Source organism: Leptopilina heterotoma, unplaced genomic scaffold, assembly GCF_015476425.1.
Source record: "Leptopilina heterotoma isolate Lh14 unplaced genomic scaffold, ASM1547642v1 Lhet_74, whole genome shotgun sequence".
In the NCBI taxonomy this organism is placed as follows: domain Eukaryota; kingdom Metazoa; phylum Arthropoda; class Insecta; order Hymenoptera; family Figitidae; genus Leptopilina; species Leptopilina heterotoma.
Window position 1 is genome coordinate 629,533 of NW_025111173.1, and position 72,089 is coordinate 701,621.

The window sequence follows — 72,089 nt, forward strand, 5'->3', positions numbered from 1 at the left end:
GGCTATTTCCCGGTTATTGTAGACATTCTTTGAAATGTATTAGCAGAAACTAAAACCCGTCGAAGATGGGTCCGACAGCTAGTGATACAATAAGTTGTTAAAGTAATGAGGTACCCATTTCTAGAAGAAGAAATATGATCCTATATAATAATATTTTTTGTGTTTTTATTTAAATAAAGACTATAATTAGAACTAGATAACAATAAGTAGAAGAGTAACTTAGAAATATATAACAATTGGAGTATTTAAGTGTAATTACATTAGTATGTGATATGGCATTTTGGTAATTGTATTGAATGGTACGTTGTAAAAATTTGTCACAACATTTTTTTTACGTTCAGGTTTTAAAAAGTAGGTTAAATTCAAGTTAAAAGTATTATCAAAGTTACCTAAAAGTGTCCAGTCAAAAAAATAAAAATGGTAAATTTTACATCTTAAGCACATGTGTATTCTGTCAGAAAGTGCCAGGAAACTGAGAATTTGGTCATTTTTCGTCCAAAAAATTGAAAAACAAGGCTTAATAACAAAATTCAGAATACTGGTCAACAGGGAATAAGGTTCTACGACACCTAGAACAACAAAAGTATAAAAACATAAAATATTTTTTTTTTAAATGCGTGCCAGGAAACTGAGAATTTGTCTGACCAAATGCCCATTTCGGTCACAAAGTACAAAATTTTAGTTAATTGAACTGCAAGTTAAGTAAAATGCAAGTGATATCATATTTAGTTAACCTTTACTAAGCACTGTGAAAAATGTTGAATTAATCGGAATAAAAATTCTTAATAATTTTAACGTTTTTTATGATGCCAGGAAACTGAGAATAAATTCGAGGGACAAAATTCAAGATAATATTTTTTAAATAAAATATAAAGTAATGTAACAATTATTTATTTCTTGTAAAGTACAACTCTACTGAAAATCCCTGTATAAGATCTTGCACAAGAAAATGCACACGTTCAGCAGCTGAACTTGTACAAGAAAATGTACCATTTCTTGTATACGGATTTGAAACAAGTTCTTGTATTGGAACTTGTACAAGAAAATGTACAAGAAAATGTACAGACTTGTACAAGAAAAGAAACTAGTACAAGAAAATGTACAAGAAAATGTACAGACTTGTACAAGAAAAGAAACTAGTACAAGAAAATGTATATGATCTTGTACGGGTTCATGTACAAGTACTTGTACATATGAACACGTTCATGTTCTTGTACAATAGGGTGGCCGTTAAAAACGACATTTTGGAATTTGTCCATTTCTGGGTCTCATTTTGTCACAAATTGAAAAAAATTAGATACGTATTTTTTTATTTTTTTTTAAATTGATATTTAGTGGTGCCTGTAGGCTATTGAAATTTTGCATGTATTTTGCATGGAAAAAAAACTTTTGTTCGTTGATTTCCTGTAAAATCGTTCAAAATTAATATTTATTGGCCGGACTGCTCTGTTTCTCTTCATAAATGTTCAAAGAATAATATACAATTTTTAACATACGAAATTTGTTAAATTAACTATTTTTTACAGGACCCAAAAGTTGACAAAAAAAAGCCAAAATAAGTTATTATTGACAAAAAATATTAATTCTAAAAAAATGAGAAATTTAAACTGCTAATCATGGTTTCTATTGTTTTTGAGGTCGCTGATTACAAAACTGAAGTCATATTTCAAAAATTCAAAATGTCGGATCCAATATGGCGGCCATGAAAATTTTAAAATTAATCAATTTCTATGAAACTTGGTATCAAGAGGTTTTGAGGGTCTCTGATTACAAATCTAAAGTCAGATTTCAAGATTAACTTAAATTTAATTTTTACTATGTAGAAAGTGTAACAAAGGAGAATGGAGTCAAAATACATATAAAATCGTATCATCTAATTGGTGAATGAACCTTATATAGCTAATAAATACTAACCTTCTAATTTCTGATTAGCAGCGAGGTCCTGTTTAAATTTTTAACTTCAAATATGTAACTAAGGACCCCAGAAACACCTTGATACGAAGTTTCATAAAAATTAATTAATTTTAAAATTTGCATGGCCGCCATATTGGATCCGCCATTATGAATTTTTTAAATCTGACTTCAAATTTGTAATCAGGGACCCCCCAAAACCCCCTGATACGAAGTTTCCTAGAAATTGATTAATTTTAAAATTTTCATGGCCGCTATATTGGATCCGCCATTTTGAATTTTTGAAATATGACTTAAGATTTGTAATCAGAATTAATATTTTTGACAATAATAACCTATTTTGGTTTTTTTTGTCAACTTTTGGGTCCAGTAAAAAATAGTTAACTTAACAAATTTCATATGTTAAAAATTTTATATTATTCTTTGAACATTTATGAAGAGAAACAGAGTAGTCTAGTCAAAAAATATTAATTTTCAACAATTTTACAGGAAATCTACGAAAAAAAGTTTTTTTTCCATGCAAAATACATGCAAAATTTCAATAGCCTACAGGCACCACTAAATATTAATTTAAAAAAAAATAAAAAAATACGTATCTAATTTTTTTCAATTTGTGACAAAATGAGACTCGGAATTGGAAAAAATTCCAAAATGTCATTTTTAACGGCCACCCCATTGTACAAGTAAATTTATAAATAAATTTTTTTTAGAAAATTGGAATAAGTAAATTTATAAATAATTTTTTTTTTAAATTGGCATTTTAATAACTTATAATCGTTAAGACTCTTCACTTTAGGCAAGCTTAAAACTATTGCGCAGCTCTAAAGGCTTATAAAAACTACTGCGCAGCCTTTAATGTTTATAATTTTTACAACTTAAAAATAATGTGTAAAGAAAATGTACAAGAACATGAACGTGTTCATATGTACAAGTACTTGTACATGAACCCGTACAAGATCATATACATTTTCTTGTACTAGTTTCTTTTCTTGTACAAGTCTGTACATTTTCTTGTACATTTTCTTGTACAAGTTCCAAAACAAGAACTTGTTTCAAATCCGTATACAAGAAATTGTACATTTTCTTGTACAAGTTCAGCTGCTGAACGTGTGGATTTTCTTGTACAAGATCTTATACAGAGATTTTCAGTAGTTAACTATTTGAAATTATTATTCAAGTGTAAATTTGTATTTAATCGCTTAAAAATAATATTTATAAAGTTTATTAACTTTCATTTTCACATTGGAACATGCCAGGAAACTGAGAATTTAGCACTTGAATGTTTATTTTGTGCAAAAAATATTTTTTGAAACCGGGTAACGTTTTGTGGCATAATAGAAATCATTAAGCACTACAGTTCCCATTAAAAATAATTTTTTTTTTCAAAATTAATGTAAAAAACAACCTTGGACATCATAAATTCCCTCTTTTGTAGAACTACCCATATAATAACTTCATCAAGTTCAGAAAGAAAAAATATTTGTTTTTTAAAGAAATTTTATTTTAAATTTCTTATATGTTTCCTGTCTTTAGGCTTAGCATTAACTATCATTCGAAGACATTTGTTTTGAACAGTTTCAAGACTTTCTAAATTAGTATCACATGCGTGTTGCTCCATATAGCTACCGCATATAACATGACTGGTATAACAATGCTTTTATAAAGTATTAATTTATTTTTTATGCTCAATGAGCTTTTTCTACCAATAAGACTATGTAAAGCCCCTATAGCTTTAAAAGCTTTATCCTTGGCTTTCTTAATGTGTGGAGTAAAAGTCAGATGCTTATCAAGAATTCCTCCGTGTTACGTGACTTTAGTTTGCTTATTAATAATGGTATTGTTGATAACCAAATTTGGTAGATCATTTTCATCGCGTTTTCGTGTGAAAATTATGTAATCAGTTTTTTCAACATTTACTTTTAATTTTCATTTATGAAAGAATTTTAGGAGGACTTCCAAATAAGCATTTAACTTTTTAATAGCAAGTTTTTGACTTAGCGGCGCAGCAATCGTCTCACGTCGCGGAAAGTTTAAGTGTTTGACTATATCTACCGCAAGGAGGAAAGGGAAAAATGTCCTCTTCCACATGTTGAACGTCTAATAGGTGACTGGGTCAAAAATGCTATTTTAGTCGTCATATTAATTTGTTATTTTATTAATCGCTTTTAAATGCTCATAGCCAAAAATGATTTCACTGTAAACTTTAACATTCTAATTTACCATTTTCGTAAAGAAAGTGTGAAAATGTTAATTTTTATGGGAAAAAAGGCTGTTACGAATTTGCGATTTTAGTGTTCAGTTTGTTTACATTTTTGTTTGTTTACATTTCACAACTTGGACATACCTTTAAGTTGAAATTAGTAACGTAGTTTACGAATTGTCCCTAAGAAGCAGCTAGCAATCTTTTTACAATCAAAGAACTTATGATCTGCTTTACCGCACTTAAAGCACGCAGACGATCTATGCTCCTTCTGGTAATTCGTTCCAATATATCCATATCCCAGGCATCGATAACACCGGACTCTGGTAGGGCAGAATATTATGAATACTCATGCTATAGATTCAATAGAATATTATTTTATTTTAACAATTAGTGTTTGACGATTAAAAGAAGAAAATGATGTCATTTCAGAGTTACAGTTCTTGTAGGTGATTCTCTTGTAGTAAATCACTTAGATTGGTGATATCCCTTAAAAATTGCCAAGTAGACGTGTAGATATGCCAATTCTAGCCATTGATTCTTATTTAGATTGGTTATTAACCCAAAATGCACAATATCTTATTGCATACCAGTGATGCAATTAGTTTATATATACAAATATTTAAACTTATTTTCAAATTCTCATATTATATGTCCTTGGATGCTTGATTTTTTAAATGTTCTATATTTTCCACTTAAGTTTTCTTCCGCTGAAGAACGTCAAATCTCACAGATATTTGTAAATGACATTCCTCAGCAAAATAAATTAAAATTAAACCTGGCATGTCTACCTTCCCTCAGAATTAAAAAAGAATTTTTCATTTTCTGAATTCAAAATAGTAATATAATGATTATACTGGCAACCACCCGTCGCGCATCAGTGTTAATAGAACATAGTTATAAGCCGACAGCGCAGAACGAACGCGCAGCAATTAGCGAAGCTACTGTGAGTAGTCCCGGGATTTATCAGAAAATCTCAAACCGCAGAATTACCCGAGCCAAATGCAGAACCGAGCTAATTCGCCATTCAGGGCGTCTCGCGATAATTAATCTCTATAGATTAACCCAATTAAGCATAAGGATGGCCCGTTTATTACGATCCACTTGCAACTCGAGGCTGTCTAATAATAAATTCCAACAGGAGAATATCATCGATTTAACTTTAAAAAGATTTCTGGCATACATTTACACAATGTAATAAATCCAATTAATTAACGACTTTTGCTTGAAGGTGCATATATATATTCTATGAAAAGTCGCGCGCGGGGTTACTCTTTTAAAATATAGTTACACACACAAAGATCCTGAGTAAGTTTCTCTCGATTTGTAGATATCAGAAATGGTTTAAAAGAAAAAAAGTTTTTTTTTGTCTTTTTTCTTCTCCAATTAAAATTCAACGCTTGCGGACGTCCCCGTGTAATTGGCTGAGATCTCTTTAAGCGAGAAAATTACCCTAGAAAAAGGGGTTCTCGTTGGAGGGACATAACCAAAGGTTTAACGGTGGTTTTCCGCCAAGGAGAATGGGGCGTATCGAGAACAAAAATCCTACCAATAAATAAATTTAAATACATGAATATATCTAAACCCTATCGTGAAGCTCAAGATTGCAAAATTTCTTCCCTCTTTACCTTTTTTTCACGATAATGAAACATGTCAATTATCGTCTCTTTCTCTAATGGAAATGAAAAGATTCTTCATTATATACAAAAATGTGACGCGAGGGGAAAGAGGGGGTTAAAAAAGAGAGTTAGTCCAAAAAAGCGTGATGTAGTTTGTAAACGACCCCCAAATTATTTTTTTGCTAATTATATTGAATCAATTACAAAATAAAATAGAACATGTCAGTGGGAAGAATTAATTAGCAAATTAATATTAACTAGCGACATATCCTGACTCGCTAACGCTCGCTCGGTTGTATTTATAATTATTTGTTTTTATTTATTTGAGATAAATAAATGTTTACTGAACATAAACATTTTATTTTATAGCATCAAATAAATAGTTATTTGTACCAAATATGAATTACTTAAGTAAAAATATGCAATAATTAAATATAATATTACTTATTATTAAATATAATAATCAATAATTCATTCATTCTGTTTGTCCACATCTGAAGTTTGACTTTTGCGTATGGTTTTGTTTTTTTTTCTTTAGAAAATATTGTTTGACAAATAGAAAATATGCAGGTATTTTTCATGATTTATAATAAAATAATATTTGAAATTGGAAAATTAAAAAATTTTTTAAAAGTTATGATTAACAAATAAATTTTGTTTTTTATACGCTTTTTATAAGAAACTTCGTTTGACTGATCTAAATTATACAAATTTGTTTGCTTTTTATTTATAAAAATTGGACAAGTGCGAGTTGTACTCGCACTGCAATGGCGGGTTCCGTACACAAATATGAAAACAATTGCAACATTTATCGGTAATTGATAAAATTAAAATAAACAATTAAAAAAATATATTAAAATCATTTGATAAAAAAAATAACTAAAAAAATTAAAGTATTGTATATATCTAATATTGTAAACAATAATAAGCAGAGGAACAAAATTTTCAAAATTATAGTTCCTCTGCTTATTATTGTTTACAATATTAGATATACAATACTTTAATTTTTTTTAGTTATTTCTTCTTATCAAATGATTTTAATATATTTTTTTAATTGTTTATTTTAATTCTATCAATTACCGATAAATGTTGCAAGTATTGTTTTAATATTTGTGTACGGAACTCGCCATTGCAGTGCGAGTACAACTCGCACTTGTCCAATTTTTTTTTTTTTTAGTTAGGAAATTAAAGTCAGAAAACAATCTCTCATTTATTCTCTTAAAATTTCACTCTCTTCCTTAAAATATTTAATGCCTCGTGTTTAAACTAAAAAAAATTAAAAAAAATTTTTTTTTTTGAAAAAAAAATTAAAAAAAAATTTTTTGTGATTTTTTTTTCAAAAAGTTTCTTAAATAAATTTTTTGTCGTCAGACTGTAATAATACACTAGGATACCAATTTTCAGCTCATTAGGTCAAATAATGTAAAAGTTAGAGAAAAAAAATTTTTTTTAAAAATTTTTTTAGTTTTTCCTTGACAACGCTATTGCCATCATTACATATCAAGTTCTCTATATTTTTCCTGTAATATTCGAGTAAAAATACACCAGCATGCAAAATTTCAGCTCTCCATGTCGAATAGTTTAGAAGTTAAGGGGGGGGGAATGGTCACTTTTTATGCATTTTTGTCCAAAAATCTTGTTATTTCCTTGACAACGCTATGACCATCACGTCCAATCACATTCGCTATATTTTTCCTGTAATCTACGAGTAAAAATACATATCTGGACCAAATTTGAGCTCTTTAGGTCAAATAGTTTAGCCGCTAGGGGGGGGGGGACACGATTTGGCTACGGACAACAGAGTCTCACCAATAGGGTTCCGCCGTTACACCGTAGGTGTACGGAACCCTAAAAAATATTAGAAAATTGTTAATTGTTAAAAATTATGATTAAGAAATAGGAAACTGTATATCTATTTTATGCATAATTTTAATTTCTCATTGGGTCAGAATTTCTGAAACGGATCACCTAAAACTAAAAAATTTTTTTTTGAACCAAAATAGTTTTTTTTGTCTCTTAATATCATTAAGAAGAATCCCTGAAAATATTAAGGCAAAAAATATTTTTTTGTAAAAGTTATTAACAATTGAAATTTTTAGTACTGCTTAATTAACAAATTTTTTTCTCGAGTTCCAGTTGACGGATCTTAAAATTAAAATTAAAATATATTAATTATATTTATTATAATTATTTATAATTTATTCTTTTTTATTTTATTTCTTATTTTTTCTTTTTTGCTCATTACGTTTTGTTGTCATTGCTTCGTTTTTTATTTTTTAATTTAAGCAATATTCCAGTACTTTTGTACGAAAGGTTATTTACCCGTATACACATCAAAAAAATAAATAAATAAAAATATGAGTTTTCTTCGTCTTGGATTATACTATTTGAATATATTTTTAAATTTTTTTATTTTATATAATTTGTTTATAAAATGTTAATAAACAAATATGTTCTTCACGTCCTAACAAAAAAATTAAAATTTTATTCTATTCCTTAAATGTCTCCGAGTGTAAAACCGTTTTGAAAAAAATAAGCCTCAATTAGAAAAAAAGTTATTAATTAAAAACTGCAGCTTTGTAGAGCTTTATATGATATTGTTAAACTCGCCTCGCGCACATTGGCATTTTTTACAATTTACTGTTTAAAATTGTCTGGAACCTACAAATTTTTTCGGATTTTCATGGGTTTGGTCTTAAATTGAAGGCAATAAAATTTCTAAGGGATTCCTCTAAACCAATTTTTGAATTTTAAATTGTTTATATTTTTTTTGTTATTTAAAGTTAATAATTTACAATATTTTAAGAAAAAATCATGTTGATTTTTTATTTTTCCATTGCAGGTGATTGGAATCAATTTAAATTAGTCCAGCATGACCACCAGACAAATAATAATGTATAATACAATTTATTTAAATTGTTGTAAACAATGTTAATTAGCAAATAGAAATTTTTTTTATAAAAAAATTTTTTTTTTCACACAAATTTATGTTTATTTAAGTAATATATGTCGATTTTGGTAAAAATTATTTTAAATTTAACAATTACCATTGTTATTAACAATTACATTAACATTAATCTAGTTATCAATAATCAAGTAGAGCTTTACATGACTTTAAACTCGTTAACATACGAAAAATAATTTTTCTTTTTGCCGAAATAAGCCATTTATTTGTTTAAAAAGTAAATAATTTGTTTATAACAAATCTAATTGTTTGTGCTAATAAATTTTTAAAGTTTTTAAAAGAATGTACATATTATATAAACATTTTATGTTTAAAAAATGCATAAAATGTTTACAAATGTCAAAGAAACTTGATGATTGTTCATGTAATTGTTAATAACAATGGTAATTGTTAAATTCAAAATAATTTTTACCAAAATCGACATATATTAAAATAAAAGGTCATTTATCTAAAACTTTTACACCCGTACGCGGAGTACCTCAAGGCTCGTCCTTTGGCTCACCACTTTTCACGATATATGTTAATGATATTGTTCAGGGAATTAACTCTAAGGTTTTAATATTTGCGGACAATGTAAAAATTTTCCGGGAAGTAAACTGCGTTACTGAGTGTGATAATTTACAGTCTGACCTCAATACTTTTTCGAAGTGGTGTGTTTCCAACAAACTTAATATCAATTTGAATAAATGTCATGTCGTATCGTTTACTAGATCTGAATCCCCAATTCAATTTAATTACACCTTAGACAATGTCATATTAGATAGAGTTTACTCAACTTGCGACCTAGGTGTTATTTTTGATTCTCGCTTATCGTTTAAAGAACACTACACGAAAATGATCGCAAGCGCTTCTATAGCATTGGGTTTTTTATTTCGTTCTACGAAAGACTTTTGTAATAAAAACACCTTAGTTATGTTATTCAATGCTAATGTACGAAGCAAAGTTGAATATGCGAACATTATTTGGAATCCGTATTTTAATTATCAATCAGACAACATTGACTATATACAGAAACGTTTTTTAAAATATTTATCATATAAGGCAGATGGTGTTTATCCGCAACAAGGTTCTGATTATTTACAATTATGTTAACGATTCAATGTGATGACTTTAGCTGAAAGGCGAATTTATAATGTACAAGAGTACATTATAAATTCCTTTATTTTTTTCCTTTTTTTTTTTCCTTTTTATAATTCCTTTTTAAAATTATTAACCCATTAACGCCCACCAGGACGCAAAATGCACCATGATTTCACGACTCTTATTTTGTATGAAATAATTAGTTAAAAATTTCAGGAAATACCATTTCCGACGCAAAATTTATCGCTCTTTCGGAATATGAAGCTAAAATTTGTCTATAATTATCTTAAAAAAATTTATAACAATTTTATTGCAAAAAAACACACTTATTTACGAAAAAAAAATTTTTCAATTATTATTTTGACATGGAAAATTAAAGAATATAGTCTCCAAAGCACAAAATATCGCGTCCTCGGACTCTCAGCTATTAAAATCTATAATTACTTTTTTTTGAATTCAAGATGGCGGATATGAAAATGTCCATTTTTCAAAAATGCAAAAGGCCGAAAAAAAATTTCGGGTAATGTTTTTCAAGAGTTATTAGATTTGCTTGAAAATGGTTACTCGGGGGTTTTTGGGGTCGCTAATAACGAATCTGATGTTACTTTTTTAAAATTCAAAATGGCGGATCCAATATAGCGGACATATTTTTTAAAAAGTGATTGGATTTGCTTGAAAATAGTTACTCGGAGATTTTTGGGGTCGCTGATTACGAATCAGATGTCACTTCTTTAAAATTCAAAATGGCGGATCCAATATGGCGGTAATTTTTTTAAAAAGTGATTGGATTTGATTTAAATTGACCATTTGGAGTTTTTTGGGGATGCTGATTACGAATCTGATGTCACTTCTTTAAAATTCAAAATGGCGGATCCAATATGGCTAACAATTTTTTTAAAAGTAATTGTATTTGCTTGAAAATGGTCATTCGGGGGTTTTTGAGGATGCTGATTACGAATCTAACATCAGAGCAATATTATGTTTATCCTCCACGTCCGTTAACCGTCAAAAAAATTTTATTGACTTTGCCCAGCTCTTACCACAAGGAGGTCGACATGCAAAAAAGCCACTTTCATATATTTTATTTAAAAAAAATTTTTGTTTAAAATTTTTTTTTTTTTTGCCCTGAAAAAGATTGCCACTATCATGCAAAGTGCAGCAAAAGGACACAAAAATGTCATAATTATATAAGTGTCATAATTATCGTTGATTCAGATTTAGAGAACAGAATAAAAATTTTATATTATTTATTTAAAAAAATATTAAAATATCCAAAAAAATGTTTAAATAAAAAAAAACAAAAAATTTTTTTTAAATAAAATAAAAAAGTAGCTTTTTTGCACGTCGACCTTCTTGTAGTAAGAGCTGGGCAACGTCAATAAAATTTTGTTGACGGCTAACGGACGTGGAGGATAAACATAATATTGTTCTGAAGTCAGAATCGTAATTAGCATCCTCAGAAACCGCCGAATGACCATTTTGAAGCAAATACAATTACTTTTTAAAAAATTGTTCGACATATTGGATCCACCATATTGAATTTTAAAGAATTGACATCAGATTCGTAATCAGCGACCCCAAAAACCCCCGAGTAACTATTTTCAAGCAAGTCCAATCACTTTTTAAAAAATATGTCCGCCATATTGGATTTGCCATTTTGAATTTAAAAAAAGTAACATCAGATTCGTAATCAGCGACCCCAAAAACCCCGAGTAACTATTTGCAAGCAAATCCAATCACTTTTTAAAAAATATGTCAGCCATATTGGATTTGCCATTTTGAATTTTAAAAAAGAGATATCAGATTCGTAATCAGCGACCCCAAAAATCTCCGAGTAACTATTTTCAAGCAAATCCAGTCACTTTTTAAAAAATATGTCCGCCATATAGGATCCGCCATTTTGAATTTTAAAAAAGTAACATCAGATTCGTAATTAGTGACCCCAAAAGCCCCGAGTAACTATTTGCAAGCAAATCTAATCACTTTTTAAAAAATATGTCAGCCATATTGGATTTGCCATTTTGAATTTTAAAAAAGAGATATCAGATTCGTAATCGGCGACCCCAAAAATCTCGGAGTAACTATTTTCAAGCAAATCCAGTCACTTTTTAAAAAATATGTCCGCCATATTGGATGCGCCATTTTGAATTTTAAAAAAGTAACATCAGATTCGTAATCAGCGACCCCAAAAACCTTCGAGTAACAATTTTCAAGCAAATCTAATAACTTTTGAAAAACATTACCCGAAATTTTTTTTCGGCCTTTTGCATTTTGGAAAAATGGCCATTTTCGTATCCACCATCTTGAATTAAAAAAAAAATGTAATTATAGATTTTTATAGCTGAGAGTCCGAGGACGTAATATTTTGTGCTTTAGAGACCATATTCTTTAGTTTTCCATGTCAAAATAATAATTGAAAAATTTTTTTGTCGTAAAAAAGTGTGTTTTTTTGCAATAAAATTGTTATAAATTTTTTTGAGATTATTCTAAACAAATTTTATCAGTCGACGGCCGCAAGCAGTCGTCTCTTTCGCTATTATGCTATTTCTCAATTCAGTTCTCTGCCTGATTTTTAGTTAATTACAAATTTTCTTTGTATATTTGATTTACAATAACCATTTCTACATTTACTTCGCTACTTAATTTTAATTAATTATAATTCTTATTCATTCTTGATTGATTGAAAATTAAATAAAAATAATTTAAATTTTAGTAGTTTGAATAATGGGCCGTCCATAGATTACGTAACGTTAATTTTGACCCCCCCCCCCTCCCCCATGTAACATACTGTTGCACACATTAGCGACATTTTTTTGCTTATTGTAACAAATAGCTTGACCCTTCTTCCTCCAACAAGCGTTACGTAATATATAGAAGACCACTAACTTGAACATTTAATTTCTTTAATTTTAAATATGTATTTGATGATAAATTATAATTTTTATTCTTTGTTACTATTTTCAATTACATAAAGTTTTCCTTCTATATTTATTTTTCCTAATTATTTTTTTAATAAATATAAATTATTAAATATATACCATTTTTCTGGTTTTAATTATCTGAGGCTGAATTAGAATTTATATCCATTGTTATTGTTATTAATAATATTAAGAAACGTTTTTTGTTTATTTAATTTTCTTAAAATTAGTTTTTTTTAAATTCATTTTTTTCACTTATTATACTTCTTATTTAACTTTTTACTTAAAAAAAAGAAAGAGACAGTTTAAATTTGTAAGTTAGCGCCAAATAATTGTCCAACTGCAGTGTTCCATCTACAACATGACTTTTTTCTTGCTAGCATGCCTTTCTCATATTTATGTTCAATGCTTCTCAATTCTAGTGTCATCGATTGTTTCGATATTAGATACTCTTCATGACTTCATGCTTTTTTTAGTTGGATTGGTGCTAGTGGGTTTTTGAGGTCTCTGATTTCGAATTTAATATTATTTTAAAAAAAAATGCCGGATCCAATATGACGGAATTTTTTTTTTAAATTTATTCAATTTGTTTGAAATTGGTTACTTGGGGGTTTCTAGGGTGGCTGATTACGAATCTGACATCAGTATGATAATTTTTTGTAAAATCAAATTTAGTTAAATATCCTTACATTCGCTGGTAAATTTAATTTTTATAGTTTAACAGTCAACGGCCCAGTGAGAAATTGCCAATAGACTTTAATCGGTCCAATATCGGTCCAATATTGGTTGCCGTGCTGGGCGCCGATTGACTCCCAATATTGGACCAATATGGGCTGATGCTTGGGATGTAACGGGTTCGCCGAGCATCGGTTGTTAATATTGGTCCAATATTGGCCGAATATTGGCAACCAAGAGAAAAAATTTTTTTAAATAAATTTTTTTAATTAAATAATAATAATAAAAAATTAATGTTTATAATTTTTGTTTAATATATTTATTTGTTTAATTATTTATTTTTAATAATTCATGTAAATGATAAATAGTTTATTATTTATAAATTATAATTATTTAAAAATGCAGCAGCTATTAGGAAATAGCATTCTGCAAAAAAATTCTATCATTAAAAAAGCAATGATAGGCGAGAGATATCTGCGTCATTAAATAGATTCGCAGATGATAGGCAAGAGATATCCGCGTCATTAAACAGATTCGCAGATATACTCTGGTCTCGCGACGAATCTCTCGATACTTATATACACTGGAGTCGCCGTGTCAGTTGCGAGAACGGTTACAGCGTCCCTCTTTCGGCAGAGATAAGAATTGTCACGTAAACTGCAAAATCGCTTTACCGACGGCCTTATTATACCCGCAGTTTACGTGACAATTCTTATCTCTGCCGAAAGAGGGACGCTGTAACCGTTCTCGCAACTGACACGGCGACTCCAGTGTATATAAGTATCGAGAGATTCGTCGCGAGACCAGAGTATATCTGCGAATCTGTTTAATGACGCGGATATCTCTCGCCTATCATTGATTTTTCAATGATAGAATTTTTTTGCAGAATGCTATTCCCTAATACCTGCTGCATTTTAAAATAATTATAATTTATAAATAATAAATTATTTACCATTTACATGAATTATTAAAAATAAATAATTAAACAAATAAATATATTAAACAAAAATTATAAACATTAATTTTTTATTATTATTATTTAATTAAAAAAATTTATTTAAAAAATTTTTTTTCTCTTGGTTGCCAATATTCGGCCAATATTGGACCAATATTAACAACCGATGCTTGGCGAACCTGTTACATCCCAAGCATCAGCCTATATTGGTCCAATATTGGGAGCCTTTATTGGACCGATGATTGGTCTCTTGGCTCCCAATATTGGACCGATATTGGACCGGTAAGAAATTTCTCACTGGGGGGTTAATAAAGAAAGTGCTTCTGTTGACAAATGTTTGCTCTTCCTTTTCGCGTTGACATATTGATGACAGCAGAAATGACGGGATCGGACTTTCCGAACTTTTCACTTTTAGGAAATTTTCTTCGTTTTTTGTAATTCGTGTTTGTTCACATTCAAGTGTGTGTGTCTATCTTATCTTGGCAGGTCTTGGCGACTAATACACAGGTTTACAAATTAAAAACTTTTTTTTGCCAATCGAACAAAACAATTTTTTTTCGAATAGTAGGTGTTTTTTGAGTAAGAAAATCATAGTTTTAATTTTTTTCCCTCGTGCAGTTTTTCTGTAGCTTCAAATTTTGCATTTTCGAGGTGCGACGCCACTTAAACTTACCTGTAGGAAAATTAGCTTGTCAAAATATAATAAATGAGGTATCATTGGAATGTTTATTAAATTACCTTACGATCCATAGGTCACAGAATAAAATTCAACAAAAATTGAGAGAGTCACAGTCGATTAAAGATGAAATTTCATGACAATTTTGATGATTTTTAGACATTTGAGTAACTTCTACTATTTTTTTCTACATCAAACAGGAAAGAATGTTTAGGTTTTAATTTTTTTATTGATGGACTATATCATTACACAAATTTTGAGCCCTTGTGGACCTCGATTGGATTAAAAATGACAATTCTACACTAAATTTAGTGAACGAAACTACATTCTTCATTTTTAGTATCCCTTAAACATTTGCAGCAAAAATTGAAGTAATAAAATTTAGTTAAGCTCTAAAGTTACTAAAATCACTAATAAAAAATTTCTGAAATCGTAGATTTCGAAACCAATGTTAGTTTTCTAAATTTCAAAATGGCGGATCCAATATGGCGGACAAGTTTTTAACCCTTTAACGTCCAAATTTTTTTTTCCATTCAAAATTCATGACACTTGGTACCTAGGGGTTTTCGGGATCCCTGATTACGAATCTGATGTCAGATTTCAAAAATTCAAAATGGCGGATCCAATATGGCTGACCGGAATTTTAAAATTTGGTGAATTTTTATGAAACTTGGTATCTAGGAGTTTTCGGGGTCGCTGATTACGAATTTTAAGTCAGATTTTAAAAATTCAAAATGGCGGATCCAATATGGCAGACCGAAAATTTAAAATTCGATGGATTTTCATGGAACTTGGTATCTAGGGGTTTTCGGGTTCGCTGATTACGAATTTTAAGTCAGATTTTAAAAATTTAAAATGGCGGATCTAATATGGCGGACCTAAAATTTAAAATTCGTTGGATTTTTGTGAAACTTGGTATGTAGGGGTTTTTGTGGTAGCTGATTATAAATCCAATGTAGCTTGAAACTAGTGGCTTACTAAGTCCACGTCGTTAGTTCTGGGTCACGCAAAGTGTAAGTTGGTTTCGTATTTAAAAATTATTAAAGACCTAATACAGTTTCTAAAATTTATCTATTATCTTTAAATGCGACATTTTGAATATTGAAAATATGACATCTAATTCGTAATCAGTGACATCGAAAACCCCTAGATTCAAAGCTCCATATAAATTCATGAATTTAAAATTCTCGGTCCGCCATATTGGATTTGCCGTTTTTAATTTTCAAAATCCTACATCAGATTCGTAATCAGCGACCTCGAAAACCCCTAGATACCAAGTTCCATGAAAATCCATCTAATTTTAAATTTTCGTCCGCCGTATTGGATCCGCCATTTTGAATTTTAAAAATCTGACATTAGATTCATAATCAGCGACCTCGAAAACCTCTACATACTAAGTTTCATAAAAATCCATCAAATTTTAAATTTTTCTATCCGCCATATTGGATTTACCATTTTAAAATTTCAAAATCCGACATTAGATTCGCAATCAGCGACTTCGAAAACGCCTAGATACCAAGTTCCATGAAAATTCATCGAATTGTAAATTTTCGTCCGCCATATTAGATCCGCCATTTTTAATTTCAAAATCTGACATCAGATTCGTAATCAGCGACCTCAAAAACCCCTAAATACCAAGTTCCATGAAAATCCATCAAATTTTATATTTTTGTCCGCCATATTGGATCCGCCATTTTGAATTTTTTAAATTTGACATCAGATTCGTAATCAGGGACCTCGAAAACCCCTACATACCAAGTTTCATGAAAATCTATCAAATTTTAAATTTTTCGGTACGCCATATTGGATCCGCCATTTTGAATTTTCAAAATCTGACATCAGATTCGTAATCAGCGACCCCGAAAACCCCTAGATATCATTTTGTAATTAAATGTATTAACCCTATTTGAAGATAGGTTTTTTTATTCTTTATGGTACAGCATATGTACCGCTGGACGTTAAAGGGTTAAAAATCGATTAAATTCGTCTTTCATTCGTTACTCGGGTGTTTTCGGGGTCGCTGATTACGAATCTGATGTCGGATTTCGAAAATTGAAAAGGATGGATTCATAATGGTGAACGAGTTTTTTAAAATCCATCGAATTCGCACCTATTGGATCCGCCATTTTGAATTTTTAAAAAGTAACATCAGATTCGTAATCAGCGACCCCGAAAACCCCCGAGTAACGAATTTAAGACGAATTTAATCAATTTTTAAAAACTTGTCCGCCATATTGGATCCGCCATTTTGAAATTTAGAAAACTAACATTGGATTCGAAATCTACGATTTCAGAAATCCTTTATTAGTGATTTTAGTCACTTTAGAGCTTAACTAAATTTTATTACTTCAATTTTTGCTGCAAATGTTTAAGGGATACTAAAAATGAAGAATGTAGTTTCGTTCACTAAATTTAGTGTAGAATTGTCATTTTTAATCCAATCGAGGTCCACAAGGGCTCAAAATTTGTGTAATGATATAGTCTATCAATAAAAAAATTAAAACCTAAACATTCTTTCCTGTTTGATGTAGAAAAAAATAGTAGAAGTTACTCAAATGTCTAAAAATCATCAAAATTGTCATGAAATTTCATCTTTAATCGACTGTAACTCTCTCAATTTTTGTTGAATTTTATTCTGTGACCTATGGATCGAAAGGTAATTTAATAACCTTTCCAATGATACCTCATTTATTATATTTTGACAAGCTAATTTTCCTACAGGTAAGTTTAAGTGGCGTCGCACCTCGAAAATGCAAAATTTGAAGCTACAGAAAAACTGCACGAGGGAAAAAAATTAAAACTATGATTTTCTTACTCAAAAAACACCTACTATTCGAAAAAAAATTGTTTTGTTTGATTGACAATTTCACTGTAAACCAGTGTATATTCACACACATTTTAAATGAGCGTATAACGAACATTTTTGTATATCAGACTTGTCAATACTCCGCAAAACTTTAAACTTATAAATCTTTATTGAAAAACTTTGCGTATCTCAATTGATTATTTTATGTAATTTTGATGTTTCCAATTGTCTGAAACTTTTTATCATTAATTATAAACAAATACTTCTCTAAAAATACTTCCTTTTTAAGATGAATTCATTTTAGGGTTTTAAAATTAGTCAATCGGACATTTGAATACTGTGCACTAACAAAGAAAACTCCTTTTTTCGCAAAACGTGCAATTATCGTGCGCGATCTAAATGAACGAATCAGAAAGGCATTATGACTATAAAAAGGAAACTCTTACCCTTCTAATGACTTTAAACAACTCTAGAGGTACTACTACAACTATTTTAACAATAAAAATTATGAAATTAAATTTTGAATTTTGGCCAACTTTTTAGATTTCTGGACCACTGTGCGCGGGTATCCTTATGTACAGAAATAAATAAATATTACTTAAATAAACATAAATTTGTAAAAAAAAAAATTTTATAAAAAAAGTTTCTATTTGTTAATTAGTCTGAATTGGCATCTTTCTGCACCCAACCGACGATATATTGATAAAATTAACTAATTTCAAGAAGAATTTGAATAGCACCATACTGCACAAGTCGCGTTATACGTTACCGTAGTCGTGCATTGCTGCTGCAACTAGGCCCATTTTTTACAAAAACTTCAATATCTCCGGACCCAGTTGAGTTTCCATCAATTTTTTTTTATGAAATTAAAGGTGAATTCATAAGGAATCTAAATATCCACTCTATTATATTAAGTTAGAGAACGACCGACCGACTCACACCTCTTTCTATTCTGTCTAACTACACAGGCCCACAAAAAAAAGTGTCGTGCGCGGCAGACCAGACTAGTCATTTCCTATGTATTTTGACGCGCTGAACACGAATCCGAAGTCTGTTTTGCTCCATCACGTCAGGATTTTTTTCTAACTTTAAAAAATCTGTCGGATTTTGAGAGGTAGGCTATTTTTTCTTAAATTAATGGATTTACTTCAAACTTGGTAACTAGGGGTTTTTTGGGTCGCTGATGACAAATTTGAAGTTAGATTTTCAAAATTCAAAATGGCGGCTCCAATATGGCGGACGAATTTTTTAAAAGTTAATGGATTTACTTCAAACTTGGTAACTAGGGGTTTTTTGGGTCGCTGATGACAAATTTGAAGTTAGATTTTCAAAATTCAAAATGGCGGATCCAATATGGCGGACGAATTTTTTAAAAGTTAATGGATTTACTTCAAACTTAGTAACTAGGGGTTTTTTGGGTCGCTGATTACGAATCTGAAGTTAGATTTTCAAAACTCGAAATGGAAATTCTTATATACATAAGTAAGGTATTCACGTCCTTTTATGGTAGCGCACTCTTTTGTCCTCAAAGGATCTGTGTAATGGTTTTCGTTTCAAATTGGTGCCTCCAGGTACAATATCCCTTTTCAGCATCCAACAGTAGTCGGACATCATATTTACATCCCATCTTCCTTGATAACGACGCTCAAATTTTTTAAGATCTTGATGGAATCGTTCTCCTTGTTCTTCACTGTAATCTCCCAAATTTTCAGGGAATCGATTCCGATGCGAGTCTAAGTAATGCATCTTTATGCTCATTAAGCATCCTAACTTACCAAAATTTTTAATCATATCACTAACTATTTGCTCTCAATTTTCACTCTTGTGATTACCCAGAAAATTTTCGACAACTGCTTTGAAACTAAGCCCTGCGGCTTTCTCCTTTTTATTCATCTTGGTGATAAATTGCTCATCTTTTAACAATTTGCGAATTTGTGGTCCGTCAAAAACCCCTTCTTTTAGTTTCGCATCAGATTTTTCTGGAAACTTTTGTTCCAGGTATTTAAAACAGTTTCCTTCTTTATCTAAGGCTTTGACAAATTGCTTCATTCCTCCTAGTTTCGTGTGTAAGGATGGAATTATTACCTTTGAAGGGTCGATTAGGGGATTTTCTATTATATTTTTTGAACCTGGTTCGAAAGAATTTCTTTTTGGCCATTGTTTTTTAATGTAGTGATTTGCTCGATCTCTACTGTCCCACAAACACAGGAAACATGGTGTTTTTTTAAAACCTGATTGTTGTCCAAGTAGTATGCTTAAAATCTTAAAATCTCCACAAATTTGCCACTTGTGTTCTCGGTATCTAATTTTATCCAAAACTAGTTTCATATATTCATAGTTTTCTTTCATTTCCGTTGAATGTGCTATTGGAATTGGAGCATAAATATTAGTATTATGTAGTAGTACTACTTTTAAACTTCTTTTCGAAGAGTCAATAAATAGTCTCCAATTTTCATCTTTGTATATATTTGTTTTTAATTTATTTATGAGTCCGACAACATCTGAACAATATACCAACGACGGATTTTCATCTTTTGTAAAATATTGTCGGAATTCTTTTTCTCTGTCTCGATAAAAGCTAGCTGTTGTGCCTTTTGATAACAAGTTTTTCTTCTTCAACACTGATGCTAGGTGTTCTGCACAATCCTTCGGCAATTTTAAATCTCTAATGAGATTGCTAAGTTCTTCTTGGTTAAACGTTTGTCGAATCTTTATCTCCTGTTCATCATACGGAAGGTAATAGTCGTCCTCATCATCGGTTCTCATGTCTTTATTTTCAAAATCTAGAACATCTTCAGTTGAACTGTCAATTTTCAAGGTTTTGGGAGAAGAAGGTGGATTGCATGAAATTTCTGGTTTTTTTACAGTGGGGACATTAGCATAAAATATGTTCTTTTTATTTTTGTTATTATATCCTTGCACATTCGTGTTGCAAAAATAACAATCTTTTTGATTTAATGGTTTTTCCCACAAAGTTGGCTTTATAAACTTTAGTTTATCCTCTTTTTTATGATTCCAACGAGTTAACATTGTGTAACAGGAACTGCAAATTTTGTGTGGAACAAAATTTTTATCCTGATTGGTTATCTCAAGATCAAAATAATCTTTGTAGATCTGTTTGATATTTTCATTTATTGATTTACGATTTTTGGGGACATCGAATTGTCCACATATGTAACAAAATGCATCTGCATTGCTGTCGCATAAGTGTTCCGACGTTGTTACTGCAAAATTAAGTTTTGAAGCCTTTGGAGTTTTATTATTGTTTTGATTTTGAGAAGCCATGATTTATGTGAAAACCTGCACGTTAGGGATCCTGGCCCGATCGCAGGTGAGTCCGCCGTCCTAGGGGTGATAACCCTCATACCTCCCCAGGCCTAAGTATGAGAGCTTTCCGACTTTGACGAGGACAAAGTCAACTCGTCGTCGGACACACTACGGCATCATCCTCACACCCTAACGTCCCCCTGCAGGGCAGCGCGCCTACGCTGGCTTCGTTACTTCGATAAACAGGAAGCGAATCATTCTACACATCCCCTTTCGGGGCAGTTGTCATCGCCTACTACATTTATCGAAGCAGCAGGATTAGTATTGTGCTGAAACACAATAAAAGTGCAAAGTGTACAAGGTAAACAATGTGTTTTTAAGGAATAAGATAGTGAAGGATAGAGGATATTAAAGTTTCTTTCTATCTCGTTGCTTAAAAATTTATTATTTAACTTTTACATCTTATTGTTACATTATTACCTCAATAAAAAAAGTTTTGTGCATTTGCCGAATTGATCTCTATGATGCAATGAGACCCAACTGTCAGTTCTTGAGAGAAGTTCATTACAAAACAAAAAATTACAGTTTCCGCTACACAACACTCTACCAAAAAATCTTTCGGAGCAGACACACGGAAAAAATTTCTGTGCACTGTTTATCTCTATATGTGCACCAATGGTCCTTAATCATATACGGCCCTTTTTAGAGACAGAAAACGCACTTCCATCGGACAACCTCTGCATCAACTGCACTGGAAGTGAGACAAGCGGTGCACGGACATTTTTTCCGTGCAGGGGGTTCAAAATGTGAAAGTCTGACTATAGATTCGTAATCAGTGACCCAAAAAACCCCTAGATACCAACTTCGAAGTAAATCCATCAATAGTTAAAAAATTCGTCCCCCATATTGGAGCTAACATTTTAAATTTTGAAAATCTAACTTCAAATTCGTAATCAGCGACCCAAAAAACCCCTAGATACCAAGTTTGAAGCAAATCTATCAATTTTCAAAAAATTCGTCCGCCATATTGGATCCGCCATTTTGAATTTTGAAAATCTAACTTCAAATTTGTCATCAGCGACCCAAAAAACCCCTAGTTACCAAGTTTGAAGTAAATCCATTAACTTTTAAAAAATTCGTCCGCCATATTGGAGCCGCCATTTTGAATTTTGAAAATCTAACTTAAAATTTGTCATCAGCGACCCAAAAAACCCCTAGTTACCAAGTTTAAAGTAAATCCATTAATTTAAGAAAAAATAGCCTACCTCTCAAAATCCGACAGATTTTTTGAGGTTAGAAAAAAATCCTGACGTGATGGAGCAAAACGGACTTCGGATTCGTCTTCAGCGCGTCAAAATACATAGGAAATGACTAGTCTGGTCTGCCGCGCACGACACTTTTTTTTTGTGGGGCTGTGCTATCTTTGAAAATACTTCACTCACACATGTCCAAAAAACACATACCCATGAATGTTATACATACACACAAAACACATACATGTCTTGTCACGCATGCGCAGTAGTATTCCATGAATGTCACGCATGAAAAGTAGTATTCTATCAGTGTCACGCATGCGCAGTAGTGTTCTATGAATATCAGGCATGCGTAGTAGTATTCCATGAATGTCACGCATGCGCAGTAGTGTTCTATCAATGTTACGCATGCACAGTAGTGTTCTATCAATGTTTCGCATGCGCAGTAGTGTTCTATCAATGTCACGCATGCGCAGTAATGTTCTATGAATATCAGGCATGCGCAGTAGTGTTCTATTAATGTTACGCATGCACAGTAGTGTTCTATCAATGTTTCGCATGCGCAGTAGTGTTCTATCAATGTCACGCATGCGCAGTAATGTTCTATGAATATCAGGCATGCGCAGTAGTGTTCTATCAATGTCAGGAATGCGCAGTAGTGTTCTATGAATATCAGGCATGCGCAGTAGTGTTCTATGAATATCAAGCATGCGCGCAAAACACCTACACATATATACTCACACATATATACTATTCACATGTACATGTATACTCACACATGTACATAAATTACATACACATGTACACTGACTCATATGCAGATATAAACTCCTACATATACACAAATCACATATATAGATTTAATAAACGATTGATAATATAAATTGTTGAATTTTTAAGGTTCGTTGATGCACGTAGTGTCTGTTGAAATTTTTTTAAATATACGTAAACACCTCACTCGCTAATGCTGCGCTGTCTGTGTTGTAAGGGAACTTATTTATTTACTTGTGTATTTACTTATTTATTTGTTTGACAGAAATCAACAATAATTTTTTAAATAGATAATCAGTGAAACAAGTTGTTCATTTTATGACCATTAAGCTTCCTCAATATATAAAAATTGCGGTTTTGCAAACTTTTGAAAAATTATGTACAAAAGGGTTCGTCCAGAAGATTGGTTAAAAATAAAATTATATAAATCATTTATAAGTTGTTGTATAAATATTTGGTGAAATTTACACTTTCATTTGCCAATTGCTTCTATTTTATGATAGAATAATCATTTCAAAATATTAATATTAATATTAAATTAATTATGAAAAAAATACCAAATTTGAATTTTTTGTGAAAAAGAAAAATATTTATTAATTTTATAAATTTTGATAAAATATATACTTTGTATACATCAATCGATTCGTTTTCTTGCCAGGAATGTAATTTTGAGAATAATTAATAAAAATATTAACAATTAAAAAAATTATTTCAGAAAATACAAAAAAAAAAATTTTCTGAATTTTAAAAAAATTGTATAAAAAAAAATTTTGTACATATTTTTGAAAATCCTTGTGTCAGATTTCAGGTATTAATGACTGCAATAAACCTGCAAAATTTCAGGACAATCCATCAAAATTTGTCTGAGATAATTTGTACACAATTTTTGTGACATACACACACACACATACACACATACACACACACATACACACATACATACACACACACATACATCTGGACATTTGCTCATAATTGAATATACATATGTTCTAGATGAAAATGAGTCCATATAACCTTGTTTTGAAAAATTGAAAATCGTCACCAATGCAAAGCTTCCTCATGAGGAAGCAAAATGACTTATATTTCTGTAAGTGTAATTTTCAACTGACTTTTAGTAAAATTACTTGTTTGACAGAAATTTACAATAATAAATAAATCACAATAAAATAACAATCAGTGAAGAATGACTGATATTTTAGTACTTTTCAACTGATTTTCAGTAAAATTCTACTGATTATAAATCCAAAGTCACTTTTTAAAAATACAAAATGGCGAATCCAGGATAGCGGACGAAATGAAAGATTTAGTAAGAGAATACGTAAAAATAACATTTCGTATAATGTACAATGATAATTTTTTAAAATGTCACTTTATAATTTTTGTCTTATTACACACTGATTTTAAATAAAATAATTTATATTTTTATAAATATTAATAATTTTTTACATTTTCCAACCACTATAAGGTTTTAATTTTGTAAATGTTCAAACTCTAGTTTAGAAAGAAAAATTTTTATTATTATACAACTATATTGTCTAGACTTGCAAAAACCCAAAGTCTAGACAAATTTGTCGTAACAATATTGTTACAATATATATTGTAACAATGTTGGTGACGGTGACGTGCGTAAGAATAGTGTAGTAAAAATTTTAAAAAAACATTTCTCAAAAAAATTAATAAAACAGCATTTTCATATAGTTTACGAGATAAAAATTCCTGAAAAAAAAGTGTTGAAATTATTTGATTGAAGAGCGTTCACAAATGATGTCACGCAATTTTTCGGGATTTTATACCCCCCCTCCCCCCTGTCAAACAAATTTCATGCAATTTCACATGTAAAAATACATTTTGTCACGTTTAGTAAAGACCCTCCACCCTCCCCTCAAAGAACGTGACATCATTTATGAACGCTCCCTTGCAACTATCTTGCAAAATATTAAAAAATTTGTAAAACTTTCTGGCACACTTATTTAGGACCCTAAACACTATCAAATTACAAAGTACCCAAGTATCACGGAATATAACCTTAAATTGAAGGGAATATTGCCTTTCATATTCGGAATATTCCAGTGAAATGTTCCAGAGATCCTAAAGTAATATTAAAATGTCCGCTGGACAGGAATATTCCAAGATAACATTTAGGAAATGTTCCACGGTTATATCGAAGTAATATTTCAGGATGATGTTGAAGGAATGTTCCACCGTAATATTAATGGAATATTCCAGGGTGATGTTAAGGGAATGTTCCCAGATAATATTAAATATGTTGAAAATACCAGTGAAAATCGTTTTTACTACACTGAGAAAAAAAATTATTTGATTCAAACAAATTTTGTTTAAATCAAACTTAAAATATCTTTGCTATACAGTCAAACATATTTAAGTTTAATTTAAACATATTTTCTGGTTCAGCTTAAGAGATTATATATTGAAATCAAACATAAATTGTCATTGATTTTAAATTATCTGTAGTCAACTTTTAAGTTTGATTCAAACATAAAATTTTTAAACATAATTTTTATTTAAATCGTAACAAAAAATATGTTTGAATTAAATATAATTATTAAAACAAATAATACTTTTGAATCAATGCAGTAGATATTTTCTGTATATTGAGATTAAACTTACAAACTAATTTCAATTAAACAAAATCGTCTAACATTATTTTTGTGTTTCATTTAAGTATAATGTTTTCTCAGTGTAAAGAAAGAAGATAAAGAGAAAAAAGACAAATTTTTTCAAAGTATGAAATTTTGGAATATTTCCAGGGAATATTCTGGGAATATTCCTTTAATATTCATTCAACATTACCTTGGAATATTCCATTAATATTACGGTGGAACATTGCCTTAACATCATCCTGGAATATTACTTCGAAATTACCGTGAAACATTCCCTCAATGTTATTTTTGGAATATTTCTGTGGGGCGGACATTTTAATATTACTTTAAGATCTTTAGAATATTCCGAATATGAAATGTAATATTCCCTTCATTTTAAGGTTATATTCCGTGCTGCTTGGGTATAAGCAAAACCAAAATTTCGTCGGTTCATAGAGCTATGGAACGCCCCATATAGCATTTTAAGATGATTCACATTTTGGACAAGTTAAAACCTACGATATTAGCTGGTTTTAATAAAAAATTTAGGGGGGAATGGGTCAAAAGTACTAAAAGATGGGCAAATATTATTTTTGAAATATCTTTTTTATTTTTTGTGTAGTGGAGCGTGGGGTAATGGGAGCTTTTAAATTTCACGTACTTAAAAGCCTTAAAATTCGCTGCAATGTCTAGAAAATCTTCTACAACCTTTGTTTATATCATTCCAAAACAAACGATTACATTTTTGACAAATTTTTAGTAAAGACAAGGGAAAATGTGTTTTTTGAGTTTTCGTTGTAAAATGCAAAATATTTCTAAACATCACCATAAGTAGTTAAAATCGTATTATTTAGTTCTGTTTTTTCATTATATTATAGGTGAATATGTGTAAATATGTATATTTGTATAAAAATCGAGATAATAATAAAATTTGTTTATATTTTTATTTTTTTATTCAAATTTTGGCCTGTAAGAATTCTGTGGGGTAATGGGAGAATTCTGCCGTGTTTTGGAAAAACACAGTAACTGCAAAAAAATCGAAAAATGAGTTTTTTATATCGTTGGAGTCGTAGAAAAAAGATACACCTGTTCATGCAAAGCATTTTTTAAAATTATTCACTTAATTAATAATAATTTTTTGATAATTATGCTATTTTAACAGTAACTGCAAAAATTGGCAAGTCATAATTCGAGAAATTGGGTTAACTGTCAGATACCTGGTGCCATATTTGGGCATTGTGACGTATTTTGAGGGTCATGATTTCAAACACCAAGTAACTGCACAATTATTTATGTGATAAGTTTATTTACAACTATTAATTGATAATTTCTAATTATTAATTGAATTTATTTTAATTGATTTTACTTTTATTAGTTTAAAATTATTAAAAATAATGAAAATAATTTACATTAAAAAAATTTCCTAGTAGATTTGACTACTTTTTAACTACTCTGCTTCCCACATAGCACAGTTTTCTCTGGAAAGTTTCCAGGAAATTTCCCACGTTAAGTTCGGAAATTTGACGTGTTAAGTTCCTGGAAACTTCCAGGAAACTTGATATGTCTCAAGATTTAAAGTTTCCACTGTTAACTTCCAGGAAATTATCAATGGAATTTTCCTGGAAAAAGGACTGGAAATTTCCTGAAAAATTTAACCCATTAACGCCCACCAGGACGCAAAATGTACCATGATTTCACGACTCTTATTTTGTATGAAATAATTAGTTAAAAATTTTAGAAAATACCATTTCCGACGTAAAATTTATCGCTCTTTCTGAATAAGAAACTAAAATTTGTTTATAATTATCTCAAAAAAATTTATAACAATTTTATTGCAAAAAAACACACTTTTTTATGAAAAAAAAATTTTTCAAATTTTATTTTGACATGGAAAACTTAAGAATATGGTCTCCAAAGCACAAAATATCGCGTCCTCGAACTCTCAGCTATAAACATCCATAATTACTTTTTATTAAATTCAAGATGGCAGATATGAAAATGGCCATTTTTCCAAAATGCAAAAGGCCGAAAAAAATTTTCGGGTAATGTTTTTCAAAAGTTAATAGATTTGATTGAAAATGGTTACTCGGGGGTTTTTGGGGTCGCTGATTACGAATCTGATATCACTTTTTCAACATTCAAAATGGCGGATCCAATATGGCGGACAATTTTTTAAAAAGTAATTGTATTTGCTTGAAAATGGTCATTCCGGGGTTTTTGAGAATGCTGATTACGAATTTAACATCAGAACAATATTAGGTTTATCGTTGCTCTTACCACAAGGAGGTTGACGTGCAAAAAAGCCACTTTTTTTAATTCTATTTAAAATTTTTTTTTTATTTTGCCTCAAAAAATATAGCCACTATTGTGCAAAGTGCAACAAAAGGACACAAAAATTGTGCATTCAATGTGGCATATTATATATGCGTCACTTGTTTTCAATCAAACCACGTGTTGTGTTAGTATCTTTTTACCATTGTATAAAAAACTGTCATAATTATATAAGTGTCATAATTTTCGTTGATTCAGATTTAGAAAGCAGAATTAAAATTTTATATTATTTATTTTAAAAAATATTAAAATATACAAAAAAAAATTTTTAAATAAAAGAAACAAACAAAACTTTAAAAATAAAATAAAAAAAATTGGACAAGTGCGAGTTGTACTCGCACTGCAATGGCGGGTTCCGCACACAAATATTAAAACAATACTTGTAACATTGATCGGTAATTGGTAGAATTAAAATAAACAATTATAAAAATATATTAAAATCATTTGATAAAAAAAAATAACTAAAAAAAGTTAAAGTATTGTATATCTAATATTGTAAACAAGAATAAGCAGAGGAACTATAATAAATTTTAAAAATTTTGTTCCTCTGCTTATTATTGTTTACAATATTAGATATATACAATACTTTAATTTTTTTTAGTTATTTTTTTTTTATGAAATGATTTTAATATATTTTTATAATTGTTTATTTTAATTCTACCAATTACCGATCAATGTTACAAGTATTGTTTTAATATTTGTGTGCGGAACCCGCCATTGCAGTGCGAGTACAACTCGCACTTGTCCAATTTTTTTTTATTTTTAGTTAAGAAATTAAAGTCAGAAAACAACCTCTCATTTATTATCTTAAAATTTCACTCTCTTCCTTAAAATATTCAATGCCACGTGTTTAAACTAAAAAAAATTAAAAAAATTTTTTTTTTTTGAAAAAAAAAATTAAAAAAAATTTTTTTTTGATTTTTTTTCAAAAAGTTTCTTAAATAAATTTTTTGTCGTCAGACTGTAATAATACACTAGGATACCAATTTTTAGCTCATTAGGTCAAATAATGTAAAAGTTAGGGAAAAAAAATTTTTTTTTAAAATTTTTTAGTTTTTCCTTGACAACGCTATGGCCATCATTACATATCAAGTTCTCTATATTTTTCCTGTAATATTCGAGTAAAAATACACCAGCATGCAAAATTTCAGCTCTCCATGTCGAATAGTTTAGAAGTTAAGGGGGGGGAATGGTTACTTTTTATGCATTTTTGGCCAAAAATCTTGTTATTTCCTTGACAACGCTATGCCCATCATCTCCAAACACATTCGCTATATTTTTCCTGTAATCTACGTGTGAAAATACATATCTGTACCAAATTTGAGCTCTTTAGGTCAAATAGTTTAGCCGCTAGGGGGGGGGGACACGATTTGGCTACGGACAACAAAGTCTCACCAATAGGGTTCCGCCGATACACCGTAGGTGTACGGAACCCTAAAAAGTAGCTTTTTTGCACGTCGACCTCCTTGTCGTAAGAGCTGGGCAACGTCATTAAAATTTTGTTGACGGCTTACGGACGTGGAGGATAAACATAATATTGTTCTGAAGTCAGATTCGTAAATAATATCCTCAAAAACCGCCGAATCACCATTTTAAAGAAAATGCAATTACTTTTTAAAAAATTGTCAGCCATATTGGATCCACCATTTTTAGTTTTGAAGAAGTGACATCAGATTCCCCAAAAACCCTCGAGTAACTATTTTCAAGCAAATCTAATCACTTTTTAAAAAATTGTCCGCCATATTGGATCCGCTATTTTGAATTTTAAAGAAGTGACAACAGATTCGTAATCAGCATCCCCAAAAACCCCCGAATAGATTATTTAAAGCCAATCCAAACAGTTTTTAAAAAAATTAACAGCATATTGGATCCGCCATTTTGAATTTTGAAAAAGCAACATCAGATTCGTAATCAGCGACCCCAAAAACCCCCGAGTAACTATTTTAAAGCAAATCCAATCACTTTTTAAAAAATATGTCTGCCATATTGGATCCGCCATTTTGAATTTTGAAAAAGTGATAACAGATTCGTAATCAGCAACCTCACAAACTTCCGAGTAACCATTTTCAAGCAAATTTAATCACTTTTTAAAAAATTGTCCGCCATATTGTATCCGCCATTTTGAATTTTTAAAAAGTGATATCAGATTTGTAATCAGCGTTCCCAAAAACCCCCGAGTAACTATTTTCAAGCAAATCCAATCACTTTTTAAAAAATATGCCCGCCATATTGGATCCGCAATTTAAAATTTAAAAAAAATAACATCAGATTCGTAATCAGCGACCCCAAAAACTCAAAGTAACCATTTTCAATCAAATCTAATAACTTTTGAAAAACATTACCCGAAAATTTTTTTCAGCCTTTTGCATTTTGGAAAAATGGCCATTTTCATATCCGCCATCTTGAATTTAATAAAAAGTAATTATGGATTTTTATAGCTGAGAGTTCGAGGACGCGATATTTTGTGCTTTGGAGACCATATTCTTAAGTTTTCCATGTCAAAATAATAATTGAAAATTTTTTTTTTTCATAAAAAAGTGTTTTTTTGTAATAAAATTGTTATAAATTTTTTTGAGATAATTATAAACAAATTTTAGCTTCATATTCAGAAAGAGCGATAAATTTTACGTCGGAAATGGTATTTCCTGAAATTTTTAACTAATTATTTCATACAAAATAAGAGTCGTGAAATCATGGTACATTTTGCGTCCTGGTGGGCGTTAATGGGTTAAGGAAGTTTTTTTGGAAGTTTCTCTAAAATTATTTCTGTTAATTTCACAATTGTTCAGTAAATGTTTTTAGAAAATAGAAACTAAAATAGAAACGAAAGTTTCTTGTATAATTTATTCGTTAATTTTACATTAATTATCATTTAAAATAATAATAAATATTTAATACTTATACAAAATGGGGTTTTTTCATAAAAATAAAATTAAAAAAATTATTTAATTAACTTATTTATACTTTTCCCACAGTTGTTTCTACTATTTTTGTTTTTGGAAACCTAATATTAAAGAAGACAAACTTGAAAATAAATTCGGGGGAACGGGGGATCGAACGCGGGTTTCGACGGACGCAACGCAACTACCTAACCAACTACGCTAAACTAACATGTGTGTAGAGGCAAAAAAAATCTTTCTCTTAAGGTACAAGTAATCTTAATGGTTGGTAAAGATGAATGGCGGGATAATTTAAAAATTTTATTCTCACAATTCAAATATTTCTTGAATATAATTGTTAGAATTTCATTTTTATGGAGATTAATAATTTTAAATAGTGCTTATTACTGATTATTTTATACATATGTGAATAATTAAACAAGTAATACAAGCAGTTTTAATACGTGAAATTAAGATATATTAAATACAAGTTTTTCTTGGCCGGCATTAATTCTTTTCATTGAAATAGTCTGCCTATTGAAATTGAAATCAATATTAAATGCATTTATCTTTAATAAATGCATTTAATATTATTATTATTTTAATAATAATTAATAATTCTGCCGTCCAAAAGAAAAAGATACATAAGCGACATTACCATCAATCCGAGAAAATCAAAGAAAACTTTTTGCCTCCGGAACTATAATTCAAATTAACTTTTTTAAAAAAATTTTTGATCAATATTTAATAAAAAAATATTCTGCTTCTCATTATGTAAAAAAAAATTAATTTTTTAAACAATTTCTATTGTAAAATGGACATACGGGTTTCTAGTAGTGATAAATACAGACGAATAAAAGCACAAAGTCGCTTATGTTTATTTCTCGGTAAACTTACTCGAGCTGAGCGGTGCCGTCCAGAGGAAAAAGATACATAAGCGACTTAATATAAAAGAACTAAGCCTGTGTAGTACAATTATCGCTTCTCTTCTTCTGTAAACTCGACTCACTGTCAGACCATTTTACAGAGGAAAAAGATACATAAAGACAGTCGCTTCTTTTAGTCTGTAAAGTCAGCTCACTCTCAGGCTCCTTTACCGAGTAAAAAGATACATAAGCGACTTTGTGTATCATTTTGTCCTGTAAGTTGGTGACGTATGCAGCGTCGTTTACCGAAATATGAACCCACAAAGTGTTTTATGTATCTTTTAACTCTGTATTTCGTCACTTTTTCCATTTTTGTCATTTTTAAACAATCTTTTTTTGCAATAAATAATTAAATTTTGTAACTCTTTTTTACACAGTTAAATGCAGCTTTTTTTATGAATCCAATGATACCAAAAACTCAATTTTTTCAAAAATGTCGCTTATGTATCTTTTTCCTCTGGACGGCAGAATTGTAATAATAGAAATTAAAAAAATAATATTTCATACTAATATTCTTATAATTCACTCGTGCTAACGTTCGTTCGGTTGTATTTAAAAGTTTAAAGTTACTTGTTTTTATTTCTTAATTTGTTTTTATTATATTTTGAGATAAGTAAATATTTACTGGACGTAAATATTGTAATTTTAATTAATTACTATTATTAATTATTAACTATAATTATCTTCGCACTTCATTCTTTCATTCATGCCACAGTTTGACGTTATAGTTGTTGTGTATGCTTTTGCTTTTTTTTCCTTCGGAAAATATTGGAAAATATTGTTTGAAAAATCGAAAATATGCAGGTATTTTTTAAGATTTATAATAAAATAATATTTGAAATTAGAAAATTTAAACAAAAAGTTTTGATTAACAAATAAATTTTGTTTTTATATGCTTTTTACAACAAATTTCGCTTGACTGATCTTTAAGTAATTCTCATTCTGTAGAAAATGACCTTTAAAATAAGCTCAAGAGCATTAAAAAGTGTTCATAATTTTAGAAATTATTCAAATTTATAAAAAACGTTGAAAAACACGATTTTTTAAGAATATTTCTTTTAATTTTGACCGGTAGTGTATTTCTAATAATTTATTTATTTATTTAGGAATATACAGGCTGATGCCCTTACATTAAAATTATAATCAGAACAATTGTCCAATACATTTAATCATTTAAATTTATATCATTGTAACGACCTGGCTAACAATAATTTGAGAAGAGAATTCTCCGCAACTGTAACTTAAAGCTAAATTCGGAAGTATTAAAAAAGTCAATATCATAATTCTTTACAACATCATTTCCCTCTTTACACAGCCTATAAAAAACAGCATTTAGACCATAATTGGTTCTATGAATTTTTAAGTTAAAAAAAGAGCAATGTCTTGTAGACCTAATTGGAACTGCGAATGTAATGCTTGTTAAAATCGAAGGACAATCAATCTTCCCATTAAGAATATTATATAAAAACAATAAATCAATGTATAAGAATCTGGATTTAATTGTTGGTATATTCAAAATCTCATTATAATAATAATTAAACAAAATACATACAATTTTAATTAAATTCGTTAAAAAATTTTGATAAAGAAAAAATTTCACATTCTACAAAAAAGTGAAAAATTCGTCAATTTAGATGAATTTTTTTAAATAATATTATCACAAAACAAATTTGAGTTCTTGAAAATTTGAACTAATTAAAACAAAAGTGATACAAATTTTTAAATAATATATGAAGTTACCCAGTGAGAAATTTCTTACCGGTCCAATATCGGTCCAATATTGGGAGCCAAGAGACCAATCATCGGTCCAATAAAGGCTCCCAATATTGGACCAATATGGGCTGATGCTTGGGATGTAACGGGTTCGCCAAGCATCGGTTGTTAATATTGGTCCAATATTGGCCGAATATTGGCAACCAAGAAAAAAAAATTTTTTTAAATAAATTTTTTTAATTAAATAATAATAATAAATTAATGTTTATAATTTTTGTTCAGTATATTTATTTGTTTAATTATTTATTTTTAATAATTCATGTAAATAATAAATAATTTATTATTTATAAATTATAATTATTTAAAAATGCAGCAGCTATTAGGAAATAGCATTCTGCAAAAAAATTCTATCATTGAAAAATCAATGATAGGCGAGAGATATCCGCGTCATTAAACAGATTCGCAGATATACTCTGGTCTCGCGACGAATCTCTCGATACTTATATACACTGGAGTCGCCATGTCAGTTGCGAGAACGGTTACAGCGTCCCTCTTTCGGCAGAGATAAGAATTGTCACGTAAACTGCGGGTATAATAAGGCCGTCGGTAAAGCGATTTAGCAGTTTACGTGACAATTCTTATCTCCGCCGCAAGAGGGACGCTGTAACTGTTCTCGCAACTGACACGGCGACTCCAGTGTATATAAGTATCGAGAGATTCGTCGCGAGACCAGAGTATATCTGCGAATCTGTTTAATGACGCGGATATCTCTTGCCTATCATCTGCGAATCTACTTAATGACGCAGATATCTCTCGCCTATCATTGATTTTTCAATGATAGAATTTTTTTGCAGAATGCTATTTCCTAATAGCTGCTGCATTTTTAAATAATTATAATTTATAAATAATAAATTATTTATTATTTACATGAATTATTAAAAATAAATAATTAAACAAATGAATATATTAAACAAAAATTATAAACATTAATTTTTTATTATTATTATTATTTAATTAAAAAAATTTATTTAAAAAAATTTTTTTTCTTGGTTGCCAATATTCGGCCAATATTGGACCAATATTAACAACCGATGCTTGGCGAACCCGTTACATCCCAAGCATCAGCCCATATTGGTCCAATATTGGGAGTCAATCGGCGCCCAGCACGGCAACCAATATTGGACCGATATTGGACCGATTAAAGTCTATTGGCAATTTCTCACTGGGTAATAAAAGATAAAAATAATTAAGATTACTTTTTCTTATACGAGCTTGTATTAATATTAATTAGTTTTCAACTACAATAATTTATAAATAACTATTTCTATATTTTCGAATGTTAGATTACACAGGCACACAAAAAAAAAGTGTCGTGGCCGAGACACTACAGTAGTATATTCCCATGTATTTTTGTTCGCTGAATCCGAATCTTATACGAGCTTGTATTAATATTAATTAGTTTTCAACTACAATAATTTATAAATAACTATTTCTATATTTTCGAATGTTAGATTACACAGGCACACAAAAAAAAAGTGTCGTGGCCGAGACACTACAGTAGTATATTCCCATGTATTTTTGGCCGCTGAATCCGAATCTGAAGTCCGAATGCTCAAATTGGTTCTTTTTTTTGAGTTATACTCAAAAAACGACTCAAAACACGAATTTGAACCAAAAAAATTAAAAATTTTTTTTGTGACATGACAATAGCATATTTCCATGTATTTTTTCCCGCTGAATCCGGATTCGAAGTCAGAATTGACAGATGTGCTCAAAATTATGAGCTAAACTCAAAAAACGACTCAAAAAACCGAATTAAAATGACGAAAATGAAAAATTTTTTCTGTGACATTGCAAAAGTATATTCCTATGTATTTTTGCATGCTGAATCCGAATTCGCAGTCAAAATTGACAGATTTGCTCAAAATTTTGAGATAAACTCAAAAAACCACTCAAAAAAAGACTCAAAAAACCGAATTAAGATGAAAAAAATTTTTTATGACACTACACTACTATATTCCCATGTACTTTTTCCCGCTGAATCCGAATTCGCAGTCAGAATTGACAGATTTGCTCAAAATTTTGAGATAAGCTCAAAGAACTGATAAAAAAAGCGATTTAAAATAAAGAAATGGAAATTTTTTGCTATGACACTACATTACAGTATTTCCATATCGGATCTCGCATTTAAAGTCAGAATTGACAGATTTATGACTGATTTGCTTAAAATTTTGAGATATACTAAAAAACTGATAAAAATGTAATTTAATATGAATAAAGGAGATTTTTTGCTATGACACTACACTAGTGTATTCCCATGTATTTTTTCACTGTGATTCGAAAGTCAGAATTTTCAAAGTGGCTCAAAATTTTGGATTTCATTAAAAGTGCTCAAAAACATGCATGCTTGTACCTGTAACCAGGGTTTGAGTTCTAAAAAATTTTATGTCATTCTGATAATTCTAACTTCGAATTTGTATTCAGCATGCAAAAATACATAGGAATATACTTTTGCAATGTCACAGAAAAAATTTTTCATTTTCGTCATTTTAATTCGGTTTTTTGAGTCGTTTTTTGAGTTTAGCTCATAATTTTGAGCACATCTGTCAATTCTGACTTCGAATCCGGATTCAGCGGGAAAAAATACATGGAAATATGCTATTGTCATGTCACAAAAAAAATTTTTAATTTTTTTGGTTCAAATTCGTGTTTTGAGTCGTTTTTTGAGTATAACTCAAAAAAAAGAACCAATTTGAGCATTCGGACTTCAGATTCGGATTCAGCGGCCAAAAATACATGGGAATATACTACTGTAGTGTCTCGGCCACGAAACTTTTTTTTTTGTGTGCCTGTGTTATTATTATTTATATTAATATTGATTGAATTTCAAAAACTTTTAAATTAATGTTTCAGAAAAGTTGAAAATTGTAAAAAAATGAAATTTATTATTTTCTAGAATTTTTAACTAAAATTCTTCTCTAAATCAACTATATTTAATAATTTTTGAAAAAGTTCTTTGAGAATTTGGAAAAATTCACATGTTTGAAAAAATTGCCATATATAACTTCCATGTAACTTCAAATTATTTTTTTAAAAAAATTAAATTAAATTTTTTAAAAAATTAATTCTTCAACTTGTCAGTTAAAAGTGTACAAAATTCAAATTTTCATATATTTTAATTTGAAACCTTCTCAAAATTATTCACATATTTAAATACAGAAGTAAACAATTTTTTGAATAATAATTCTTATAAAGAATTTTATCAACAAATTTTTAAATAATTGAATTCTTTTGACGAATTTTAATCAAATTTTTAAGAATAATTACATTTTTCTACATAGGAATTCGATTAAAATTAAACTAAAAATAATTAAAATTCTGCGACTAGTTTTAATTTAGGAAAATAATTTAATTCCTAAAACAAAATAATTTATTAATAAAAAAAAAGTTTTATTCATAAAAAAAGTTTATTATTTATGAAATTAATTGAATTATTGCGAAGAAATTTATAAAAGAATTTGTTAATAATTGAATTGCTGTGAAATATTTATTATTTATGAAAATAGTTAAATGTTTGAGTACAATTTTATACAAATTTTTTCTAAATATTTGAATTCTTTTGGGTCTATTAAGATATTAGATATTGAAAATCATTGATGTCATCAAAATTTTTGAATGTAATTGATATAATGCCGGCCAAGAAAAACTTGTATTTAATATATCTTAATTTCACGTATTAAAACTGCTTGTATTACTTGTTTAATTATTCTCATATGTATAAAATAATCAGTAATAAGCACTATTTAAAATTATTAATCTCCATAAAAATGAAATTCTAACAATTATATTCAAGAAATATTTGAATTGTGAGAATAAAATTTTTAAATTATCCCGCCATTCATCTTTACCAACCATTAAGATTACTTGTACCTTAAGAGAAAGATTTTTTTTGCCTCTACACACATGTTAGTTTAGCGTAGTTGGTTAGGTTGTTGCGTTGCGTCCGTCGAAACCCGCGTTCGATCCCCCGTTCCCCCGAATTTATTTTCAAGTTTGTCTTCTTTAATATTAGGTTTCCAAAAACAAAAATAGTAGAAACAACTGCGGGAAAAGTATAAATAAGTTAATTAAATAATTTTTTAAATTTTATTTTTATGAAAAAACTCCATTTTGTATAAGTATTAAATATTTATTATTATTTTAAATGATAATTAATTTAAAATTAACGAATAAATTATACAAGAAACTTTCGTTTCTATTTTAGGGGAAGTTTTCTAAAAACTTTTACTGAACAATTGTGAAATTAACAGAAATAATTTTAGAGAAACTTCCAAAAAAACTTCCTTAAATTTTTCAGGAAATTTCCAGTCTTTTTTCCAGGAAAATTCCATTGATAATTTCCTGGAAGTTAACAGTGGAAACTTTAAATCTTGAGACATATCAAGTTTCCTGGAAGTTTCCAGGAACTTAACACGTCAAATTTCCGAACTTAACGTGGGAAACTTCCTTGAAACTTCCCGGAAAAAACTGCTATGTGGGTAAGTTCAATAAGTCCCCAATAATATTCAAAACTTGTATTAACTGTCAAAAAGTAGTTAAAAGAATTAAGAATGTAGTTTGTGCTATCAGATTTTGTAGTTGTTTTCGCAATTTTACTACATTTCTTAGTTAACTGAATTCTAAATTTTTAACCTTTAAAGTGCTAAGTGCTGAAAAATCACGCTCAGTGCTAACCCCGGTCTGTCAGACCGCTATTCCCTTTTGACAGTTTTTTAGTCATTTATAATTTTTAAAAGACAACTATTATAAATATTTTTTACTTTTTAACAAAAAAAGTCATTTCTGTATTATGCATTTATTTATTTTATTTATTTTATAAATGCAGTCTATGAGAACTGTCAGTAGAACTAGCTGCGCGTCAAGCTGCGCAGACGATACTCTTGGGAATATACTGGAATATACTTTCACTTAAAGCTAACCCCGGTCTCACAGACCGCTATACTTCAAATATTTATTTATATTACAAAATTTAACGAATACAAATTTTTGAAAAAGTTGTCTCCTAACAGATTTTCATAAAATATGAAGCTACTAAAAAGTTCAAGTTCTTATTATACTTTGAAAAAAAGTTTCAAGCAAAGAAAATTTTAATAGCGGTCTGTCAGACCGGCATAGCACTTTAAAGGTTAACTACATAAAGAAATAGTAAAATTAACTATACAAACAGTGCTAAGTAAATATGTAATTACACTGAAAAGAAATCATTTGATTCAAATAACCGATTAATTGACTATTATTAATTAAATATTTACTTGAAACAAATAATATTTATTGCAGGCAATTCAATAGTATTTAAACCAATAATTGCAGTATTTAAAGCAATTACCATTTAATTGACTCAAATAAATATTATTTGATTCAATTAAATATTTAATTGATAATAGTCAATTAATCGCGGTTAATGTTGATAATGTATATGATCTAATATATATATAAATATATATATATATATATATATATATATTTCTAATAACTTACTAATTAATCGGTTATTTGATTGAATCAAATCAATTTTTTTTTCAATGTATTCAAACTAATTCTTAGTATTCACTTTACTACCCAAAGTAGTTGGATTTAAGAAAAATTATTTTCTGTGTATTTTAATTTTAAATTAAAAAAGAATAATAATTAATAGTTTTTGATTATTAATTAATAATTAGTCATTTATAGGGTAATGTCACATTAAGTGGACCGCCACTTTGAGTAGACCACCTGAGCTTTTAAGTTATCTGACAGCGGAAACGTGAAATAAATAAAACGAATAGCAGCACCGCACCTAAAAACCGTAAGAAATTATGTTCCGCGATAATCATGTACGTTATTGTTTGATGTAACGCATTTTTAAGAACACAACCAAAAAAATAAGTCGCTCTTACAATGAGTAAAGTGATTCGGAAGCGTAAAAGTAGTGTAAAATTTAAGTTTTAAAAGGTAACTTATTTTTTTCCTGCTACTTTGGGCATTGAAATTGATTGTCTTAGTTTAATTAAGTGATAATTTTGACTCACAAAAAAATTGTGGTGGATGCCATAAAAAATTGCATGTCACCATGAGTAAACTGCCTGTTTTTTATATTTTTAATGTCAGTTTACCATTTTTATGGAAATAAATTGACAATAAATTGGTTTGAAACTATGTTTTATGTTCTTTATTAATTTTTTTGTGATTTTGATTTGATATGTGCAAAGATTATTAAAAATGGTTTCACTTGTAAACATTGCGACACAATCATGGTCTGAAGCTGCATAAGCATAAATTTTGTTTTAATATATCAGAAATATTAAATACATTAAAGAATTTAGAATAACTTTTACAATTTTTTAGGAGAGGTCCACTCAAGGTTACACTTTTTTCATTCCTTAAAAATTAGCTACTTTTTTAAAGTCAATTGTTTTTTCCAAATAAAAAAAAATCAAAGCTATTATGGTATAAACACTTATCTAGGGATCTAAACTAAAGCTTGGAATAGAAACCTCCTATTAATTTGCTTTCATAAAGAATTTTTTAGAAAAAAAGCTTAGGAGGTCCACTCAACGTGACATTACCCTATGTTATAACAAAATTTAATATAGGGAAGTTGTATATTTATGTAAATAATTATTAAAATACGGCGTCAAGAAATATTAAAATTTTTATATTATACTGCGCAGGGTTTTCTTTTATTGTTATTTTATTTATTTTTTAATTTTATTATAATTTTATAATATTATATTATTCATTTTTTCTAAAATTATTACATTAAAAAAACCTTTTTTTAGAACTCCCCATTATATTCTCTTGCAGTTACCTAACTTCTCTGCGCGACGAAGGGTCTTATACGAGCGCTCATCGCACTAAAGACCAAGTAACTGCCAGTTACTTGGTATTTCGTGCGACGAGACTTAAATCAGCATACCGGTAACTACATTTTTAATAATTTATTTATTGTTTAACCAAATAAAACATTTATTATATACGCAATTTTGACGATACATTGAATTTTTCAATTCTTCACCTTCCCATTATCATTTATTTTACTACTAACAATTAAACTATGGAAGGATTTAACGCTTATCACTCAAATAAAACATTTACTTTTACATCATTAGAAAGAGGACATTCATACGAATCAAAAGTAAAAAACGGCGTTTTATAATTTCAATTAGGCTATGCGGGAGGGGACAATAAAGATTCGAACAGTTTTTCGCGCACGGAGAAAAATGGTGCTCAGTTTCTAGTAAAAGTTCCTATGGAATAGTAATAATTCTACTTTTATATTAAAAATTACTATTCATAGTAAAATGTACTTCGCATGAAGTAAAAATTACTATTTCTGGTAGTAAAAATTACTAATAGTAATTATTACAGTAGTCGCGTTTAAAAATTGCTTTAAGAATTTTAATTTTTACATCGTCATTGTAAATTTTATTAAATTTTGTATTACTTTTTACATTCGATATGTTGTAAATATTACTTGTAGAAATTCTAATAATTAATACTGCAGAAAATAAAGATTGCTTCTGCAAGAAGCAACTTTTACTATTGCAGAACAAACTTTTTACTTGTAAAAGTAGTAATCCGTACCACTACTGTTACACACCTATGTGTGTGATCACGTCACTACTGTCATGCGCAGCGAACGTAACCTGACGTCAAAGTGATCCAACATTTCTAGGTTACAAGAAGCACGTGTAGCACGGTTCAGTTCTTTGGACAATTTTGTTTATATCAGTGGTGCGATCATTAATTGCTATATGCATTTTAATTATTTATCAATTTCCAAAGTATGCAATTCATGTATAATCACTTAATAATTAGTTACTTAATTTTTAATGAATTACTAATTAATTAATAAAAAATATGTAAATAAATAAAATCATTAACATTATAATCTAATAATTTAATAATTAAAATAAGTAATTTTAAATTAATAATACTGTTTATTATTATTATTATTATTATTATAAATGTTTATATTTTAATTCAGTAACTTATCTAAATAAATATAATTTATGATTCACTTTATCGAAAAGAGATATATGCGGGTAACATGAAATTTTCTCCATAGCGATTGCGTAGCCGAGAGGCTTAGTATAAATGCGTGCGATTTTAGGTTGCGTTAGATATAAGTTAGGTAGGGTTCGAAACTGTATAGATGTTAAGATTTTCCGATATGTTAAGTTGTTAATTGTAAGTAAGAATGTGAAAAAAAGTAAAACTTATGAATAATGAATAATAATACACATGGGCGAATCCACGGAACCGTGCGATTTAAACATAAAAATATAAATATTTTTAAATTACAAGCACACTTTTTATTTTTAGATATATATGTTCGAAATTTATTCAAGAACAAAATTTTCTGTGCGTGAATCATTTTTATTTACTGCTGAAAGCATTGTAATTAAAAAAGTATATTGAAATTTTGATTGGCAAGATGTCATTTTTGAACTGAAAAATCAAATGAAGACAACTGAAATATGTATAATAATCAATTATATTCTAGTCGATTTTTCTAAGTAGAAAGTTTTTACAAATGTTTTTACCTATTTTTATTTATTTCTTATAATTTACTTCAATAGGAATGATTGTTTATTTGTATATTTATTTTATATTTCTTTTACGAGTTTTAAAGTGCAAACAATAAAATTATAACGTATTTAACCATTCAAAATCTTTATTTTCATAAAATATTCTTAACATTTTACTTGTTAAAACTTTTTTAAATTGAAAATCAAAAGATTATTTGCTTACCATTGTGAAAAATATTTTCTAACCCGTATTTCTAGAAATTGACATTTCTGAATATAAACAAACATATCGACCTTCCAATAATTGAAAACTGATATATTCACACTTATGAGATCGAGTCTTTTAAAGATGAAAATTCCACAACATTTTTATATTTAATATTTTTAAAATGTTTTAATTGGAATACATATTTAGCATTTAGAATCATGAATATTTATAATAATATCTACCGTTCACACAAAGTTTCAACTGATTATTTTTTAAGCTATAAGTGTGCCATTAAAAAAAGTATAAATTTATAATCATTCACGTTTGAAGGTGTAGACATAATTATTGTTTTATTATCTTTATTTTTAAAGGCACACGGTTAAGTAAGGTCTAAATTTATTAATTTTTTCATAAGGAATAAGCTCATTCAAAAAAATTAGAATTGCATTACCGCTGAAAGCACAAAATGAAGAAAACCTTGGGCTTCCTGTTACTGAAAAATGGGAGTAACATTGCTTGAATTGCTGCCATTTAGTTTTAATAAAGGAGCACATATTTCTTTCGATATGGAATAGATTTTAGAATATTAGAAGAATTATTTACAACTTTTCTTGGACGATTTTAATTTACGCTGAAAAAGTTATACAAGTTTAAGTCGAAGAGAAGCCCAAAGTAACAAATCAAATTTAATTTTTTAAGTACACATATGACTTTTTATTTAACATGAAGATTATACAAATTATGGTTTTATTTGACTATTCTGTTATATATGTTATCTAAGAGACATTGACATTAAAAAACATTATATAATGTTAAAAAAAATTGTTTAAATGAGGAGTAACATGAAATCACACGGTTCCGTGGATTCGCCCACATGCAGAGTGTTAATTACTTGAAAAAATATTCTTTGAACGCACTGATTATTTTATTTTAATTTATTAAAATAAAACGAGACAATATAGCTCTCTACACCAGCATTTTTTTTCGTCACGGCGTGGACAGACGCGCAGGCGCGCCGGCATTCGTTTCGCCCGTCAGTGTGAGGCGCGTCATTGTGTGGGTACGGATTACTACTTTTACGAGTAAAAATCTTTACCGAAATAGTAATAATTGCTCTGATTCGTAATAAAAGTTGCTTCGCTCAGAGTATTAATTGCTCAGGACATTTTAAATATTACTCGGCTTTTAATAAAATTTAGATTCCTTGAAGTAAATTATACTTTTTCAAAAAAGTAAAAATCGTTTGAATACGAAGCTAAAGTTACTATTTTTCGAGCAGTTTCAAAATTACTACTTAAAAGTAGTAATTTTTCATCGAAAATAGTATAATTATTACTATTTATTTTTCTCCGTGCGTTTTTCTCGAAATCTTTCAATCTGCAGTTACTGTGTTTCTTGAAAACACGGCAGAATTAGTGTCAGCCCAAAGAATCTTCGTTACTATGTTACGGCTTTCGTTATTTTTTTCAAAATTGTAAAAGATATCACCTTATGAAAAAACTTTTAATTAAAAAATAATTTTTCGTGGAAAAAATAAAATTTTTTTCAAAAATTTTTTATTCAATTAAGATTTAGGAAAAAGTTTATTCTAAGTCTAAAGTTTTGGCTTCATTGTAAGTATCAGCCCTATGACACTTCTGTACATTTTCATATGAATGCGATGGCAAAGATTTGACTAAGCGCTGTAATCGGAACAGGCCGATTTTTGGCGGCAATTTAAAAAAAAGATGATATTATTTTTATTATTTATAAATATTTATTAATTATTTATTAATATTAAGCAAACTTAATAATAATTAATATTTAATAATTAATAAATATTTATAAATAATAAAAATAATAATTTTTTTTTTAAATTGCCGCCAAAAATCGGCCTGTTCCGACTACAGCGCCTAGTCAACTCTTTGCCATCTTATTTTTAGCAGTTGCATAGATCTGGTAAGTATTAACACTTTTTCTATTATAAAACAAAAAATATTCCTAAAGAATAGAAATTTTTTAAATTTCAAGTTAAGGAGCTCCAATTCCCCCACGCTCCCCTATAACAATTTGTGTTTAAAGATTTTCAATGCGATGAGAGCAATTGTTTAAAAGATAAAAAAACACAAACTGTTAGAGGCAAAAAAGGAGATATTTAAAAAAATCCTTTTTTCCCCACTTAATTCACATCAATATCAAACATCGGAAAAAACCTCGATACATCGAAAATATCGAAATTAAAACATCGAGGTTATAAACATCGATGTTTCCGATGTCGATGTCCCATCATTACAGAAAATCCTATTAGTAAGAAAAGAATAGACGTATCTTCACCCTTTTCTTACTAATTATCCAGAGAATCAGGCTAACATTCAAAACCTAACCTTCTAAGTTTAGTTATTTCAAAAAAATTATTTTATTGATGCAAATAAATATTTATTTTAATTAAAAACTATGCATTATTGAATCAAGTAATTTTCATAATTGATTTAAAGCAATATTTATTAGATCAAATTATTCTATTTAATTGGCTTAAGTAATTTGTATTTGGTTCAAATAACTATTTATTTGATACCATAAATTAAAATATTTATTTCCAGTAAATATTTACTTAGTTTAAATAAATAAAAATAAATAAGTAAAAACAAATAAGTTTAAATACAACCGAACGAGCGTTAGCGAGTGAGGTATATGTCGCTAGTATTAATAACATTTTTCTCAAAGAGGAGTAAATAAACAAAAAATTATTTAAACAAATTTTTAAAAAAATTTTTATTTAAAAATTAATTTTTTTCAATAACTTTATTTGCATTTTAAAGTACATACTTTTACCTGAAAAATGTGTAAATTTCATAGAAATTGGAAAAATTTGGGGAAAAGAAGTCTCTTATATAGAACTATAATCCCACGAAGTTTTGCAAAAATCACCAGACCTTTTGCAAATTGTGATATTTCTGACGTGAAATGCCTTATTTGTTAATAATTGAATTCCTGTGCAATTTTAATTATTTATGAAAATAATTTGTAAGTGTTTGAGTAGTTTTATTGAAAAATTGAATTCTTTTAGGTTTATTTATAAAGATTATGAATAAAATTTTTCTATAAATCCATCGTTTTTAATAATTAATTAAATATATAGTCGGTTGTGAGCAGAAAGGTGCCAATTCAGACTAGTCGTGAAAAACGTGCCGTTTCAAAAAACACATGAGAAACCTGCCATTTAAGCTGAGATTTAGAAAACATGCCAACTCCGAATTGACGTTCATTTTTTTTATTTGAAGTACAAGAGAGAAGTTACCCACCAAATAATAAATAATCAACACAGGAAAAAAAAGTCTGACTCCGTTTATACCTTAAATTCAGCTCATGTATTTCACATAAGTCTGTCCTTGTTTAACGGGACTGACTGACTTCGTTTACACCTTAAATTCAGCCTCAAAAATAGGCTGAAAGTAAGCCTTTTTTTTAGTGTGAACAAATTAATTCAATAAATCAGTCAAAAATGTTAATTTTTCAAAAAAATAACAATTATGAAAAATGCAACTAGAAAAATCATTTTTGTACTCTGTAAAAAAGGGAGTTAAATTTTAACTCCCCAGAGAATTCTATAAAAGTTGCACCCGTTGGGGAGTTAATGCCAGGGGAGTTGGATAAAGAGAGTTAATAGTTTACACCCAAATGCTAACTCCCCAAGGAATAAAAACTCGCGCGGGTGCTGATGAAGGGAGTTAGTAAATTATCTCTCTTTTGGAGTTGATTTTTAACTCGAAAAATTTCAATCCCAACTGGGAGTGTCAGGTTTCAACGTGTTTTTTGAAACAGCACGTTTTTTACGACTAGTCTGAATAGGCATCTTTCTGCACCCAACCGGCGATATATTGATAAATTTAACTAATTTCAAGAAGAATTTGAACTATTAACATTTTGAAAAAATCTAAGTTTTTTAAAGTTTCTAATTACATTTATTAAAAATTGAAAGTTTATGAAATTTCAAATTAAAGCCTTTTGAAGTTCATCTATTTTTGAAAATTGTAAACTCAATCCTTTTAAATGTCAATTAATATTGTAATATTTAAATAAAATTATTCAATAAATAATTTATAAATTACAATTGTATGATTGTTTTTTAAGAATGAAGTTATTTAAAAAGAAATATTACTGTCAGAAATAGAAAAATTTGAAAGTTTTGTATTAGAATTCGTGGTGATTTCATAGCAAAAAAGAAACCAAAATTCAGAATTTTCTTAGGAATTTATATGTGTGAGTATACCTGAGTATTCGATTATTGTATAGATGTATAAATAAAAAATATAATATAAATATATACTAGGGGGGCTTCGCCCCCCTGCGCGCTTCGCGCGCCAACCCCCTATTTTTTTTACTTTTTTATAATTTCTAAATTCTACATTCTTCTTTGAACTTGCTTCTTTGAATTAATAGCATTGATTAATATTAGTTTTAATAGCATTAAATATTAATATTGGTTTTTAGCCAACTTCATTGAAATTAAATATAAGTTAAAATTTATTTAATTTAAGTTAATTTAAGTTAAAACAATTATATTTTTAGATTTCAATGAATTTGTTTCCAAGATACACTACGGGGAAGTAACCAAATTCGTATCTCAAAATCTAAATAAAAATAATTAGTTTTGCTGTATACATAGCTTATAAAAAATTATTTATGTTGAAGAATAAAAATATATTTATGGTTTGATATATTAGGATTATAAAAATATCTCATTTATTCGTCAAATATATTACGATATATTAAATCAACAATTTGGAATAAGCATATAAATTATTCAAAAATTTCGGTCCATACGATATTATTGATATCTTTTTGATGTTCCTGATCATTATCGTCAGAACATTCAATAAATAAATTGTTAGGATCTGTGCATCTTGATAAAGCAACATATAATTGGCCATGAGAAAATAAAGGTTTATTGAATAAAATACCCAATTTTTGAAAACTTTGACCTTGTGATTTATTAATTGTTATTGCAAAAGCCAAAACTATAGGAAACTGTCTTCGGAACAAAATAAATGGTAAATTTGAATTCTCCCCGGAATCTAAAATTATCCTTGGAACAAATGCAGTGGTACCTTCTTTACTTCCCGTTATTATCAAAACTTTTATATTAAATTTATGTAATTCCAAAATTTTTAATCGGGTACCATTGCATAATCCATCATTTATACTTATGTTTCTTATCAACATTACGATTGCCCCAATTTTTAAAATTAATTTATGTACAGGTAAGCCAGGAATTTTTAAGGAATTTAAATATTCATTCGGAAAATTTAATTGCACACTTTCATCACTTAGATCCATTCCTTTATTTTTTACATAATCAATACTATAATAAATTTTTTCTTTTTCAGAAATTTTTTTCAATATTTTATTATTTAATTTAATAATGTCATCATTATGACATGCCAGGATTGCAAATTTTGAAACATCATCTTTCAAGGTAATTTTGGAACCAAAAATTTTTGTGCAAACATCATCAGTTTTCCATTCTTTGGGTACAAAAAATGGATTTATTTTCCCTTCCCCAATTTTTAAAAGAAATTTTGAAAATTTTGTATTACACGTTCTCATATTTTTTTTTAACTTGAAAATTATGAAGTCTTTCCAAAGATGTGAAAATTTTATTGATTCTTGAACAATTAATTCTCTGCACCCATTTTTTATTACTGGTAGGATTTGTCGAAAATCTCCACCTAATATTATTAATTTTCCTGCAAAGGGTATATTTTCAATGTGACAACAATCTCTTAACGTTTTATCAACTATGTCCAAAGCTTTTTTTGGAATCATAGAAGCTTCGTCCCAGATTATAACGTCACATTCTCTTAATTTACATTTGTCAGATTTTAATTTTAAAAATGTTGTTTCAATATTTGTTAAATCTAGTGGTAATCGAAAAGTTCTGTGGCTTGTCATACCACCAGGTAACAAAATTGATGCAATTCCTGTCCATGCCATTGACAAAACATTTTTTCCAATTGAAAGAAAATAGTAAATTAAGGTTTTGTATAAAAAAGTTTTTCCTGTACCTCCAGGTCCATCAATAAATATCAATTTATAATTTCCTTTAGTTATATTTTCAAAAATTAAATTTTGATCTTTATTTAACAAACTTAAATATTTTAAAAAAACTTCTTTATTTTGTTTCATAAATAATATTTTTTCTTCCATACTGATCAAATTTAAATTTTCTTCAGGTTCAGGTAAACCAAAATTAGAGCACGTTAAATTTTCTAAGTTCAAAATATTATTTATTTCAATTAAAGCATTTTGTTCATTATTATTCTTAAAACCTTCGCAGAAATATTGTTTAAATTTAATCCAAATGTTATATTGAGAAGGGGAATTATCAGCAATAAGAAACCAAGCAAAAAATTTTCTTAATTCTGTGGGCATCATTATGTTACATGCTTCCTCAAAAATTTTAAAAACTTGATCGTCAGTTTCGATTAGTCCCATGGCTATAGCTGCGCTTTGAAAGGAATCATAGGTCACATTTTCATACCGTTTTAAATCTGTGAAGCAAGTTGCACCTTTGACTCGATTTAAAATTAATTTTAAATGAAACCTCTCAATGTCTTTTGGACTTACACTATTAATTCTACCCAAACATTTACAAAAATTTATTCTCTTAATCCACTGTTTTTTATTTGAATCGAAATAATAAAATTTTGGTATATTAGAATATTTAATATTTATAGCATTTTTATCATTTATATTTAAATTGAACCAAGCAGTGAGAGTTGTATTACAATTACCCTCAATTGCTTCTTTTTCATTATTTTCTTGAAAAATTATTTGTTGTTGATTTTCAGTATGAACTGCTAAACGAATAACAGAATGTGACCGCCCTGATAAGGGCAATTGTTCTATTCTCCACGCAGCTTCCATAGGACTTACGTATCGTGCATTAATGTAATCCGTAATTTCGTCATAAATTTCATGGTTCTCTCTTTTCAATCCAATAAAAGCTCTATCATGACCCTTATGCAAATATTTATAAATATACTTAATGCTCATGATAGAGGCGCAATATTCAACGTTAATATGACAACAATATTTTTTTAAAAGTATTGGATTATAAGAAACAACCATAGAATTATCTACATTTACAAAATCACCATTTAATTTTGAATTATATACATATAATTTATCTTTATTATTTCTGCGTCTGTATTTTGGGAAACCATTTTTTTGAATTTCAGTAGAATTACAAAAATCTTTTGGAAATTTTTTTGAACAAATATTTTTATTATTTTGTAAACAAATAGAATTTATATTATGAGGACCATGTAACATAAATTTTAAAACTAAATCTTTTAAGTCATTATCATTTTCCGGAATTTCTGCAGAAATATGTTTATCTATATCATCCGGTGTCAATAATTTATTTTTATAATTTAAAATAAACAATAAATGGCTATGAGGTAGTCCTCTTTTTTGAAATTCTATAGTATAAACATATCCCAAAATATCCCCGAAAATGAAACCAGAAAGTATATCTGCAATTATACATTTTAATTTTGCATTAAATAATCTTACAACAATATTAGGAATATCGTTGCATGATGTCCCTTTTGGAAAATTTGAAAGAATCTTTTTTAACTCTGGCCAATTTGGATTACACGTTACAGTTATAAATAAATCTGGTCTACCAATTTCTCTATTGATAGTCATTGCATCTTGATAATTTTGATGCATATTTCTTGGACTTCCAATATGAGAAGATGGCAGAACAAATATATTACCTAAACGTTCTTTATTAAAATTATTAGAGTTATTTATTGCAGAATTTTTTACATGATCTTGCAATCCTTGATAACATTCTACTCTTAATTTTTGCTGATTATACCGAAAGTAATTTAATCTCGTATTTTCAATTATTATATATGCTTGAATTACATATTGCTGAGTTAAGCGCCCACAAAATAAAATGGGATTAAATTCAATATTTGGACGATAAGCTAATCGATAAGAATAATATTGCAAAGCTGTTAATCTTTTACTACTATTACAATTTTGTTTTAATTCAAAATTCCACCCCAAATCTCCATAAGGGAACATAATTGGAAATGTTAATGGATCTAAGTGAAAAGACAATTTATTTAAAAATGTAGTAGACTCTTTACCATCAGGAACATTTCTAGGATAAATACATATATCAAATTTTTCAGGAATTTCCCCATCTTTTGAAATAATTAAGGCAGCACATTCTGCAGTTCTTAGTTTATTATATGTATGTTTATTTAAATTTATATTAGTTAAAAAATATAAGTTATATTCAGGTAAATTTTTATCTCGAGATAATTCATATAAATGTTTGTATTTTTTTACATATGGATTTTCATTCATTATTTTTGTTAAAATTTCCAAATGACTTTTAACTAAGTTTTTATTAAGTTTTAATCTTTTATTAATAGCTTCTAAATCATCGTAAATATAAATTTGACCAAGAATTGGAGATTTTCCTTTTTTTGCTAATAAAGAATTTGGAATAGAATGACAAACTTGTCCTTGAATTTTTAAATTATAAATTCCTTTTTTGAAATCATTTTTTACATTCGCGTTAAAACTTACAAAAGAAAATCTACTATTATAATAACGTATTAAATCTCGAAATTTTGTATCAAATAAAAGAATTTTTAATTTTTTATTATAATTTTTTAAAGGAGATATTTTTATTTTTCCATTATGACAACAACTTTTATATGAGAATTCTATTGACCAAAACTTTGCTGAACAATGTGGACACGTATAATTCATTTCACCAAAATCCAAATAACTTATTTTTGAAAGGTAAATGTTCTTAAATTTTTTAAAGACTGGTTTTTCCTTCTCTTACAAATTCTATTTTCATTCATATACATTACTTTATCTTTCATTCTTTTTTTTTCCAACCTATTTTCATTCAGATTCTCAATCAAATCTTTTGCACGTTTCTTTTTCATCCTTTCCTCATCCATTTCTTCTATACAATCACTTTTCCTTTTATTCATTAAACGTTCTTTCGTCATATTTTTAACAACATTTAATTTTCTTTTATTCTCTAATTGAATATGTGATAAATTACTGTTATTATTTTTTTCACAAATAGACTTTTTATTTTTATTGTAATAAATAGAATTAGAAATTTTTTTCTTTTCTTTCCAAAAATCAAAATTCAAACAATCTAAAATATCATAATGTCCATGATCTAGAAATCCAGACAGTAATAATACTAATTTCATATTATTGTTCCTATTACCATATTCTTTAGTATTATTAAAGGCTTCATGATAAACTGAAACATGCACATTAAAAATTGATACGAAAGCTTGAATTTCAACCTCCCCACCAAAAATAGAATTTTGCGACATGTAATTTTTATAGGAATTTTGATCATAAATAATTTCTGCATGAGATTTGTCTCCAATTACAAAATTTGCAAATGAAGACCAATTTTGAAGAATGTAATTAACTATTGTATTTCGAACTCGTTTATGATTTTTTTGGTCATTATATAAAAAATAGGAAAAAGATCTGAATAAGCAATTACCATCTGCTACAATACACACTTTAATATTTTTATTGTTAATTAAATGTTGTTCTATGTTTCTTTTCTTATCCAACAAATTTTCTCGCTTTTTTCCACTACACACTTTACTCACATTTTTACTCATTTCATTATCATCACATTCATTATCCAAAAATTTGGATAATGAATGTGATGATAATTTATTTTTTTTCAATAAACTGTCAGTTTCCAATTTTTCAAAAACCATGTCTTTATCCTTTCCATTATATTGTTCCACATTACTCAAATTTTTAATCAAATTATTTTCTTTATCATTCACATGAATTAAACATTTTTCAAATTCTTCCTCGCATATTTTTTCATTCATTATTTCATTATCATCACATTCATTATCCAAATTTTTAGATAATGGATGTGAATCTAACATTTTCTCATTTCTTTTCAATAAACAGTCAATTTCCAATTTTTCAAAAACCATGTCTTTATCCTTTCCATTATATTGTTTCCAAAAATTAAAATTCAAGCAATCCAAAATATCATAATGTCCTCCATCCAGAAGTCCAGACAATAATAATACTAACTTCATACTATTATTACTATTTCCATATTCTTTAATATTATTAAAAGCTTTATGATAAATTAATACATTTACATTATAAATTGAGACGAAAGCTTGAATTTCAACTTCCCCACCATAAATACTATTTTGTGACATATGATTTTTATATGAAATTTTATCATAAATAACGTGTCCATAAGATTCATCCCCAATAATAAAATTCTCAAATAAAAGCCAATTATCTATTATGTAATTAACTATTTTATCTCGAACTATTTTATGATTTTCTTGACTATTATATAAAAAGTAAGAAAAAGATCTGAATAAGCAATTACCGTCTGGTGTGATATTCACTTTAATCTCCATAATTATCAAAATCCACAAAAATCAAAGGGTCGATGAAAATTTTTCTTTTGTATTCGAATCCAGAAGTTGAATTTTTCCAAGAATTTTGTAATTCCGAACAGAATGATTTTCCAAACAAATTTAAGAGCTCGATCAATAATTTGTTGTATTCCAATAAGGCTAAATAAAAAATTCGAGACATTTTTAATTTTATAAATTTGTCAACCACAATAAATTTTTAAATTTTCTTGAACAAATACTTTTTTTAATTTTAACCAAAAAAAGTTTTTAAAAACATAATTTTACATATAATAAATAAATTAAATATAAATAAATATAAATAAAATAAAAGTTTAAATTATAAATTAATTTCTAATCAATTAAGACTCTAAAAAAATCATTAAAAAATAAATTTATTAATAAATTTAATTTTATGAATTATAAAATTTCACATAAAATTTTCTTGAACAAAAAATCTTTGTTTAAATTATAAAGAAAAAAAAATTTTTAATAAACAATTTCTACAATATACAAAGTATTTAAATATAATTAAATGTAAATAATTTTAAAAAATTTTAATAATTTAAAATTAAAACTTGTTTAAATTTTAACCAAAAATTTGTTTAAAACAACAATTCTATACATCAATAATATCGATCAATAATTTGTTGTATTCCAATAAGGCTAAATAAAAAATTTGAGACATTTTTAATTTTATAAATTTGTCAACCACAATAAATTTTTAAATTTTCTTGAACAAATACTTTTTTTAATTTTAACCCAAAAAAGTTTTTAAAAACATAATTTTACAAATAAATAAATTAAATATAAATAAATAAAATAAAAGTTTCTTCTATAATTATAAATTAATTTCTAATCAATTAAGACTCTAAAAAAATCATTAAAAAATAAATTTATTAATAAATTTAATTTTATGAATTATAAAATTTCACATAAAATTTTCTTGAACAAAAAATCTGTGTTTAAATTATAAACAAAAAAAAAGTTTTTAATTTTAATTTTATGAATTATAAAATTTCACATAAAATTTTCTTGAAAAAAAAATCTTTGTTTAAATTATAAACAAAAAAAAAAATTTTAATAAACAATTTCTACATTATACAAAGTATTTAAATATAATTAAATGTAAATAATTTTAAAAAATTTTTAATAATTTAAAATTAAAACTTGTTTAAAACAACAATTCTATACAATGAAATATAATTAATTAAAAAACAAATTGAAATTTTTTCTAATAATTAAAAATTAATTTATAATCAATTCAGAGTCAATAAATAAATAAATAAATAAAAAAGGTAGATGAAATTTTTTTACTTTGTATTCTAATCCAAAAGTTGATTTTTTCTAAGAATTTGTTAATTCCAAAGAGACATGATTTTCCAAACAAATTTAAGGGCTCGATCAGTAATTTGTTGCATTCCAATATAGCTAAAAAATTAATTTGAGAAATTTTTAATTTTATGAATTTGTCAATCACATCAATTTTTCTTAAACAAAAAATTATAACAAAAAAAAATTCTAAAAAACAACTTCTACATATAAATAAATTAAATATAAATAAATATAAATAACTTGAAAATTTCTTTTATAATTATAAATTAATTTGTAATCAATTTAGACTCATAAAAAAATTATTAGAAAATAAATTTATTAACCACACTGTAAAAAAAAGGAAATAAAAATTAGTAAATTAATTTAATTAACACATTAAGTAAAATTAATTAAAAAAAAAATTTTTTCTAATAATAAGAAATTAATTTATAATCAATTCAGAGTCATAATCAATTCAGAGTCAATAAATAAATAAATAAATAAATCAATTCAGATTAATAAATAAAATTTTATGAGGTTGATGCAATTTTTTTACTTTGTATTCTAATCCAAAAGTTGATTTTTTCCAAGAATTTGTTAATTCCAAAGAGACATGATTTTCCAAACAAATTTAAGGGCTCGATCAATAATTAGTTGTATTCCAATAAAGCTAAAAAATAAATTTGAGAAATTTTTAATTTTATGAATTTGTCAATCGCATCAATTTTTCTTAAACAAAAAATCTTTGTTCAAATTATAACCAAACAATTATAACAATTTCTAATTATAAATAAATTAAATATAAATAAATATAATTTTTTACAATTAAGTTAATAAAAAATAACCTCTATATGTAAATAAAAGAAAATAATAATTAGTAAATTAATAAAAAACTTATGTTTACAAAAAAATATAAAATAAATATTTTATTTCGAAACTTGTTTATCCAGTAATTTCTTTTTTACAATGAAAAATTAGAAATAATTTTTAATTTTGTGAATTTATTAATTTATGAAAACAATAATTCGTAAATTTTTGAAAACATTGTTAATTATTAATTTTTAAGAACATTAATTAATTACATATAAATAAAAAATTAAAAAATTAACAACTTTTGATTATTAATTAATTTATAATGATAAAAAAACTATTGGAAAATAAGGTTTGTAAAGAAAATCATTAAAAAATAATTTTAATGATTTTAACCAAAAAAAAATTTTAAAAAACAACATTCACAAAATGTTTTAAATATTTTCAAAACTTACTGGGATTTATTTCATAAATAATTTTTTATTCTTCCGTTGATTGAATTAATTCCAAAATAAATTATGAAGATTAATTATAAATAGTTAATTTCAAATATTAAAATTTTTATCGAAATTTAAAAATATTCTATGAAAAATTTATCTGTAATATGACATATTTCGAAACAATTAAAAATCGAAAGTACTCTCTGAAGTTATAACTTCAGTTTCATTCAAATTCAAAAAAAACAACATTGACAAAATGTTTCAAATATTTTCAAAACTTACGGGAATTTATTCCATAAATAATTTTTCCATTAATTGAAATAATTCCAGAATGAATGAAAAAATTAATTTTAAATAAATAATTTCAAATATTAAACTTTTTATCGAAATTTAAAAATACTCTCAAAAATTTCTTTGTAATATATTTCAAATTTGAAAACAATTAAAAATCTAAAGTACTCCCTGAAGTTATAACGCTCATATTTATTTAATTTTGTCAAATAAAATTTATAAATTTTTGTAAAAATGTCGAAAAAAACGTTCAAATGAAAATTCCAGTCGAAATGATCAGAAAAAGATAAAAATCGATGAGAAAATAAAATTTACATCATCTCAAGTTCTAAAAGAAAAAATTAAAATTGGAGATAAATTTGTGTAAGTTAAAAGCTCATTACGTTCCTTACAATGTTTTTTTTTCTTACAATGAAAAATTATATTATATTTTGAAATTTGAATATCCATAAATTTTTTTTACAATACAAAATTAGAACAAATTTATTTTATAACCAATTTTTAAAAAATAACCTCTACTTATACAAAACTTTTAATTGTTAATAATTTCACTTTTTACTCAATGTACTTTTTTAAATAAATTAATTTTTTTTAGTATTAATCTCATTTTTTGACACTCTTTTAAAAAATATAGTTCAATCATTGGATATGTGGAATTTGTGGAGGAGATAAAAAATATTAATTCCAACATTACAAATAAAGATGGTTCACAAGGATACAAACTGTTCAAATTTATAGTAAATAATAATGATAATTGTCGGATTTCTTGTATCGCTTGGAATAAAAATGCTGAGAAATTTTCTAATATTATTCAAGAAAATCAGGTAAAACCATTTTATAGTTTACTATAAAAATAATTACAGTAAATTAAAATTACACTAAAGTTAATTTACTTAAAAAAAAGTAACCTATATTATAACCTATAAGTAGAAATTCGTATATTCTAATTAATTTAAATTTTTACAATTCAAATAAAAATTCTAATTTATTGAAGAAAATTCTTCTTCAAAATTTAATTTAAATTTAAATTTAAATTTTTACAATTCAAATAAAAAATTTTATTTTATTGAAGAAAATTCTTCTGCAAAATTTAATTGCCAAAGAAAGTTCAAATTTCAACGATGGGAATATGAGTTATGAATTATTGTTACACAATTTTACAAAATATAACACGTTTGGAACTTTCGAAATTTTAAAAGAACAAAAAGAAATTAAAGAAACTCCATTTACTAAAGAAAGTATTTTAGAAAATACTGGATTCGTTAGTAAGTTTTCTAAATCATTACAATTGACATTTTATAAACTTCTTTAAATGTAAAACTTACATTTTACATTTCTTAAAATACTTAATTTATTTAATTATAATTAAAAATAGAAATTGAAGGATACTTAAGAGATGAAGTTATTCCCATTAAAATAAATTCTCATCAATACGTTGGAAGTTTTACAAATGGAGAAAACAAAATCATTATAAATATTAAAAATTTCTCTGTAAATTCAAATTTCGTTCAAGGACAAAAATTGGAAATTATTGGTCAATTATTTAAAAATGGTATACTTTAAGCATTGAATTAAATATACTTAAATAATGATAAAGTATTCGTAAATATATAATTTAATATCCAGATGACAATAGTATTGGAATACAACTACAAAATAATAGTCAAATTAAGATTCTAAAAGAGATATTAGCAGATATAGAATTTCTGATAAATGGAGGAGAATTAATTTACGCAAATAAGAAAAATACAGAATAATAAGTATTTTCTTTATTGATATGTATTTATAAATAATGATAAAAATTTATATACATTTTTTAGGTTTCATAGATTTTCAAACTTTTTGGTAAAATTTTCTTCATTCTGTTCTATAAATTTTTTTACAAATTTTACTAATCCTTTTTTACAGATTTTGAGATGCGATTTTGGTTACTTCCACGTAGTGCATCTTGGAAACAATTTCATTAAAAAATTTTTTTTAAATAAGTTGATATAAATTTTTCTGTAATGTTGAACATTTAATTACATTTTAATGAAATTGGCTAAAAACCAAAACATTAATTTATATTTCTTACACAATGGTTTTTAGGTGAAAAAACCCCATCATCATCTTCTAACCTTTGACAATAATTTGACCGTTGACCTAATCTTGACAGAATTTTGAGAAGCGGTTAAATAGGGAAAGCGGAGGGTTATATAAGGGAAATGAGGGAAGAGGGGGGTGGTATAAAGGGTAATAAGGGAAATGGAGAAGAGGGGGCCATGTAAGAAGGGTGTAAAGAGGGGTGGTAGATAGGGGGTATATGAGAAGGGGGTAAATATGGGATTGTAGAATAGGGGTAAAAAGAGGGAGAGGGGGTATAGAGGGGTAAAGAGGGTGAGAGGGGGTAAATAGGTAGTAAAGGGGGGAGAGGGGGGTTAGAATTGGGTAAAAGGCGGAGAGGGGTAAAGAGGGTGAGAGGGGGTAAGGAAGATAGAAAGGGAGAGGGGGTTAAAAAATTTCTGAATGGGGTAAAAGGCGGAGAGGGGGTAAAGAGGGTGAGAGGGGGTAAGGGGGAGGGGGTAAAGGGGGGGAGGGGGGGTTAGAAACTTTCTGAAACAGCGGCGGCGGCGATATGATTTTATATTAATAGGGATAGATATATATATATGTGTGTGTGTGTAATATATTATATATATATTTTTTTTAGTGTACATATTGCTGAAAACGTTGAACGAAAAATTTTTTGGACGAAGGAAACATTTTAATATAATACTAGCGTCATATTCCTCGCTCGCTCGGAAGACATTTTACTTATTTATTTCCACTTACATAAATAGTTTTTGAGGTAAAAATTTTGTTTGAAAAATTTTTAACGTCAAAAACTCTCCTGATTAAGCTAATTTTGTTTGAAAAAATCTTTAACTTCAAAAACGATCCTTATACCTCATACAGTATGCATGCAGGCTATTGTTTAAACAAATTATTGAAAATTTAATTTTTCCTAACTTTTTTAAATATTATAAAAAATTGACATTTATTTATTTATAGTTTCCGATTTTTCAAATCTAAATATCTTGCAAAAAAAATTTTTTTTGCAAAACTGTTTGGCACAGTTATTTAGTACCCCAAATACTACAAAATGACAAACTTTAAGAAAAATCGGTGATCCACCATTTACTTTTCGTATGGAACTGCCCTTGATATAAAAATTTTAATTTGTAGTATCAAATAAATAGTTATTTGTAGCAAATTCGAATTATTTAAGTCAAATGAATGGAATAATTGAATCTTATAAATATTGCTTTAAATCAATTAGGAAAATTACTTGATTCAGTAATGCATGGATTTTAATTCAAATAAATATTTATTTGCATCAATAAAATAATTTTTTTAAAATAACTAAATATTTATGGGACATTCCGCACGTCAACACGGACAGAGCTCTAAACAAAAATTGCTTTGATAGATTTAAACGTTCTAGGGCTTAAAAGATTTCTACATTCATGTACTTCAAGATGCTGATGGGCGTTTTTTGCAAATTTTCATTTGCGATGCCAATAGAGCTATCAAAAGTCAAATGGTCCAAAAATCTCAAAATACTTTTATGAATTAAAAGCAAAAAACGAGGTAAATTATTCTGTAACTCATTCTTTAACAGTTTTTTAAGGTCCCCGAATATAAATCTAAAGTTTTTTTTTAAATCTAAAATGTCGGATCCAATATGGCGGACAAAATTCAAATTTTATCAGATTCGATTAAAACTTGTTACTCGGGGGTTTTTAGGGTCGCTGATTACGAATCTACACTACCTGTCAAAATTGAGAGACCATCCATTTTCAGGTGATTAAAAAACATTTTAAAACATAAAATGTATGGAAACTAAAATATTTTGCTTTTTATTTTTTGAAAGATAACAAAAATTTTGAAAAGAACAAGATCTTTTAGAAGTCATTTGGCCAATATTTTATTTAGATATTTTTAAAAAATCGTCATTTTCAATGTCTTACAAAAATTTGAATAACTTTTAAAATAATGAACGCTTTTTAATGATCTTAAGCTTATTTTAAAGGTCATTTGCTACACTATAAGAATTACTTATAGGCATTAACGTGTAATTTTTTTCTTAGAAAATGCAGGCCGTCAAACTTGGACCAAAAAAATTTAAAAAATTTGGAACAATTTTTCTGTACTATAAACTATTTTAGAAAATACATAAAACATTATATGGTGTAGATTTTTCAAGAAAGTTTAATAAAAAAATACGTTTGAATTTTAAAAATTATTTTTCTGTAAATAAGAATGTTTCAAATTTTTTAAATTTTTTTGTTCCAAGTTTGACGGCCTGCATTTTCTAAGAAAAAAATTATACGTTAATGTCTATAAATAATTCTTATAGTGTAGCAAATGACCTTTAAAATAAGCCTAAGATCATTAAAAAGCATTCATTATTTTAGAAGTTATTCAAATTTTTGTAAAACATTAAAAATGACGATTTTTTAAAAATATCTAAATGAATTATTGGCCAAACGACTTCTGAAATATCTTGTTCTGTTCAAAATTTTATTATCTTAAAAAAAATGAGCAAAAAAAATTTTAGTTTTAATAAATTTTATGTTTTAAAACGATTTTCATTCGCCTGAAAATGGGTGGTCTCTCAATTTTGACCGGCAGTGTAAAGTCACTTTTTAAAAATTCAAAATGGCAGATCCAATATGGCGAATAAAATTTTCAAATTTGATCCTATTCCCTTAAAACGTGTTACTCGGGGGTTTTTAGCGTATCTGATTACGAGTTTAAGGTCACTTTTAAGAAATTTTAGCTTCATACTGTTCTATAATGTAAACAATTTGTTATTATTACAAACTTTAAGCAAAATGTATCAAAATTGGACATTTTTTTAAGTCAAATTTGAAATTTTTTTCCGCCATTTTGAATTTTGAATTTTTAAAAAGTGACGTCAGATTCGTAATCAGCGACCCAAAAGACCCCGAGTAACAAGTTTTAATCGAATCTGTTCAAACTTGAATTTTGTCCGCCTTATTGGATCCGCCATTTTGAATTTCAAAAAAAACTTTAGATTTATGTTCGGGGACCCTAAAAACTGTTAAAGAATAAATTACAAAATAATTTACCCCGTTTTTTGCTTTTAATTCATAAAAGTATTTTGAGATTTTTGGACCTTTTGACTTTTGATAGCTCTATTGGCATCGCAAATGAAAATTTGCAAAAAACACCCGTCGGCATCTTAAAGTACATGAATGTAGAAATCTTTTAAGCCCTAGAACGTTTAAATCCATCAAAGTAATTTTTGTTTAGAGCTCTGTCCGTGTTAACGTGGAATTTCCCTTATTTATATCAAATATGCAATTATTTTTAATAATTAATTATTTTAATTTAGAGAAATATCTCTTTATTTGCGTCAAATAATTATTTATGTAGTCCTTATACCAAATTTATAATAAATAAATTAATGTTCTTTCATTTGCATACGTAAAAGTATTAGCACGCTAAAAAAATTATCTCATTCAAATAATTTTTTTATCTATGTATTTATTTGATTCAAATAACTTGAATTATGCGAATATACGAAACTTTTTTTTTAGAAAATACAGGTTGGCAAACTTAGACCAAAAGAATTAAAAAAATTTGAAACAATCTTATAAACCCCTTCGCTGTTTGAAAAAATAATCATATGATTGGCGTTATAGTGATAGAACACTACTGCGTATGCGTTATAGTGATAGAACACTACTGCGCATGCGTAATATTGACAGAACACTACTGCGGATGTCTGACATTGGTAGATCACTACTGCGCATGCCTGACATTGACAGAACACTACTGCGCATGCTTGATACTGATAGAACACTACTGCGCATGCGTTATAGTGATAGAACACTACTGTGCATGTGTCACATCCCACTTTTAATTTATGTGAAATGTATGAAGATGGCGTTTTCGATGTACATTTTAACTACTAAAGTAGACACCTGAAAGGTGGGATATTTGACGTGAACTTTTAAATAGAGAAAATTATCAATTGTTGATTATATTGATATTTATTAGAATAGCATTTGTTTAAATTTGGCAATAAACTTTTATTTTGTTCTCAAAAAATTAGAAAAACCATTTTTAGAGATAATGAATGAACTCTTGAAGAAAGTAAGTTTTGTCCTAAGTGATTTTGTCAACCGACTCTCCGTTCTGACCCCTCCCAAGACTCCTTAGAAAAAAGGAGGGGATAAGTCAGCACGTGCGGTTCCTTCTTCTCTGAGTTTCAAAGCTCGCTCAGACAAAGAATCGAAATCGAGAATTTGTTTGTTTATTGAATTTGATCTGGCGACAAAAAGAGCAAACTATTTATACTAACATTTTCTGTGGTGGGTCTCACTCTTATTTAGGAAAAGATAAGACCGAGATTTCACAGAAAATGTATTATTAATAAAGCAATTTCAACTACAAGTTCCAACAGGAAAGATGGAATGATTTCCCCTTTAGATGGAAATTTTATTTCCCCTGAACATATGCATATTCTCAAACCTGAACCAGCAAAATGTTGTCGTATTATTTGTTCGAAAGAACTCCATGATATACCGTTCAAGTCATTCCCGTGTTTAGAGATTTTTACGATGTTTTCTTTTAGAGATTCCATAGAGACTTTTAAACGTGATACTGAGCTTGAAATGATATTTAAAAATACCTTGCTAGTAGTAATTTATTATCAATTAACTCTTTATTTGCAGTTGTATTCAACACATGATCGGAAGAAATAAGATTGAGAATGTGACCTTTGCCCATTGTGACCTTGTTCTTACTGTAAGTAAGACAAGAATTTGAGATTGTTACGTTCGTTAGAGTTTCGTCATTCAGTGTATCTTGTGAGAGAGTGTCCCCGTGTCTATGAACCTCTCCATGGTGGAGCCCACTTTCCCCACATCTAGGACCTAAAACATCTCTGTCGACAGAGTCAACATCAGCACAATCCGGGATGCACTCCTGTAGAGATAAGACGGCAGATGATAAAGTATCCGGCCGAATTTCACAACTCTTCTTGTATCTAAGAGGATTACATGAATTCCGGGGCTCACAACAAGGGATCCCGTAACTCACAAACACTCTTTCTACCATTTTCTCAATGCATATCGTATCTGTTTTCTGTTTGTCTGTCTGGATCATCTCTTCTTTCAACATCTCGTCGCTCGAAAAATGGTGTGCACATTCCATTTTAGAATCAACGATAGTCGAAAGAGAGCTGATCTGTAAGCAATTTGAATCTGAAGGATTCCTCGAAAGTGCGTCTGCGTTGACATTATTTTTCCAAGGTTTATAAACTATTGTGAAGTCGTATTCACTCAGTCTAATCTTCCATCTAGCCAGTCTAGAAACAGGATCTTTTAACTTATGTAACCAAGTAAAAGGCCGATGATCTGTTACCAAAACAAATTTTCTACCGAAAAGATAAGGACGGAAATAGAGAACGGCCCAAACAATAGCCAACAATTCCTTTTCGGTAGTGTTATAATTTATTTCAGCTGAATTTAGAGAACGTGAAGCGTAAGAAATTGGTAAATCTTGGCCAATTTCTCCTTGGCTAAGGACAGCGCCAATCGCGAAGTTAGATACATCTACAGTTACTATAAATGGTTGATCGAATTTTGGATATTGCAAAATCGGTTCGGAACAAATTTAATCTCTGAGGATATTAAAAGCATTTTGTTGAAAATGTGACCATTGAAATTTTTCTCCCTTTTTTAATAATTGATTCAAAGGTTTCGCGATTTTTGCAAAGTCGGGAATGAATCGGCGATAGTATCCGACCAGGCCAAGGAATTGTTTAATATTCTTTGGAGATTTTGGAATGGGAAAATTCATAACAGCTCTAATTTTCTTAGGATCTGGTTGAACACCTTTATCAGAAATAATATGACCTAGATACGCAATTTCCTTTTTTAAAAATGAACATTTTTCTGGTTGTAAAGTTAGGCCAGCTGATTTTAGTCGGTCTAATAATGCTCTTAATTTTCTGTTATGGTCCTCGAGTGATTTACCGTGAACGATGATGTCATCAATATAAACAAAAACATCTGTTCCCTGCAAACCACTCAAGATTTTATCCATCAGCCTTTGAATCGTCGCGGGGGCATTTTTCAAGCCAAATGGCATTCTATTAAATTCTAGATGCCCATGTGGGGTGGAAAACGCCGTTCTTGCTCGCGAGTTTGGGTGCATGGGAATTTGGTGAAAGCCGGATGCGCAATCTAAAACGGAAAAATAGCAAGAATTACCCAGTTGATCCAATATATCGATTATATTGGGTAAAGGGTAAGCGTCGCCAATTGTTTTTTCATTTAATTGAAGATAGTCAATTACCATTCTCCATTTTTTATTGCCGTCGGCGTCAGGTTACTTAGGAACTATCCAGAGAGGCGCGTTATAAGGAGAGTTCGAGTCACGTACTATATTTTTTTGTCGTAGGTCATTTGTTTGGGTTTTGATTTCGCTTGTCAAACTATGTGGGTTTCGATATTGCTTTTGGTGAATGGGTTGTTCATTGATTGTAATTATTTCGTGTGAAATTTCTGTAGTAGAACCAAGTTTATCTCCAGGAAGATGAAATTGATAAGTATGATCACCGAGAATAGTGAGAATACTTTCTTTTTCTTCTTCATTGAGATTTTGTAAGTCAACGACCTTGAGGAGAGCGGAGAGACGGGAGACGTGTTGTTTTTGACCATCAGAAGAGTGGAGAGAATGTGATCCAGTTCTAGCGGAGGGAGTAACTATAGTATAATCTATAGTAAAATCTTCTATGTTTTGTAATGTTACAGTTGGCAAAGAAAGTTCGATATCTTCATTGTTACAATTTATTGCAAAACATTTTTCAAATTTTCCTCGTTTTGTAACCAATGCTTCACCGAGAAGAATTCCAGGACCAGCATGAATTTTACTTGAATAACCCGATTTTAAATTAGTTGTTTTTATAGAAACGTTTACCATTCGCGGCTTTACGTTTTCGTGATTCAATTTCCTCGTCATGTTTTAGTTTTAAATGACAGTCATCTCGCAAATGACCTTTAAAAGTACAATAATCGCAAATTTTGTTAGAATGAGGTTAATTTTCTTTTCGTTTTTCGTTTGAATTTTCGTTATTTTTATTTCTGTAAGATTTATTTCGCTTGGGACAATTTTTACGTATATGTCCGTTTTCTTTGCAATGAAAACACTGAAAATCCCTTTTTGTTTGTTCTTCCCCATTTTCGTTCGAATTTATATGAGCAACTACGCAATTTTTATCATTTGTTTGTTGTTCATTTCTATGAACTCTACTCCAACTTTTATTTTCTGTATCTGCCTCCGACGCCCATTCGATTGCAACATCCAAGTTAGGTGGAAATTTGTTTTGCATAAAATTAAGAGTATCTTTGTCTAGGCCGCGAATAAAATTTCTTACAGCGTTTTCACTGTATTCTTTACATCTTATAAATCCATCTTCGCCAGGATTCTTTTCCATAACTTTAGCTGTTATTTTATATAATAATTCAGTTACTCTATTTCCGTAATCTGCAATAGATTCATTCGCTTTTCTGTGAATAACAGCCAATTCCTGAGAAAGTTGACTAGAATCCTCTTTTAACGAATAAATCCCCTGCAAAATTCGGTATAAATCGTCTAGAGTGAGACCAATCCTCTCTTGGATGTACTTTCGAGCCGGCGCTTTTATCTTATTTCTAATCAAAATTAACAAATACGGGATTTCATGCGGTTCTAAAAGATTGGCAGCCGTTTTACACTGTTCAACGAATAAATTTACAGACATGTTAGATCTGTTAAATTCCGGTATAAGTTCTTTAGAAAATTTTAGTAATCCGTTTCCCAAATTTTTTGTGAAAGTGGAATCTGACCCGTTTGAAGTCGTTGACATGTTTGAACGAATTGCACGAACACTATTTGAAGTCAAAGAATTGGAAACAGGTTCAATAATTTCTGATCCATTATTACTTTCAGTATCATTTTCGCGAGAAATTGAACTTCTTTGACTGCGCGTAACAACACGATTTGATTTGGCTCTACCGCGTTTAGGAACTTTAGGCATTATTAAAAATTTTATGGAGGCAGATATACTTATTCAACTTACATTAGGACTTACTACTTAGAAGTACATAAAATGATGACCAGTAGAAAAGTTGTTCACAGTTGACTTAACAAAACAAGACAAAATTTCGACAATTCACAAGTCACTAATTCACAAGTCACAATTGCAGCATGGGAACCTTGAAGTTAAGAAGTTGCGCCTTTTCCTTCTTTAGTCCAAGAATATCATTAATCCAAGATCCAACGGTGGATCACACTTCACGTATGATCCTCCCTTGTAGGATCACTCAGGGTGCGATCTCCAACGATGGATTGCACTTTACGCACAATCCTCCCCTGTAGGATCGCTCGGTATCGCGACCTCCAACGATGGCTCGCACTTCACGCACGATCGTAGGTCCAAATCTCACAAGTTAAATTCTCTTTTTAAAGATTTTGTGATAGGAGAATTTTGTAGATAAGATCAAAATGACAGGTGTCAAGGTATATGACACTTTATTGTTGTTAAAACAAGAGTTCAATTTGTGCAGTTTATTGACAATGTGTTTGATTTTTTTTTCAATAATTGAAAAAAAGAAAAATTCCCTTCAGGTGAAAGTATCCCACAGCTGTCACCAAAATTTAATATGTCACATCCCACTTTTAATTTATGTGAAATGTATGAAGATGGCGTTTTCGATGTACATTTTAACTACTAAAGTAGACACCTGAAAGGTGGGATATTTGACGTGAACTTTTAAATAGAGAAAATTATCAATTGTTGATTATATTGATATTTATTAGAATAGCATTTGTTTAAATTTGGCAATAAACTTTTATTTTGTTCTCAAAAAATTAGAAAAACCATTTTTAGAGATAATGAATGAACTCTTGAAGAAAGTAAGTTTTGTCCTAAGTGATTTTGTCAACCGACTCTCCGTTCTGACCCCTCCCAAGACTCCTTAGAAAAAAGGAGGGGATAAGTCAGCACGTGCGGTTCCTCCTTCTCTGAGTTTCAAAGCTCGCTCAGACAAAGAATCGAAATCGAGAATTTGTTTGTTTATTGAATATGATCTGGCGACAAAAAGAGTAAACTATTTATACTAACATTTTCTGTGGTGGGTCTCACTCTTATTTAGGAAAAGATAAGACCGAGATTTCACAGAAAATGTATTATTAATAAAGCAATTTCAACTACAAGTTCCAACAGGAAAGAATTAATAATTAAAAGAATAATAATTTTAGGCTTTCTTGAGAACAAAATTGAGTTTAAACAATAAAATATATAAATATGAAAATATAAGAATTAAAATTAAATGACAAATTTTTGAATTTGCCCGCGCTTACGGTTGGAGTAGAGTACGCTACAAAAACATAAAGGTGGCGTTCTTATTACCTATGAAACTGACGATATTGTCACACATGCGTGATTCCTCTTCTTCTTCTTCATGTATTCGTTGGCATGTGTACTTGCTTTAAAGCTGTGTAATTTGCCATGACCAGGTATGAGTTGATTCGAGATAATGTAGCAGTAGTAGTAGTATAAGGGCTCTAGAGCCCTATTACGTGGCGCGAAATTTGAATTTTATAATATTGATTAAATTTGAAGGTTGGCACGTTTTAAAAATCTGAATACGTATGAGAAATTACGCATTAAAGGCTCAGAAAAAATCTGAACACTGGAATAAGGAGGAGGATGTTTTAACGACTTGGAAAGGGATTTAAGGAGGTCGGGTCTTAAGTTGGCATAAATGGGACAGGTCCAAAGAATATAAATTGTTCAATTCCTGGGGCACAAGAGCAATCTGATGAAGAAATATAATTTTTTCTCGCTAAACCTACTGTATAATATGTATTGGTGTATAAGTTACCCTTCCATTTACCAATTTCTCTAAAATATTTGTAGGTGGAATCTAATAGAATTTCGTGGCATTCTGGGAAGAAATCTGACCCATCTTTAGCAGCAATTTTCGCAGCAGAATCCGCTTCCTCATTGCCAGGAATTCCCTGATGAGCAGGGATCCAGACCAATAGAACAGAACGATTTAAATTCTCGAGAACATCTAATCTGTTTCTAATTACAAATATTAAATAAGATTTAATTTTATAGGGATTTTTGGATTTGATTTTTTGAAGAACACTGAGAGAATCAGTGAATATTGTAACACTCGATAAATCATTATTTAGGATGTAGTCCAGAGTGTAGAGAATGGCTGATGCTTCGATTGAAAATATGGATGCGGAATGGTTCATTTTATGGGACAACGAAAGGTTCATAGAAGGGCAAATTAAAGAAAATCCTGCATCGTTCCTATTGAACTTTGAGCCGTCGATGTAAAAGTGAGTTGAGTCGCCAAAACGAGAGGTCGAAATATCTCGAAATAAGGTTATTGGTGAAGAAGAGATTTGCACTTCTTCTCCAAACGCAGTATCGATTCTCGGAATAAATTGATGATCTTCGTAAGGAAATTCAAAGTAGGGGTGAATATCAGAACAGTGAATATTTGGAAGGTGCTGTTTCACTGACCCAAAGAAAAATAATAGAGGGTGTCTTCTGATTATTTGTCGATCTTGGATATTGTCATAAAAGGTAGATAACATGTTTGTGATGGGGTGAGATTTGTTAGAAAATGTTTTTAAAAGGTATTTTTTTGTTAAATAGTGAAATCTGGTTCTGAGGGTAGGTTCACATGATTCAGCCATCATGACATTTATTAGCGTGCTGTTTCTATAACCCATAGCTAATCTTAGAGCCTGGTTACGAACTTTTTCCAAGATTTTAAAGTTTTTATGAGATTTGAAATTATATGTGTGAGAACCGTAGTCGAATAAGCTTCTGAGTAACGCATCAAAGATTTTCAAAAGAATATATGGGTTGGCACCCCACCAAGTTCCTCTGAAAACTTTTATAATATTTATAATTCTTCGACCTCTATCCACTAAATATTTGAAGTTAGTATCAGAAAGAGTTGATCTGTGGAAATAAATTCCTAGATATTTAACCTCTGAAGAAGGAGATATAGATACGTCATTTAAATTTAATGTATGATGAGGGTTGTTCAGATCTAAGTTTTTATTTGTGAAAATAACAAGATTGGTTTTTTCTGGACATAGTTCTAAGCCCCTTGGTGTCAAATAATCTAATAAAATATTAAGGCAATTTTGGAGAGCATTCAATGCAATGTTAATGTCAGAAGACCGGCAGAGAACGACTACATCATCAGCAAATTCTATGATTTTGCAACCGGGAGGAATAAGGGAATGCATTTTTCTCGTATAAATACTAAAATTAATTGGACTTAATAAACTTCCCTGAGGGAGACCTATAAAGAGTTTCCTCGGTCCTATTAATTGTCCATTTACTTTAAAGAACATATTTTTATTTGAAATCGAATTATATATAAATTTAGATGTTGGCCATGGAATATTAATATCTTTAAGGCATTCAATTTGGATAGATGGTATAACACTTGGGAATGCACCTTTAAGATCCAAGAAAAGGCTGGCTGTGAACTTAGACATTCCCTTAGACATTCCCTCCCATATCTCAGTGGACAGAAGTGCCAGGTTATCGGCGCAAGATTTGTTTTTCCTGAACCTATATTGGGTGGGAGCTAGAATTTTATTACGTTCTACGAACCATAGCATTCTGTTATAGATCAACTTTTCTAGTAATTTGAAGAGGCATGATGCTAATGAGATGGGGCGGAATTTATTTGCGGCAGATTTTGGTATAAAAAATATTATGAAATTATTCGAAGAATCAGGAAAACTACCAGATGAGTAAATTCTATTATATATATGTAAAAGAATTTCTTTCGCTTTGTCAGGGAAGTGTCTTATGATATTAAGATCAATTTTCTCTAGTCCGGGAGAAGATTTGATTTTGCAAGAATTAATTGCTATTTCTAATTCTGAGAGTGTAAAGTTTGAATCCAGAAAATTGTTATTATTGAAATTTTCTGGGAAACTGAGGAGAGGGGTGACTGTTGAAGGACAAAGTTCATCGATCATGGAATGGAGTCTCTCAATTACTTTTGTATCAGCCGAACAGGAGGCATTACTTGGACGAGAAAAGGGATTTTTAAAGCATCTAATAACCGACCAGACTCTCGATATGGGTGTATTTCTGTCCAGAGTATCGCAAAATTCACGGAATGAATTTCTTCTTGCTGAAATCATTGTTCGTTTTGCCTTCGCTTGTGCTTTTTGAAATTTAATAAAATTGGAGTAATTATAATTATTTTTGTACTCTGATAGAGTTTGTTTCCTCTCCTTAACTGCCTTGTCGCACTCATCATTCCACCATGGTGCAGGAACAAATTGTTTTTTGTTCTTGGGGGGATTGAAGATAGTTTTTTGAGAGTGATTACGAGAAGGGCAAGCTAAAAGTATTGATGAGTCTATTAATTTAGTAAATTGGTTGTATGAGGTAATTGGGTCAGCATTTGGAGATGTTAGAGAATCTCTAAGTAAAATTAGTTCAGAAGAAAGGTTGTTAGAAAAGGTTGGCCATGAAATGTTCTTAAGATTGTATTTATGAGAAGAAAATTCTGTTATGGGAATAGTGACATTCAATGTAGTGAGGATTGGTAAGTGGTCACTACCCATTGGGTCGTCTAAGACTTGCCATGTAGAGAGAGGGTAAATGTTTGGTGAGATAAATGATAAGTCTAGCATAGAACCTGGGGAACCAGGGCGTCCAATGAAAGTGGGAGATCCAGCGTTCAACAAAATGAGATCTGTGTTATCTAAAGCGGAGCACAAATTATGTCCATCTGTACATGTGTGGGAACTACCCCAAAGCGTGTGATGACTGTTGAAGTCACCACCCATGAAGATAGAAGCATAATTTGAATTTTCTAGGTACTGGAATAAGTTATTCCATAGTCTATTTAGGGTTAATTTGCCAGGAACTCTGTATGTTAAAACTATTAGAAGTTTACCTTGTGAAGTGTCTATTGAGACTGCAAGAGTTTCTAGAACATTTTCAGTAAAGGGATTTGTAGTGATTTTGAAAAAATTAAGGTCTTTACGAATGGCGATTATTAAACCACCACCTTTGTTAATATTTCTGTCTAGTCTAATTACGTTAAATTGTTTAAGATAAAAATTATTTTTTTGGTTATTGGGTTTAAGGAAGGTTTCGCTTAATAAAATAATGTCACAGTTTTGTGAGATGTTAAGTATTTCGGGTGTTTTGTTGGAAACACCACGACAGTTCCATTGTAGAATTTTGAGGTTACCAAAATTAGCCATTATAATAATTAATTGAATTAAAAAGATTAGATATGTTATTTGTAAAGTTAAAGAGTTTTTTTTGTTTTTGGAGGATTTCTTCTTGAGTAGAATTGGAAAGAAGAGATGATAATTTGCCAGAGAGAACAGAAAAGATGTCAGGAAGAGAACTTTCGATTGGAATTTGATGTGATGTGGATGATAGAGAAGGGTTTGATGTTGCATAGGTAGATTGGAGGACAAATCCATCAGATAGTTGGATTTGATCTCTACCATTATTCCAATGGGATGCGAAGAAGTCCTTAGATGAGTTGCTTTTGAGAGTCTTTTTAGCAATTGGGATGGATTTGTTTGATTGGATCGTTCGAGAGAGTGTCTTAGAGTACAATTGTTGGTTGGGTTTACTCGGTTCTTGTGAGGGAGACGGAGCAGGGACCTCGCTCAGTTCAGGGAAATTCGAGAAGTTTGTGGAGTTAATGTCTAATTTAGAGTTTCCTTTAGGGTTGAGAGCAGATTTTACCTCACTAAAAGATAGTTTGTTTAAAGTTGCATAAATGCGGACTTTTTTTAAAAAATGAACTCTGAGCAATCTTTAGAAGTAGGTTTGTGAGCACCTTTACAGTTAGCACATTTAGACTCACCAGATTCAAGTTTACATTTGTTTACTTCGTCGTGTGGGGTGGAGTCACCACATTTAATGCATCTAGGGTTGGATTTGCAAAATTTTGCAATATGACCAAAGTGGAAACAATTTAAGCAAATTCTCGGATCCGGAAAATAGGGATTGACCGGTCTGGAACCTTTATAAATAGCAATTCTGTCAGGAAGGGTTGTTCCTTGAAATGTGAGGAGAATTGTTGTTGACGGTGAGTATGAAATCTTGTTGGAATCATCTACAACTTTACGATTAAATCTTAAGGCGTCTATGACTTTACAGTCTTTGTTTGTGAAACACAAAATCTCGATGTTTTCAAGAAGTTCTTCTTTGGAAATTTCTGTTGGTATGCCATTGATAACTCCTTGGCAAGACACAAAGCTATTCGGAATTATAGCTATTAAACCATTGGTTTTTAGAACGGGGTCATTAACCAATTTGTTAGCTGATCTGCCTGAATTTAAAGTTACTCTAATTTTTCCATAACCGCTGGGATTAATTTGTGTGATTT